Source organism: Lolium perenne, chromosome 4 (assembly GCF_019359855.2).
Source record: "Lolium perenne isolate Kyuss_39 chromosome 4, Kyuss_2.0, whole genome shotgun sequence".
Lineage (NCBI taxonomy): Eukaryota > Viridiplantae > Streptophyta > Magnoliopsida > Poales > Poaceae > Lolium > Lolium perenne.
Genome location: NC_067247.2, coordinates 134,257,157 through 134,329,245, shown reverse-complemented (window position 1 = coordinate 134,329,245; position 72,089 = coordinate 134,257,157). Strand labels below are relative to the sequence as shown.

Genomic DNA, 72,089 nt, shown 5'->3' with positions numbered 1-72,089 from the left:
TGTCTTTGAAGTTGTTTACTACTGTAGCAATCTCTCCTTATCTTAGTTTTGTGTTTTGTTGTGCCAAGTAAAGTCGTTGATAGTAAGGTTCATACTAGATTTGGATTACTGCGCAGAAACAGATTTCTTTGCTGTCACGAATCTGGGCAAAATTCTCTGTAGGTAACTCAGAAAATTATGCCAATTTACGTGAGTGATCCTCAGATATGTACGCAACTTTCATTCAATTTGAGAATTTTCATTTGAGCAAGTCTGGTGCCTCAATAAAATTCGTCAATACGAACTGTTCTGTTTTGACAGATTCTGCCTTTTATTTCGCATTGCCTGTTTTGTTATGTTCGATGGATATTTCGATTCCATTGACTTTCAGTAGCTTTGTGCAATGTCCAGAAGTGTTAAGAATGATTATGTCACCTCTGAACATGTATATTTTGATTGTGCACTAACCCTCTAATGAGTTGTTCTAAGTTTGGTGTGGAGGAAGTTTTCAAGGATCAAGAGAGGGGGATGATACAACATGATCAAGGAGAGTGAAAGCTTTAAGCTTGGGGATGCCCCGGTGGTTCACCCCTGCATATATCAAGAAGACTCAAGCGTCTAAGCTTGGGGATGCCCAAGGCATCCCCTTCTTCATCGACAACATTATCAGGTTCCTCCCCTGAAACTATATTTTTATTCCATCACATCTTATGTGCTTTTTCTTGGAGCGTCGGTTTGTTTTTGTTTTTGTTTTATTTGAATAAAATGGATCCTAGCATTCATTGTATGGGAGAGAGACACGCTCCGCTGTAGCATATGGACAAGTATGTCCTTAGGCTCTACTCATAGTATTCATGGCGAAGTTTCTTCTTCGTTAAATTATTATATGGTTGGAATTGGAAAATGATACATGTAGTAAATTGCTATAATGTCTTGGATAATGTGATACTTGGCAATTGTTGTGCTCATGTTTAAGCTCTTGCATCATATACTTTGCACCCATTAATGAAGAAATACATAGAGCATGCTAAAATTTGGTTTGCATATTTGGTCTCTCTAAGGTCTAGATAATTTCTAGTATTGAGTTTGAACAACAAGGAAGATAGTGTAGAGTCTTATAATGTTTACAATATGTCTTTTATGTGAGTTTTGCTGCACCAGTTCATCCTTGTGTTTGTTTCAAATAAACCTTGCTAGCCTAAACCTTGTATCGAGAGGGAATACTTCTCATGCATCCAAAATCCTTGAGCCAACCACTATGCCATTTGTGTCCACCATACCTACCCACTACATGGTATTTCTCCGCCATTCCAAAGTAAATTGCTTGAGTGCTACCTTTAAACAATTCAAAATTTATCACCTCTGATTTGTGTCAATGTTTTATAGCTCATGAGGAAGTATGTGGTGTTTATCTTTCATTCTTGTTGGGCAACTTTCCCCAATGGACTAGTGGCTTCATCCGCTTATCCAATAATTTTGCAAAAAGAGCTGGCAATGGGATTCCCAGTCCCAAATTAATCAAACTAAATAGACACTCCTCCATGGTATGTGATTGTTGGACGGCACCCGAAGGATTCGGTTAGCCATGGCTTGAGAAAGCAAAGGTGGGGAGGAGTGTCATCATAATAAAACTAAAATAAAAAGGCACTCCTTCATGGTATGAGATTGTTGGCAGGCACCCGAAGGATTCGGTTAGCCATGGTTTGTGAAAGAAAGGTTGGAAGGAGTGCCACCCAAAAATAAAATAAAATGGGAGCCGCTCTTTGAAGGTTTGTCTGGCAAGGGGGTTAGAGTGCCCACTACCATTCGTTGACAACAACAAACACCTCTCAAAATTCTACTTTTATGCTCTCTTTATTGTTTTCAAAATCAAAGCTCTAGCACAAATATAGCAATCGATGCTTTCCTCTTTGAAGGACCATTCTTTTACTTTTATTGTTGAGTCAGTTCACCTATTTCTCTCCACCTCAAGAAACAAACACTTGTGTGAACTGTGCATTCATTCCTACATACTTGCATATTGCATTTGTTATATTACTTTACATTGACAACTATCCATGAGATATACATGTTACAAGTTGAAAGCAACCGCTGAAACTTAATCTTCCTTTATGTTGCTTCAATACCTTTACTTTGAATTATTGCTTTATGAGTTAACTCTTATGCAAGACTTATTGATGCTTGTCTTGAAAGTACTATTCATGAAAAGTCTTTGCTATATGATTCATTTGTTTACTCATGTCATTTACATTGTTTTGATCGCTGCATTCATTACATATGCTTACAATAGTATGATCAAGGTTATGATGGCATGTCACTCCAGAAATTATCTTTGTTATCGTTTACCTGCTCGGGACGAGCAGAAACTAAGCTTGGGGATGCTGATACGTCTCCGACGTATCGATAATTTCTTATGTTCCATGCCACATTATTGATGATTTCTACATGTTATATGCACATTTTATGTCATATTTATGCTTTTTCCGGAACTAACCTATTGACGAGATGCCGAAGGGCCAGTTCCTGTTTTCTGCTGTTTTTGGTTTCAGAAATCCTAGTAAGGAAATATTCTCGGAATTGGACGAAATCAACGCCCAGGGTCCTATTTTGCCCGGAAGCATCCAGAACACCCGAGAGTCGCCAGAGGGGGGCCACAGGGGCCCCAGATGATAGGCCGGCGCGGCCCAGGCCCTGGCCGTGCCGCCTTATGGTGTCGTCGCCTCGTTGACCTCCTGACGCCGCCTCTTCGCCTATTTAAGCCCCCTCGACCTAAAACCTCGATACGAAAAAGCCACGGTACGAGAAACCTTCCAGAGCCGCCGCCATCGCGAAGCCAAGATCTGGGGGACAGGACTCTCTGTTCCGGCACGCCGCCGGGACGGGGAAGTGCCCCCGGAAGGCTTCTCCATCGACACCACCGCCATCTTCATCAACGCTGCTGTCTCCCATGAGGAGGGAGTAGTTCTCCATCGAGGCTCGGGGCTGTACCGGTAGCTATGTGGTTCATCTCTCTCCTATGTACTTCAATACAATAATCTCATGAGCTGCCTTACATGATTGAGATTCATATGATGATGCTTGTAATCTAGATGTCATTATGCTAGTCAAGTGAATTTTACTTATGTGATCTCCGGAGACTCCTTGTCCCACGTGTGTAAAGGTGACAGTGTGTGCACCGTGTGGGTCTCTTAGGCTATATTTCACAGAATACTTATTCACTGTTATGAATGGCATAGTGAAGTGCTTATTTATATCTCTTTATGATTGCAATGTGTTTTGTATCAAAATTTATCTATGTGCTACTCTAGTGATGTTATTAAAGTAGTTTTATTCCTCCTGCACGGTGTAATGGTGACAGTGTGTGCATCCGTGTTAGTACTTGGCGTAGGCTATGATTATGATCTCTTGTAGATTATGAAGTTAACTATTGCTATGATGGTATTGATGTGATCTATGCCTCCTTTCATAGCGTGAAGGTGACAGTGTGCATGTTATGTTAGTACTTGGTTTAGTTGTGTTGATCTGTCATGCACTCTAAGGTTATTTAAATATGAACATTGAATTGTGGAGCTTGTTAACTCCGGCATTGAGGGTTCGTGTAATCCTACGCAATGGTGTTCATCATCCAACAAAAGAGTGTAGAGTATGCATTTATCTATTCTGTTATGTGATCAATGTTGAGAGTGTCCACTAGTGAAAGTATGATCCCTAGGCCTTGTTCCTAAATACTGCTATCGCTGCTTGTTTACTGTTTTGCTGCGTTACTACTGCTGCGTTACTACTGCTTGTTTACTGTCCTGGGCAAAGCACTTTTCTGGTGCCGTTGCTACTGCTCATATATATTCATACCACCTGTATTTCACTATCTCTTCGCCGAACTAGTGCACCTATTAGGTGTGTTGGGGACACAAGAGACTTCTTGCTTTGTGGTTGCAGGGTTGCATGAGAGGGATATCTTTGACCTCTTCCTCCCTGAGTTCGATAAACCTTGGGTGATCCACTTAAGGGAAAACTTGCTGCTGTTCTACAAACCTCTGCTCTTGGAGGCCCAACACTGTCTACAGGAAAAGGAGGGGGCGTAGACATCAGTTCCACGTTGGCGCCGGAATCCCTGGTGTTGCGCCGCACTACATCTCGCCGCCATCAACCTTCAACGTGCTTCTTGGCTCCTACTGGTTCGATAAACCTTTGTTTCATACTGAGGAAAAACTTGCCGCTGTACGCATCACACCTTCCTCTTGGGGTTCCCAATGGACGCGTGCTGTACGCGTATCAAGCTCTTTTTCTGGCGCCGTTGCCGGGGACGTGAAGGAAAATTACACCACAGAGATTTCTAACTCCCACGTCAACTACACGCCAGCAGCTCTTTTTTTGTCACCGTTGCCGGGGAGATCAAGACACGCTGCAAGGGGAGTCTCCACATCCCAATCTCTTTACTTTGTTTTTTGTCTTGCTTTACTTTATTTACTACTTTGTTTGCTGCACTAAATCAAAACACAAAAAAATTAGTTGCTAGTTTTACTTTATTTGCTATCTTGTTTGCACTCTATATTAAAAAACACAAAAAAATTAGTTATTTGCATTTTACTTTTGTTACCATATCTAGTTCTGCACTTGTTACTTCTTCACCTGAAGAATTAGTCTTCACTTTTAAACAAGGGGATGAGGAGAGTTTTAAAGATGCTTGGTCCAGAATTTTTACTTCTTATCGTAAAGCTGAACCTCAAATGACTCTAAGTTTGCTCCTTAGTAATTTTTATTTTGGTCTTATGATTCGCTATAGATATGCCTTGGATGCTTTAGTGGGAGGAGATTTCCTTCATTGCAATGGGGATCAAGCTTTTAATGCCATAAAGAAGTTGGTTGCATCACATGATTCAGCTAATAACTTTGATTCAGCCCTTATTAGCATTTATAATAGATTAAACAATCTTGAGACAAGTGCATCTCGCTTGAATGACAACTATCACTATGTTCGCAACCATATTGAACAAGTTTTAGTGAACTCTGAACCTTCATTATGGGATCCTACTGTTAAAATTGTTATCGGTGATCAAACTCTTCATGCCAATTGTGATATTATGTGTGAATTTTGCCTTATGCCTAAGAGTATTCATGAATCTTTGAAACTTTGGGGATTCGTTGAAGGAGGAGAAGAAATAACTCTCATTGATAACTCTGTTATAATTCCTAAGGGAATAGCCACAGGTGTGCATACAACCATTCTTGGAAGAACAATATCCATTGATTATCTTGTTATTGAATGTGTAGGAACAGGACAAATCACACTCGGAAGATCTCTGCTGAAACTATTGGGAGCAGTCATAGATATGGGAGAAGGCACCCTGAAATTCACCTCTACACCGGGGGGAAGACATGTATTCCCTAAATCAAAGAGTAAGAAAAAGAACAAGAAAGGTAAGGGTAAAGCCCAAGGTAATGTTGATACACCATCTCTTGATAACACTTGATATACACTTTATGCGCCTAGCTGAAAGGCGTTAAAGAAAAGCACTTATGGGAGACAACCCATGCTTTTACTACAGTACCTTTATTTTATATTTGAGTCTTGGAAGTTGTTTACTACTGTAGCAACCTCTCCTTATCTTAGTTTTGTGCATTGGTGTGCCAAGTAAAGTCGTTGATAGTAAGGTTCATACTAGATTTGGATTACTGCGCAGAAACAGATTTCTTTGCTGTAACGAATCTGGACAAAATTATCTGTAGGTAACTCAGAAAATTATGCCAATTTACGTGAGTGATCCTCAGATATGTACGCAACTTTCATTCAATTTGAGCATTTTCATTTGAGCAAGTCTGGTGCCTCAATAAAATTCATCTTTACGAACTGTTCTGTTTTGACAGATTCTGCCTTTTATTTCGCATTGCCTGTTTTGCTATGTTCGATGGATATTTCGATTCCATTGACTTTCAGTAGCTTTGTGCAATGTCCAGAAGTGTTAAGAATGATTATGTCACCTCTGAACATGTATATTTTGATTGTACACTAACTCTCTAATGAGTTGTTTTGAGTTTGGTGTGGAGGAAGTTTTCAAGGATCAAGAGAGGGAGATGATACAACATGATCAAGGAGAGTGAAAGCTCTAAGCTTGGGGATGCCGCAGTGGTTCACCCCTGCATATATCAAGAAGACTCAAGCGTCTAAGCTTGGGGATGCCCAAGGCATCCCCTTCTTCATCGACAACATTATCAGGTTCCTCCCCTGAAACTATATTTTTATTCCATCACATCTTATGTGCTTTGCTTGGAGCATCGGTTTGTTTTTGTTTTTGTTTTGTTTGAATAAAATGGATCCTAGCATTCATTGTGTGGGAGAGAGACACGCTCCACTATTGCATATGGACAAATATGTCCTTAGGCTTTACTCATAGTATTCATGGCGAAGTTTCTTCTTCGTTAAATTGTTATATGGTTGGAATTGGAAAATGCTACATGTAGTAATTGCTAAAATGTCCTGGGTAATGTGATACTTGGCAATTGTTGTGCTCATGTTTAAGCTCTTGCATCTTATACTTTGCACCTATTAATGAAGAAATACATAGAGCATGCTAAAATTTGGTTTGCATAATTGGTCTCTCTAAGGTCTAGATAATTTCTAGTATTGAGTTTGAACAACAAGGAAGACGGTGTGGAGTCTTATAATGTTTACAATATGTCTTTTATGTGAGTTTTGCTGCACCGGTTCATCCTTGTGCTTGTTTCAAATAACCTTGCTAGCCTAAACCTTGTATCGAGAGGGAATACTTCTCATGCATCCAAAATCCTTGAGCCAACCACTATGCCATTTGTGTCCACCATACCTACCTACTACATGGTATTTCTCCGCCATTCCAAAGTAAATTGCTTGATTGCTACCTTTAAAATTTCCATTCTTTACCTTTACAATATATAGCTCATGGGACAAATAGCCTAAAAACTATTGTGGTATTGAATATGTACTTATGCACTTTATCTCTTATTAAGTTGCTTGTTGTGCGATAACCATGTTCCTGGGGACGCCATCAACTACTCTTTGTTGAATATCATGTGAGTTGCTATGCATGTCCGTCTTGTCTGAAGTAAGGGAGATTTACCACTTATTTAATGGTTAGAGCATGCATATTGTTAGAGAAGAACATTGGGCCGCTAACTAAAGCCATGAATCATGGTGGAAGTTTCAGTTTTGGACATATATCCTCAATCTCATATGAGAAAATTAATTGTTGCTACATGCTTATGCATATAAGAGGAGTCCATTATCTGTTGTCTATGTTGTCCCGGTATGGATGTCTAAGTTGAGAATAATCAATAGCGAGAAATCCGATGCGAGCTTTCTCCTTAGACCTTTGTACAGGCGACATAGAGGTACCCCTTTGTGACACTTGGTTGAAACATGTGCATTGCGATGATAATCCCGGTAATCCGAGCTAATTAGGACAAGGTGCGGGCACTATTAGTATACTATGCATGAGGCTTGCAACTTGTAGGATATAATTTACATAACACATATGCTTTATTACTACCGTTGACAAAATTGTTTCTTGTTTTCAAAATCAAAGCTCTAGCACAAATATAGCAATCGATGCTTTCCTCTTTGAAGGGCCTTTCTTTTACTTTTATTGTTGAGTCAGTTCACCTATCTCTCTCCACCTCAAGAAGCAAACACTTGTGTGAACTGTGCATTGATTCCTACATACTTGCATATTGCACTTGTTATATTACTTTGCATTGATAACTATCCATGAGATATACATGTTATAAGTTGAAAGCAACCGCTGAAACTTCATCTTCCTTTGTGTTGCTTCAATACCTCTACTTTGAATTATTGCTTTATGAGTTAACTCTTATGCAAGACTTATTGATGCTTGTCTTGAAGTACTATTCTTGAAAAGTCTTTGCTATATGATTCAGTTGTTTACTCATGTCATTTACATTATTTTGATCGCTGCATTCATTACATATGCTTACAATAGTATGATCGAGGTTATGATGGCATGTCACTCCAGAAATTATCTTTGTTATCGTTTACCTGCTCGGGACGAGCAGAAACTAAGCTTGGGGATGCTGATACGTCTCCGACGTATCGATAATTTCTTATGTTCCATGCCACATTATTGATGATATCTACATGTTTTATGCATACTTTATGTCATATTTATGCATTTTCCGGCACTAACCTATTAACGAGATGCCGAAGAGCCGATTCTTTGTTTCTGCTGTTTTTGGTTTCAGAAATCCTAGTAAGGAAATATTCTCGGAATTGGACGAAATCAACGCCCAGGGGCCTATTTTCACACGAAGCTTCCAGAAGACCGGATAGCTAACGAAGTGGGGCCACGAGGTGGCGACACCATAGGGTGGCGCAGCCCAAGCCCTGGCCGCGCCGACCTACTGTGTGGGCCCCTCGTGACGCCCCTTGACCTGCCCTTCCGCCTACAAATAGCCTTCGTTGCGAAACCCCCAGTACCGAGAGCCACGATACGGAAAACCTTCCAGAGACGCCGCCGCCGCCAATCCCATCTCGGGGGATTCAGGAGATCGCCTCCGGCACCCTGCCGGAGAGGGGATTCATCTCCCGGAGGACTCTACGCCGCCATGGTCGCCTCCGGAATGATGAGTGAGTAGTCTACCCCTGGACTATGGGTCCATAGCAGTAGCTAGATGGTTGTCTTCTCCTTATGTGCTTCATTGTCGGATCTTGTGAGCTGCCGAACATGATCAAGATCATCTATCTGTAATGCTATATGTTGTGTTTGTTGGGATCCGATGAATAGAGAATACTATGTTATGTTGATTATCAATTTATATCTATGTGTTGTTTATGATCTTGCATGCTCTCCGTTATTAGTAGAGGCTCTGGCCAAGTTTTTACTCTTAACTCCAAGAGGGAGTATTTATGCTCGATAGTGGGTTCATGTCTCCGTGAATCTGGGGGAGTGAGAGAAACCTCTAATATTATGGATGTGCTATTGCCACTAGGGATAAAACATTGATGCTATGTCCGAGGATGTAGTTATTGATTACATTACGCACCATACTTAATGCAGTTGTCTGTTGTTTTCAACTTAATACTGGAAGGGGTTCGGATGATAACCTGAAGGTGGACTTTTTAGGCATAGATGCATGCTGGATAGCGGTCCATGTACTTTGTCGTAATGCCCAATTAAATCTCACAATACTCATCATATCATGTATGTGCATGGTCATGCCCTCTCTATTTGTCAATTGCCCAACTGTAATTTGTTCACCCAACATGCTATGTATCTTATGGGAGAGACACCACTAGTGAACTGTGGACCCCGGTCCATTCTTTACATCTGAAATACAATCTACTGCAATTGTTCTACTGTTCTCTGCAAACAATCATCATCCACACTATACATCTAATCCTTTGTTACAGCAAGCCGGTGAGATTGACAACCTCACTGTTTCGTTGGGGCAAAGTACTTTGGTTGTGTTGTGCAGGTTCCACATTGGGGCCGGAATCCCTGGTGTTGCGCCGCACTACATCTCGCCGCCATCAACCTTCAACGTGCTTCTTGGCTCCTACTGGTTCGATAAACCTTGGTTTCATACTGAGGGAAAACTTGCCGCTGTACGCATCACACCTTCCTCTTGGGGTTCCCAACGGACGCGTGCTGTACGCGTATCAAGCTCTTTTTCTGGCGCCGTTGCCGGGGACGTGAAGGAAAATTACACCACAGAGATTTCTAACTCCCACGTCAACTACACGCCAGCAAACACTGATGTTCTTCGTTTTACTTTTAATGTTCATGGCAAAAGCTGAAAGCCGCTGCACTTATTGCTAATTGGTTGGAAACAGAAAATGCTTCATGTGGTAATTGGTATATTGTCTTGAATAATTTGATACTTGGCAATTGTTTTGAGCTCTCAAGTAGATCATGTTTAAGCTCTTGCATCATGTAGTTTAAACCTATTAGTGGAGAACTACCGTAGAGCTTGTTGAAATTTGGTTTGCATGATTGGTCTCTCTAAGGTCTAGATATTTTCTGGTAAATGTGTTTGAGCAACAAGGAAGACATTGTAGAGTCTTATAATGCTTGCAATATGTTCTTATGTAAGTTTTGCTGTACCGGTTCATACTTGTGTTTGCTTCAAACAACCTTGCTAGCCAAAGCCTTGTACTGAGAGGGAAAGCTTCTCGTGCCCAAAACCTTGAGCCAAAACCTATGCCATGTGTGTCCACCATAACTACCTACTATGTGGTGTTTTTCTGCCATTCCAAGTAAATACTTCATGTGCTACCTTTAAACAATTCAAAAGTTATTATCTCTTATTTGTGTCAATGTTTTGTAGCTCATGAGGAAGTATGTGGTGTTTTATCTTTCAATCTTGTTGGGCAGACTTTCACCAATGGACTAGTGGCTTCATCCGCTTATCCAATAATTTTGCAAAAAGAGCTGGCAACGGGGTTTCCAGCCCCAATTAATTAACTTTAATTAATAATGCTCTTCACATGTTTTGCCCTGATTCATCAGTAAGCAACTTAATTTTGCAAATAGACACTCCTCCATGGTATGTGAAATGTTGGAAGGCACCCGAGGATTCGATTAGCCATGGATTGTGAAAGCAAAAGGTTGGGAGGAGTGTCATCCATAAATAAAACTAAAGTACATGTGTAAACAAAAGAGAAGAGGGATGATAACGTCCTTCATGGGAGCCGCTCTTTGAAAGTATGCTTGACGAGGGGGTTAGAGTGCCCACTACCATTCGTTGACAACAAAAAACACCTCTCAAAACTTTACTTTTATGCTCTCTATATGATTTCAAAACTTGAAAAGCTCTAGCACATGATTTAATCCCTGCTTCCCTCTGCGAAGGGCCTTTCGTTTACTTTATGTTGAGTCAGTTTACCTACTTCCTTCTATCTTAGAAACAAACACTTGTGTCAACTGTGTACATTGATTCTTACATGCTTGTTTATTGCACTCATCATATTACTTTGTGTTGACAATTATCCATGAGATATACATGTTGAAAGTTGAAAGCAACTGCTGAAACTTAAATCTTCCTTTGTGTTGCTTCAAAACCTTCTATTAAGAATCTATTGCTTTATGAGTTAACTCTTATGCAAGACTTTTTGATGCTTGTCTTGAAAGTACTATCATGAAAAGTCTTTGCTATATGATTCAGTTGTTTAGTCATTATCTTTTTGTTAGCAAACTATAGACCATTACTTTGAGTCACTTCATTCATCTCATATGCTTTACAATAGTATTGATCAAGATCATGTTGGTAGCATGTCACTTCAGAAATTATTCTTTTTATTGTTTACCTACTCGAGGGCGAGTAGGAACTAAGCTTGCGGATGCTCGATACGTCTCCAACGTATCTATAATTTCTTATGTTCCATGCTAGTTTTATGACAATACCTACATGTTTTATTCATACTTTATATCATTTTGATGCATTTTCCGGTACTAACCTATTAACAAGATGCCGAAGCGCCAGTTCCTGTTTTCTGTTGTTTTTGGTTTCAGAAATCCTACACAGGAAATATTCTCGGAATTGGATGAAACAAAAGCCCACGGCCCTATTTTCCACGGAGTGTTCCAGAACATCGAAGAAGAGTCGGAGAAGGCCAGCAGGGGGCACCCCATAGGACGGCGTGGCTGGGCCCACTACCGCACCCAGGTGTGGGGATCCCACCCCCTGGCTCCCCCGACGCTGCCTCTTCGCCTATATATTCCTTCGTATCGGAAAACCCTAGTATCGAGAGCCAAAATACGAGAAAAGTTACTGAGACGCCGCCGCCGTCAATCCCATCTCGGGGGATTCAGAAGATCTCCTCCGACACCCTGCCGGAGAGGGGAATCATCACCGGAGGGCTCTACATCACCATGCCCGCCTCCGGACTGATGCGTGAGTAGTTCATCCTTGGACTATGGGTCCATAGCAGTAGCTAGATGGTTGTCTTCTCCTACTGTGCCATCATGTTTAGATCTTGTGAGCTGCCTATCATGATCAAGATCATCTATTTGTAATGCTACATGTTCTGTTTGTTGGGATCCGATGAATATGGAATACTATGTCAAGTTGATTATCGATCTATCATATATGTGTTGTTTATGATCTTGCATGCTCTCCATTGCTAGTAGACGCTCTGGCCAAGTTGATACGTGTAACTCCAAGAGGGGGTATTATGCTAGATAGTGGGTTCATGCCTCCATTGAATCTGGGACAGTGACAGAAAGTTCTAAGGTTGTGGATGTGTTGTTGCCACTAGGGATAAAACATCAATGTTTTGTCTAAGGATATTTGTATTGTTTACATTACGCACAATACTTAATGCAATTGTCTGTTGTTTGCAACTTAATACTTGAAGGGGTGCGGATGCTAACCCGAAGGTGAACTTTTTAGGCATAGATGCATGCTGGATGGCGGTCTATGTTCTTTGTCGTAATGCCCTAAGTAAATCTCATAGTAGTCATCATGATATGTATGTGCATTGTTATGACCTCTCTATTTGTCAATTGCCCAACTGTAATTTGTTCACCCAACATGTTATTTATCTTACAGGAGAGACACCTCTAGTGAACTGTGGACCCCGGTCCATTCTTTTACATCTGAAATACAACCTACTGCAATCATTGTTCTCTGTTGTTCTTTGCAATCAAACATCATTCTCCACACCATACGTTTAATCCTTTGTTTTCAGCAAGCCGGTGAGATTGACAACCTCACTGTTAAGTTGGGGCAAAGTATTTTGATTGTGTTGTGCAGGCTCCACGTTGGCGCCAGAATCCCTGGTGTTGCGCCGCACTACACTCCTTCACCAACAACCTTCACGTGGCCTTCATCTCCTACTAGTTTGATAACCTACCGAGGGAAAACTCGCTGCTGTACGCATCATACCTTCCTCTTGAGGTTCCCAATAGACGTGTGCTTTACCGTCACAAGCAGCTACTTTGCTGGCGCCGTCGCCGGGGAGGAATCAACACTCCATCACCGTCAAGCGCCATCAGTGACCAAGAGCTTGTTGTAACCAGTTACACCGATGCTAGTTGGAACACTTATCCAGATGACTGTAAGTCTCAATCTGGGTACGTGTATATTTTGAATGGTGCAACAATGAGCTGGATGAGTGCCAAGCCAAGCGTGGTGGCGAAATCTTCAACTGAATCTGAATACATAGCTGCTTCGGAAGCTTCATCAGAAGCGATATGGATGAAGAGGTTCATTACTGAGCTTGGTGCGGTTCCTAGTGCGTTGGATCCGATGAGCATCTATTGTGAAAACATGGGTGCCATAGCCAATGCACAGGAGCCAAGGTCACACAAGAAGTTGAAGCATATCAAGCTACGTTTTCATGTAATTTGCTAGTATGTCAAAGATGGTGACATAAAGATTTACAAAGTACACACAGATCTTAATGTGGCAGATCCGTTGACTAAAGCTCTCCCTACAGCAAAACATGACCTTCACCAGAACGCCATGTGTGTTAGGTACATTAACATGTAATCTAGATTATTGACTCTAGTGCAAGTGGGAGACTGTTGGAGATATGCCCAAGAGGTAATAATAAAATGGTTATTATTATATCTTTGTGTTTATGATAAATGTTTGCATCCCATGCTATAATTGTATTAACCGGAAATATTAATACTTGTGTGTTTTGTAAACATAAAAGAATCCCTAGTAAGCCTCTTGTTAAACTAGTTTGTTAATTAATAGATGATCATGGTTTCCTGATCATGAACATTGGATCTTGTTAATAACAAGGTTATGTCATAAGGAGAATGATGTAATGGACACACACCCATAATAAGCATAGCAAAAGATCAAGTCATTAGTTCATCTTGCTATAGACTTTTGATACATAGTAACCTAATCCTTCGACCATGAGATCGTGTTAATCACTTATACCGGATGGATACTTTGATTACATCAAACGCCACTTCGTAAATGGGTGGTTATAAATATGGGATTAAGTATTCTGAAAGTATGAGTTGAAGCACATGGATCAAGAGTGGGATTTGCCCATCCTGATGACGGATAGATATACTCTGGGCCCTCTCAGCGGAATGTCATCTAATTAGCTTTCAAGCATGTGACAAGGTCACAAGAGATGACATATCACGGTACGAGTAAAGAGTAGTTATCGGTAACGTGGTTGAACTAAGTATAGAGATACCGATGATCAAACCTCGGATAAGTAAAGTATCGCACAACAAATGGAATCGGTATTGTATGTTAATGATTCATTCGATCACGAAGTCATCGTTGAATATGTGGGAGCCATTATGGATCTCCAGTTCCCGCTATTGGTTATTGATCAGGGAGGTGTCTCGATCATGTCCGCATAGTTCGCGAACCGTAGGGTGACACACTTAAGGTTCGATGTTGTATAGTAGATATGGAATATGAGATGGAGACCGAATATTGTTCGGAGTCTCGAATGGGATCCTGGACATCACGAGGAGGTTCGGAATGGTCCGGAGAATAAGATTCATATAAGGAAAACTGTTTTCGGGGTTCGGAAAAGTTCGGAAACTTTTTGGTGGAAGACCAAGAAGCTTCTAGAAGGTTCCGGAGGGCCCACAAATGGGCCCATGACCCGGGAGGGGGCACCTGAGCCGACGGGGTGCAGCCCGGCCCTAATGGGCTAGGTGCACCAGCCCTCAAGGCCCAGACCGGCCAGCCCAAGGGTTTTAGGGCAAACCCTAAAGGGGGAGGCTTGGGGGAGGAAAGTCCCCCCTCCCCTTGCGCTGGCCCTAGATGGGTTTGGGCCAAGGGGGCAACCCTAGCCAACCCCCCCCCCCCCCACACACACACTATATAAAGAGGGGTGGGGTGGCCGGCCATAGCCCCCTTCCCTCAACCCTAATCTGCCACCTCTCCTCCCTCCCAGTTTCTCCGGCTTAGGCGAAGCCCTACAGGAATTCTCCTGCACCACCACCACCACGCCATCGTGTTGCTGGGATTCCGAGGGGATCTACTCCTCCGCTGCCCGCTGGAACGGGGAGAGGAAGGACGTCATCGACACCGTACGTGTGACCGAGTACGGAAGTGCTGCCGGATTGCAGCACCGGAAGGATCGTCTACATCAACCACGAGATCCGATCTCGTTAAGGCTTTGAATCTTCGAGGATTAGTCTCTCTTCTTCCTCGTTGCTCCGATCTCATAGATTAGATCTTGGCTTTTCCATAGATTGGATATTGGTTTTTTTCGTCTTTGCGGTAGAAATTCTTTATTTTCTATGCAACGAACCCAACAATAACCCCCTAACTATTCAATCACAAATTAGCAACAAAAACTTCGGGTAAGTACCATGACTTTTGTTTCCAGAAATTTGAAGACCCTCCCACTTATCTACCTCCTAGGAGGTAAGAGGGGAATTTGATCCTTAGCTCTCAGTTGACAACGGTTGCCTGGTGATTTTCTAGCACATTGGACCAATTATTTATGGATAATATTAAATATCATTGACTTACTTGGCTATGGTCTAGCTTGTAATTCCCATCTTAGGGTCTCCTTGTTATGCGAGATTTGCAAAACAAATGAATATGGTGACTTCACATGAAGCCTACATGGATAAAAAAATAACAAAGTAATAAGACCAATTTGATTCCACCACAAGAATATTATGTAGATATTTAGTTCATGCATTAGTTGTTAGATACACAAAATAAACTTTCTAGGAGATATAGTTTGTTGCTATGAATCATAGTGAATTAGATCTTATGGCATAAGTTCAATGTAGTCTTGCATTTGTATAGAACTTATATGGGAAAAAACAAAGACACCAACCGCAACTACAACATAGACTTTGACGATTATATGGATTACCCATTCCCCAACAAGGAAGATTTAGCCCACAATGTCGATCCATTGGAGCTCGGCAGTCTAGAAGCCTTCGTCTAAGCGGGGTGGACCATGTCACCAGAAGTATCCCATCCCACGTGTTAGTCGGTTATAATGCCGAAGGAGAATACCCATAGACAATTTCCTACCCTTACAGGCATACAACACATACTCGTAACTTGAGCACACTTGTTCATTAATCAATCAAACAACACCATCAAACATGAGCACGGTTGTTGCTAGTGTTTGTCGGAGGGTCCGTACCTGTATACATAGATGTGTCTCGTGTGTGTTACCATCGATTTCTTAACCTCATACTACCCTATAAATCTATTTTTGGATAATAATTCTAACACGCACACCACCACCACATGCACACATACTCTCACATCACCTACTGAAGACCAAAGTCGTGAAACTTGAAAATTTACGAAGCCATCATAGAAGCCTCGGTATTGACAAGAGCATCGCTTCATACTGAAAGAATACTCCACCTAATGGAACTTCGCTTTGACCCCAAATCAACTAAAGATGTAACCCCCTAACTATTCAATGCCAAATTGGCAACAAAAAACTTTGGGTAAATACCGTAATTTTTGTTTCCAGAAATTTTAAAACCCTCCCGCTTACCCACCTCCTATGAGGTAAGAGGGGAATTTGATCCTTAGCTCTATATTGACAACGGTTGAGCTTGTTCATCTAACTAGAAAGATGCCCTGCGCGTTGCAGCGGGTATCTCTTTAAATACATTTTTGTGTAAACGGAAAGATATACCACACATGAAATGATAATTTTTCTAATCAAATATACAATAGTTGTGAGGCTAAATTTAATCAATGTGAAATGTTTGCGCATATGAAGTTTAAAAACTGATGACATGGACAATTGAATTGCTAAAAAAAATGATGATGACGGTAGCTTGCACGAATAGATAGAGTGCCATTAGTAAATGTTAGTGGGGTGATATGAGCAAATGGATGGCTCAAATATGATGTGGCATCAAAACAAAGACTAATAATGAGTAGAAAAAATAAGAGATAGAAAGAGGAATGTTTTCTCGGCGACAATTGCTAAAAAATGGTAACAGAAATAATCATCCTCAATTGCTTCAATTCCTCAAATTACAACTTATTTTCCAAACTTCTGGCAGAACCTTGTGGAATGAATAGAACAACTATAGTATGTTGGCATTCGGATGGTGTAAGTTTCAATAGTAAATAATATACAGCTATAGATTTGGAGAAGGCTTGCTCGTAAACCAAGACAATTAATCCATGTTTATTTAACATCATGTGACATAACAAAGTGGGGTTTAATCATCAAGAAGAAATTTCTCTGAATGTTTTTCGCTTTCCTACTTGACTCGCCATGGAAATTGTGCAGAGTTATTTACCAGAAATAGAAAGAAAAAGGCATACGCGAATTTAACATGAAAGAAGGAAACGGCCTGTCCATCATGGACGCACTTTGTTTCTGGCTTACAGTGTAGCATACAAATGGAGAAGAATAAGCGGTGAGAGGGAGCGTGTTGGTAACATGCAGATTGGGCTCAACGAACAGCTCCATTGCTAGCAGCTGAACATGTTGGCGTTTCAGAAAACTAACAAAAGGAAATTGGACAAAAGAGGAGGAGTTGGTAGTGGTGGCGATTTGCACAAAAATAATTCAAAAGTTAAAGAAAAGCACAGACTGATCCTCCGGCGAAACTATTTCACCAATCTAACCCTTTTGTGTGGCGCCCCTCCCATGGGCGCCACACATTCCCATGTGGCGCCCCTCCTGCCGGCGCCACTCTCCCAGCCGACGTGGCCCCCTCGCCGATGAGCTGGTGCGCCCATCCGACGTGGCAGCATGTGTGGCGCCACACATGCACTTGTAATTGCCCAAAACATACTGTGAGACAATTCGTCTGGGACTTAGCCGTTTTGCGAGGCTCTATGTGTGGCGCCGACGCCGCGGGCGCCACAGTAGCACGTGTGGCGCCGATGCCGCGGGCGCCACACATAGAGGCTCGCGAAAACGGATAAGGACTTATCGTCCGGAGCCCCTGGATGTTTTCGACCCAGAAGTTTATATAAGTTGGCATGTGTGGCGCCGATGCCACGGGCGCCACACAGTGCAGTGTGGCGCCAGTGTGCAGGGCGCCACACATTGACTTGTGTTAAAAACATGAAAAATCCTACCAAACTCCAACAGTTATGAATACAACATTGGACACAACAAGTAGCAATTTCATGACATACACATATAACACTTCATAGGTCACATTGTAGCACGTAGATTCAAACAACAAGTAGCATTACAGACCATGGTTCGAAATGACATAGGGTTCACAAATCGATACTTATGAAGATAGAGTTCACAACAACATGTAGCACATCCTAGTATCGTCCTCGACGTGCCGTCCTCGCGGGCTGCTTCCGGACGGCCATCCTCTTCGTCCGCTGCCGTGGCTGTTGTTGCTGCTGCACCTGCTGCTCCTCCTGCTCCTCCTGCTCCTTCTCCTCCTCCTCCTCTGAAGAGAACGGCTCGTCGTTCCTCATCCTCGACATAGCTGATCTCCGCGGCGGCCCCTCATCCTCCTCAGTGACAACCTTCTTTCCTCGGTTGACATAATCTTCCGGAGTGTACCGGTTTGGACCCTTGCCCCTTGGCTTCAACTGGTAAGCTGACCGTGGGGCTTGCTTGGAGGTATGCTTTGGAAGTATGCCTTGACTCAGAATTAGCTCGTCCTCAGGAATCTTCACAAACATGAACACATGAGATTACAAAAGTTGAAATTAGTAAGAACATGTTTGACAGCAACAAAATAGTCCATACCTCCCGCTCTTCTGAAGAGGAAGATGTAGCGATTTCGCCTTCCCGGCAACCTAGCAAGTTGGCTAACCGCCGCATCTTTCGTGCAGTGTTCTGCGTCATGCCGTTCATGGTTACAAAGCCACCACATCATAGTAGCGTACATTCAAAGTTGGTGATCATACCTTAATGAAATACCGCAACGGTCCGACAGGCTTGTCATCTCTCCCGCTCTGCTCCCACATAACCTCGCACTCCTCAGCTGTTTTTTGGATCTCCTCCCGCTGTGACAAACATAGCATACACAATTGAAGCGAGCACATGGCAATGTAGATGATGTACTAGTTAGTGAGAGAATCCATTACCACGAAGTTCAGCTCGGAAGCAATAGAAGTCGATCTCCCTCTGCGAGCAAAGGTGTCATGGCTTTGCCCAACCTCATCGAACTGGATGGGGTCGTCCAAGATCTCCTCAGGATACGCGTGCTTAACTAACTCGATACGCGTGTTCTCATGGAACCACTCGAGGTAGTTGTTGAAAGCGGCGAAGTCGTGAGGCACAATCTGCTCAGGGCCAGCATTCTGTGCCGCTTCCAAACAGTGTTGGAACGCTGCGACGTGGCCGCTATGATGGACTGGCCAATTTGTGATCTTCCTCTGCCGCTGCCTATCAAGCCTGCAAGAATCAACAAGTTAGTTTGTACCTCTTCTATGAAGAATCTTCCATCGCATGATTCGAGAAGTTTACCTATGAAGCGCCTTGTCCGTGTCTTGCCACACTGGTGGGCACTCCTGATACAGCCCAAACTGTCTCATCACTCTTTGCGGCTGGTGGTGTTCAACAAGCCACATGCATATGAGTGGGCAGCGCATACGCCAGAACCGCGCCTCCTCCGTGCACTTGTGGTTGAGGTCAGCCATCCCCGAGCCAATATGGTAGTAGCTACCATATGGCTCCCATTCCACCTGCAGCATACAAATATCTCAGAATTTAGAACATGCCAGTAGAATCAATGAAAACTAGGATTGCAAAAGAGTGATCGGTTACCTGCTCAGCGGTAAGAGTGTCCAACTCCGCAGTGTACTGCCTGTACATGACCATTGGATCGCTCGTCATCTCCGAGACATTGTCCCAAAGGTATGCCCAAGTGGGCTCCCGATCAGGGTTGTTCGGGTGATGAGGCCATGGCCTATCATTGAGTACCCTGGGACGCCCAACTGATAGGTGGTCCCAGCTCCATACGGAAAGTAGGAGCATGCATCCACCAATACCGCCGCTCCCAGTCCTGCGACAAGCTTCGTCCAACTGCGCACATAAGACATTTGGTTAGTACTTTGTCTAGCACACTACTGAGCAAATCATCACCTGCCGGTAGAGGTAGGCAAGTGCCGCTGTTCCCCAACTCCACCGGTTATCCAACACCGTAAGCGCCTTCAGCCAACACCAATGGGCCAGCTTCCCCCCACTGTCAGGAAAGAGAGTCCTCGAAATCATGTACCATAAGTACACGCGGGCGTACGTCCTCCGAGTGTCCTCGTCGGCCTCTTCCGGGCATTCTCCAAAGTTAGTCCTGATCCAAGAGAAAGACGCGCCGGCGGGAGCTCTCTTCTTTGGTTGTTCTGGCAGCGGAGGAGCCCTGCCAATAAGCACCTCCATCTGCTGGTGCCACCCATCAGAAGCTGTATTCATACACAGTGGCTCGCCCTGAATAGGTAGTCCAAGGATCATGGAAACATCCTGGAGAGTAGGGGCCATCTCGCCGGCCCTCAAGTGGAAGGTGTGAGTCTCCGGCCTCCACCGGTCGACAAGGGCGGTGATTGCCGAGGGGTTCATGTTCGGCCCCCCACGGCTTACAAGGGATATGAACGGCATAAGACCGGTAGGCTGGATGAACTCCGTGTACCTCTCGTCATACGGTATATCCACTGTGCCATGGTAACGAATCTTCAAAGGGTGAAGATCCGTTGTCCTCTCCGTCATATGAACAGCCTGGTGATCCCTCTCGTACTCTTCATCCAGGAGCCACACCATCCTACATGTTTACACAAATACAACATATTATGAGCCATTCATACCAAATATGAGCAACACATACATGAGAATATATCCAAATAAGCCATCACACATACATTCATATTTAGGCATTCCTAACAAATATGAGTTATTCCATCAAGAATACTAGGCATATGTAACACATTTGAATGCATTTGCTAGGCAAATATTAGACATTTCAAGACATACATACGTAGAATTTGAACACATACATAGCCATTTTATATCTAGGGTTCCAACAAATCTAGGGTTCATCATACAAATCCACCAACATATCCAAATCTAGGGTTCATATCCAAATCCACTAACATATCTAGGGTTCCTACACATACACATTCAACACTTACATACCCATTTCAACACATACATAGCCATTTCAACACATACATGTAAAATTTCATATCTAGGGTTCCAACAAATCTAGGGTTCATATCCAAATCCACCAACATATCCAAATCTTGCTAGGTTCAGAGCCAAATGCACTAACATATCAATGGTTCATATCTAAATCCACCAACATGAATTTCCATGTCTAGGGTTCATACCCAAATCTACCAAATCCACCAACACTAGTGGATGAATCGGAGGGAATCGAAGGGGAATACCTTGAGGAATGGAGGAGGAAGGACTTGGCCGGATAGATCTGACGATTCCTTGGTCGATTTGGTGGAGGGGGCGAAGGGGAGGCGGCCGGTGACGGCGGTTGGAGCAGAGAAAGAAAGGAGAGAAAGAAGAGAAAGAGAGGGTCGGGCTGGGCGCGGGCGCGGGCGCCACACTTAAGTGGATGTGTGGCGCCCGTGGCATCGGCGCCACACATCGAGCCTCCAAAACGGCTAAGTCTCAGACGTTCCGGAGCCCCTGGATGTTTTTGACCGAAAACATGATATAAGTTGGCATGTGTGGCGCCGTTGGGAGGGGCGCCACACATGCTGCCACGTCGGATGGGCGCACCAGCTCAGCGTAGAGGGCGCCACGTCGGTTGGGAGGGTGGCGCCGGCAGGAGGGGCGCCACATGGGCATGTGTGGCGCTCATGGGAGGGGCGCCACACAAAAGGGTTAGATTGGTGAAATAGTTTCGCCGGAGGATCAGTCTGTGCTTTTCTTTCACTTTTGGGTTATTTTTGTGCAAATCGCCGGTAGTGGTATACTCACCTGGGCTGATCCCTGAACCACAGCTGCAGCGATGGCGGCAAAGGCGGTTGGCCAGGATGGGCAGGTGCCACAGCACGCGAGTCACCGGACGGTGCCGTTTTGAGGGACTGAAAATATGTTATAGTTTGAAAAAATCATGAAGAAGAAGAGATAGGAAATTGAATCTTTAAGGGAAAAGAAGATGATGCATGTACGGAGTACTAATTGGATGAGGCGAAAGGGGCAGTTCATGCGCTTGAAGAGAATGGGAAGCGCATCGATGGGAATAATTGGCAAGCATGTAAGTGGAATGGGAGGCATATGGCCACGCCAACACTTGGTGTTCGGCTCCTTTTTCCCACCGGAGGCTGTACCGGCACAAAATGACTGTGTGCACATGTCACGGTAGGGACAACGTAATGAACAGATGAAGATGAGAATCGTAGGGCTGTGATTAGTCGATGATGTGGATGTGCTGCATGTTAAGATAGACAAATTAAATGCTTCTCTAGTGGGGTTTTGCTTTATAAGAGATATAGATTCAAAAAAAATTACAAAGTTCATTCTCATAGTGCAAACAAATTCCAAATTTTACACAGAACTGAGCGTCGGATCATATGTACTTTGCATCAGCCGAGAATTAACAAAACCCTAGTTATAATATTTAATTATTGTCCTACTATTATGCTTTGGAGTACTTTCAAAACCGTAGTTGGATCATATGTGGCAAACAAACCAAAAGTTATGCTTTGGAGTACTTTCAAAACCAAGATTGAAAGACCGATAACATTCAATATAAAACCGATATATTTTTTCTTATTTTATTTTATTTTTGAAAATGACCATAGATATGTTAATCATCATCAACATCAGTATAAAGAAGAAATACCAATATCATCGGGTCATTAGATCAAAAAAAAAATCAGCGGGTCATCAGATAAAAAATTCCATCGAGTCACAAAAAATTAACAGCTCATGTTGATTTGGGAGGGTCTCAAAAAGCTCCATTGTTGAGAACCAACCTTAGGTTGCGTGGTTAGGAGGGTGGTTGTACCCCGATCCACGAGAGATCAAAGGCTAAATATTCATTCAGTGGAAGGCGACGTTTCCGTCAACAGCGAGCTGTATGTGATCCAATCAGTTTTCCGAAGGTGCTCATAGAAGTAGGGTGTGTATACGTTCGTAGAGGTGAGTGTATGCACATGTATGTGAGCTATGTGAGCGTCTACGTTTGTACTGTATTTTAAAAAAAAAAGCTCCATTGTTGCAATATCCGTCCCAGCTGTTGACACGCTTGTCCACGCTGGCAACACGAACCAGCCTGGTACATTTTGTAGGCGTCAGTTAGCCGGTTTTGAAACAATCAGATTAGAAATCAAACTCGGTCCAAATCTGACGCCGAAGAAACAATCTCTTCCAAACGGAAACCTGATAAAAGCTACAGTCAACGGCCGGCCGAGTCGTACACACGTCGAGTTCCGTTCGTCACATCGTCCGCAGCCAAAATTTCCAAATCATCATCTTCCTTTCCCCTTCTTCTTCCTCTTCCTCCGACCCCCTCCACTTCCGTGCGCACCAAAACCATGGCCGTCCCTTCCACCTGACGCCAAATCCATGAGAACCCCCGCGCAACCCGATCTCGCCGCCCAAGGATGTCCCAGCCTGACGTGGTCTACAGGTGATTGCCCTTAATCTTGCCATCTGCTTGGCCCGATTTTGTCCAATTTAGGCCTGTTGTGTTCTTTGGGGGAGTCAGGATGGGTTCCTGGACTCTCAGTCCAGTCAGGTCCTGGGATAATATGCTGTCTAGGGTGGCTCACCTAGGTTCTTAGTTCTTGAGGTGAGTATTTTTGGTGTCCTAGTTTAGGAATTAAGAACCTGGAATAAGAAAAATATGTTACCTGTATACAATTAGTAGCTGTAGAATTGGCTCATCCCTTCTGTTTTAGTACGATTAGATGTATAATCCTTGTATACCATTCATTCATTTGTTGCCCAATACACAGAATTCGCAGTTTGCATATGCTTGTTATGCCAACTCTATGGCCTCGGTGAATTGCTTCGCGGACGAATAACACATACCATGGGGAGCAAACCAAAAGAACTGAAGAGTACACAACAGCATACTTACAGATTTAAAGCATTAGAGATGAACAGATTATTAACGGTGCTTCTTAACATGAGACATAGAGAGGGCAAAGTAAAGAACGGAGAAGTCCAAAAAATTATACTTAATGTCAGGTTAAACTGGCCAGCGTTTCGTCAATCCGGCAGCCTAGCTCAGTGCTCAAACGTAACAAATTACCTTCCTTCCATTCTGTTTCCTAGGCTAACCTCTTTCACCCCCAGTAACTGTAACCAGATCAGAAAAAAATGGCTATTGGAGGACACCAGAAAGCAATATGTGTGCGCTTCAGATAAGGGCAGGAAGAAATTAAGCTTTACTATGAACTGCAGCCTCGCATTTATACACCTGGCTGCATGGCCAATTGGGAGAACTGAAATCCTGGTGCTTCCCAAACCCAAGCCCATGTAAAATGCTCAAGAGGTGCTAACAGTATTATACTTCACGCACAATATTAACTACAAGCTCATTCCTTTCTATGCACTTGGCAAAACAAACACGATGGTGGTCTGGCCTCATTTCCCTCCAAGTCAGATTTTATGGCTTAGCTTGGTTGGATACTTGGATGCAGTTATGTAGGAGTTGAATGATTCATTCATTACTGCCTTCAAACCATCGTCTGTCTTTTCGTACTGGTAGACAATTCAATCTCACTGTCTACCAAGACTGTTGTATCATGAGACATAGACGGAGCAAACTAAAGAACCGATAAGTGCAGAGAAGCATATTTGAATAGGTCCTGGTGCTCTGAAGCCGAGATATAAACAAAATGTCAGGTTAAACTGAGCAGCATTTCCTCCATCCGTCCAACTGCCCAGTCTTCAAACACTACAAATTACCATCCTTCGCACAGTGAAAGAAAAGGAAATGGAACTGAAACCAGCCTCAAAGCAAACCTCTTTCACCCCAAGTAACTATAACCAAGAATTCGGTGCCTAAGATTAAAAATAATTGGTATTGGAAGACACGAGAAATAAACATGCATGTACTTCAGATGAGGGCATGAAGAAATTTAACTTTGCTACAAACTACAGCTTCCGCTGCCTAAAATTCTCAGCCTCACATTCATACACCTCAGCATAAGACCATGTAACTGTACTCTACATTGCCAAACCAGAAAATAACATTCCTGTACATATCAAGGCAATCAGATTTAGAATAGCCCCTCAGATCTAGGTCAGCCAATTATGAACGTAAATTTTAAATATTAACTATTGATCCAAGTAGGAGAAGTAGCGGAACATTAATTCCACATTTGGGGGATACCGACTTTGGAAGGGAATTGACTCCACTTCCCTGGAACTCTTTCAGATTTCAATGATTTCCTTCATTGAAATCTGAAAGTAATAACAATTCTGGCAGAATTGTGTTTGCAGACGTGGTAAATAACCAGAGAGATATCACCTAATATTGTTTTTTGCGTAAACGCCATTCAAAATAGAGGGACCGATCCTTTACGGGATGAGGTCGCTTTTGTTCAGCTTGGACAGTTGGACGAGACATGCTTTCCTCAAGTCGTCTGAGGCTTCTGCAAGCCGGGACATTGAAAAACAAATATTGACAAGATACAAATATTGAATGGAGGGTGTCTTCATCCCAATTAACCCACCACTCCAGAAAATGAGTTCTAACTCAACCTTTTATGAATCATCATTTGGATAGAAGAGAACGACCATGCAAAACACCGGTTTGTACAAATTTCATTGGTGTACTAGTGGAATACGCAAGTTTATTTTAAACATGCAGCATTCAGCTATCTACTGTATATTTTTTTCATACCCTAAAAAGGGTCCTCCTAGAGCAGCACAACACATCCTGTAGCAGCAAATGCCAAGTATGAGATAGATGAATTTTTAACACTTGAACAGCTTGCTCTTTTACTCTTTTGGTGACATGATGTTGCATAACTCTAATTATTAACAACTAAGTGCCAGCTGGATTGTTTCACCAGTTTTTCACCCAAGAATCTTTGGTAATTAGAATTGTATCCCTTTTGCTTAAAACATTTCTTGTATTCTGTATGTTTTCCCTTTTTTCTGCATGAGTTTTTGACAATAATTACATGTCTATTGGCAGCTGTGGATCCTGTGCATATCCTCTAAATCTTTCATCTTCTAACAGAAGGACATCTGACGTAGGATCCTCATACCAAAAATCTCTGAAGAAGGGCCTGATTTCGTTCATTTCTGTTGATCTCAGCCGATTTACTGAGGTAGACGAGATATCTTGTGTTCCTTTCCTGGCCTGGCGTAGCTATCGGCCAAAAACTAAGCTTCTCTGCCGAAAATGTGGATCATCTATCGGCTATGGATATGGTGAACCAGCTGTTTTGTGTAGTTTTGATCCAACAAGTTCTTCCTCTGGTACATCCCAAACATATTTAATAAAGATCCAGGCTATCCAACCTTCAGAGAGTACTCAATAACTGATCAAGTTTAGTCAAGACATGAAACGAGAGGCAATGGATAACAGCGAAGAGAGCTATATCAGTTGCCTTTCCGATGATTGCTTGCTTTCTATAGTTAGCAAGCTTGAAAGTGAATCAGACAGGAATGCTTTTGGGTTAACTTGCAAGAATTGGTTCAAGGTTCGAAATGTTGCTCGGAAATCAGTGGTATTTCATTTTTCGTATAATCCTAAAGTATATAAGGAGCATGCCCAATGCCTTGCAAAGATATTGGCTCGTTCTCCGTATCTTAAGTTGATATCCCTTGCAGGGCTCACTGAGCTACCTGATTCAGCTTTGTACGAAGTTGGATCTTCTGGAACATCTTTGATGTCCCTCTCACTGTACTGCTGTTTTGGTATAACTGATGATGGTCTAGCACAAGTGTCATTCAGATGTCCTAATTTGGTTATAGTTGAACTTTACCGCTGCATTAATATCACAGATGTTGGTTTGGAAAGTCTTTCCCAGGGCTGTCATGATTTGAAGAGTCTTAACATTGGTTACTGCACGGCCATATCAGATCGAGGGATTAGTTCAGTCTTTAGGAATTGCCGGAACATTTCTGCATTAATCATATCGTATTGCAGAGGTGTATCTGGAGTTGGATTTAGAGGTTGCCCAAGTGCACTCTCTTACCTGGAAGCTGAGTCTTGCTCGCTTTCTCCAGAGGGAATGCTTGATATAGTGAGTGGTGGTGGACTCGAGTACCTAAATTTGTACAATCTAAAAAGTTCAGCTGGGCTGGATAGCTTAGGTAGAGTGAGCTCTCTGACCAAGCTCAGGTTTCTGAATCTGAGGATGTGCCGCTATCTTACTGATGATTCTGTGGTGGCAATAGCGAGCTCGTGTCCATTGATTGAGGAGTGGAGCCTCGCTGTCTGTCATGGCGTCCACTTACCTGGTTGGTCAGCAATTGGATTGTACAGCAACAAGCTAAGAATTCTTCATGTGAACCGCTGCCGCAATTTATGTGACCAAGGATTGCAGGCTCTGAAGGACGGATGCATGCGCCTTGAGGTCCTGCATATAAATGGCTGTGGCAAGATTACTAATACTGGCCTGGCACTATTTAGCATTGCTAGGCCCAGTGTGAAGCGAGTGATGGATGAAGCTATGTCCATTGGACCCCCTATTGAGGATTTATTCCGATTGTAGTGACGGAAACTCGGAAAGTTTGGTTCCCCGATTGAGGATTTATTCTGATCGTAGTAAACTCGGAAAGTTTGGTTAGATTTTGTAAGTTTAGGCTTCATAAGGTGCCATCCCGTGTTGTCACCAGTGTTTTCTCATTACAGCAAAAAAATGTTTGGTTCTTTAGCCATCATCATGTGCATTCTATTTGTTCCAGTCAATACTTATTTCGTTGTTGTAAGATGTAACACTAAAGGATGTTGCAGACAGAACACAAGTATACAAACGAACTTCAATTCGGTTTGGCGCTGTCATTATTTGCATGTCTGGACTCTAGTTTAAGGCTGGAACAAACTATGGCCGTAAAAGTGTTGTCCTGTAATGTGATGGCTGATCCATTGTGTTGTTTGGTAATTTGTCATTCCTAAATTTGTGGAGCAGTTGCCTCACGGTCTCTGGTCAAAAATGTCAATTCTTGAAACATTTGAAAGTTGAATCTGATGATTATGCTTTAGTGTCACGCTGATGATAAAATGACTGAATAAAAAAGAAGTCCTGACCAATATGATGGGTACTGTAGTTTGTTCCCTTGGAAAGAATTGTGTAGGTTTGTGCACACAGACAGACAGTGATCACCCTAACTCTGAATTGGCAACACTAAACATGAAATCGACACATAAAACAAAGTAGTTGTAAAACAAACCATGATGGACTAGTAAATTCAGGCATCGAAGTACTCATATGCTTATAATAAGCTCAGGACGATCAGCTAAAATAGCTTGGATCAGCTGCTTGCTACTAGCATTTGCTTTGATACCGCAACATCAGGATCAGGTTAAATATCAGGCTGGCATTGAAGCCACACACCGGATGAGTTTTAAGCCAGTGTGCCATCATAAATCAACAGCCTCTTTTGTCAAGAACTTGAGTCCAGTAGTATGTTTCATACTGATCAAATGTTGCACAGAAAAGAAGGCTGACTTTAAAAAAAAAAACTGGTACAGTATTTCCGTAAAGACTAGGAATGGGATGGAAATAGGACCAGTCCCAGTACCAAGAAGCAAGAATCCAAATGCAACAATTGGATGGAGCAAGATTCTAAATTGTCACAGGATCATCAATCAACAGATATGAGATCAACAACGATCTTCAGCATGATCTGCATAAGGTAGGCTCTATGTGAGGGAGCTGCACATTTTTTAAGTTTAATTTTGATGCAAACTCCAGTGCAGCTATAGAAATAAAACATGTCAAAACCAGGCACCAGCAAAACGGATCTTATTTCGGCAGAACAAAACATCTTCATTCAAGAAACATTAACTCCAAGATGCTACAGTGCAACAGGGCTACTCACTATATGAATCATGAATCCCAAACAGTAAAAGCACAACATCGGAATAAAAGGCAATGGCTGAAAGGCTTCCTCAATACATGCTCATCTAAATTATAGACCTCCAAATGTGGTCAGCGCCAAAAGGTTGAGACCCAATTAGATCCATCATTGTACATTGACACTAGATGTTTAATTTCCCCAAGCAACAGAGAGGTACAAGTCTAATCATCTCCCGCTGTTTTGGACTTCTTTTTCTTCTTCTTCCCTTCGGTGGCTGTTTTAGGCTCGTCATCCGCTGAAGCATCACGGCTCTTCTTCTTCTTCTTCTTCTTGGGAGTCTCGTCATCGCCAGTGGCTGCCATTTCCTGATCCTGGGGCTCCTCTAGCTTGTGCTTCTTTTTCTTTTTCTTCTTCTCTGTTTCAGGCTCAGCTTCAGCTGCAGAGGTGTTGGCCGGCTTGTCGAGATCCATGGCGTCACCATCAGCCTCAGCTCTAGACTTCTTTTTCTTGCTCTTCTTAGCAGATGTGCCACCGTTCTCTTCACCTGCCAAATAATTGTTCAGGGAAGATGTAAATTTACATGCAAAATGACTTGAACTTAAGTGACCAACGAAGAGAAGTTTACTCACCTTCCTCCAAAGCTGTGTTGGTCATACCCTCAATTGCAGCTTTCATTACATCAAGGTTCTTACGTGGCGCAACACCCTTGTCATAAAATTCTAATCTCTCCTCAACTTGTTCACGCAACTTCTCACCAAAAATGGAGCTACTCACATCTGGAAGTCATGACCCAATGGGAAAAGAAATCAGAAAATGCAGTCAGAATGTTTAACCTTTCGAAACAAGTCCTAACTAACCTGAATAGCAGTCAATGCGTGATGCAATTGAACATTTGTTTGCCAGGTATCTGGCCATTCTTCCCTTGTTCTTGGTTGATGCACGACCAATAAAAGATGAGTGGAATATGAGGCCATACTTCGGTGTGTTTCCACGAGTTTTAAGAGCTCTGCAGTGAAATCAGGACATCAATCATAATATTTCAGAAACATAGAGGACAAAGTTTGAATGCTTGACAAAACAGAAGATACACAATATATGAGCAGAAGGATATAAATAAGAGAACTTGAAAACAGGGTGCTAGAATATATAAGCTAACAATTACCTGAACAGCGCCTTTTCAGCACCTAGTATCTGGAGAGTGGAGGCAGGACATTTTGAAAGATTTGAAAGACTGCCAGCATGAGAGATTAAACGAGCTCCAACCATTTCACCAATCAATGAGGTCAGATTTGGTGCAATATCATTCATTTTCGTCACCAGATACTCATATAGATTTTTACGGTACTCAGATAGATTCATGACTCTTTGAGCAAATTGTTGGACATTGATCAAATCAACAGGTGAAAGATCCTGGCCTGAAAATATACGAAGAAGATTATGTAAAACGCATCTACTGTGGCGACTACTGGGAAGCAAATAAAAATTGTGGACATGTTTGTTACCCATAGATGCCTTTGCTGCTTCAACGATTTCTTTTGCCTTGTCCTCATCTCCAATCAGATCTGCTAAAGCTGGAATATCCTTTTCCGACAAATCAGATTTGTTTGTTACAAACTTGGCAAGCTTAGCATAAAGGTAGTTGTCATTTACAATTTTGACCAGCTCAGGAAAATGCCATCCATACCACTCCCTGCATTATGATTACACAACAATTTAATGCACTCATACAACCGACATAATCACAGCGACAAGTCTACAAAACTAGTTGCACCATCAACAGTGGTAAAAAGAAAATGCCATTAAAAACACCAAAAACATGCATGTCATAGGATATACTTCACTGCTGCTTAGTAAGAATGATCTTTCAATACCATAGGATATGCTTTGAAATATACAACAGTGTACACAAGATATAGTCACTGTAAGTTAAACAGTGACATCACTGGATATGCAAACTGACATAAACGGAGACAGATGTATTTGTTCAGGTGAACTGCGCAAAATAGTAGACTTGTGTTTGGGGTAAATATAGCATACTGACCAAACATGATTGATGCCACAAATGATACAAAAAAAAACTGATCATACAAACGAAATTCATTGATCAGCTACTTTAAACTCCTGTGATTGTAAAAAAGGGTCGCTACACTGACAGCTAAACTGAAAACGTAATGAGCAAATTTCAACTCTAGTATCATTATCTAGAATTTTCTCAAGACTCCTTCATCAGCATCAACATCATATGTTTCGAGGTAATCTAAGCCTCATCGCAACAACTAAACCAATGCATCAGAAAGTTAAGTTAAGCACAAGATAAGGAACCAACCTCACTCTCATGGAGAAGGAATTGACATCCTTATCAAGTGTATCCAATAGAAAGATGGCCTGAATGACCATGTTATCCACACGGTTCACATTGAACTTGACCTTTGCCCTGCTGTAGCTATGCCCCAGGCCAAGCTGAGCCTTCTCCAGGTCCGAAGGCTGCAAACAAAAATCAAAGGAACAGAGTTAACAAACAAGAAACTGAAAAGGTATTATTTACTGAACACAATGTAAAACATATCAGAAAATCCATCACCTTGAGTTGATCGATGAACTGGTCAAAGTGCAGGCGCACAGCGCGAAGCAGCTCCTGCACATACTCGTTGGACTGGCAAGGGATTCCGGTGGCCTCGGTGATGTGGGAGCCGACCTTGGGCTCCATGACGCCGACGCTGAACTTGGCCTTCTTGCCCTCCTTGACCTTGGGCAGGTTGAGCTCGAGGAAGTTCCTCAGCTCGTCGGTCATGATCCCTGCACCACCCAGAATCAGTAACCCACGCCCACCGTTCCTTCCTCTGGGGAGACATGAAGCGAGAGGAGAAGGGGGCGAGAGGACACGGTACCTTCGGAGATGGCGTTGCACTGGTTGAGTGCGTCGATGGCGGAGGAGAAGGGGGTGAAGCCGGCGAGCTTGACGGCCTTGCTGAACCGCTTGAGGTCCAGCACCGAGGAGCGCACGGCGTCCACGCTCTGCCCGATCTCGTCGATGCCGTAGGCGTGGAAGAGCGCGTACCCCGACGCGGACTCGAAGAGCAGGTAGAGCGCCATCTCGCCGCGGGCTCTTCGCCGGCGGCGGCGGCGGCGGCTGAGGGGTTTGGGAGGGTGGAGGCGGGGGACGGAGGCTAGGGTTTTAGGGGAAGAAGGGAGAATGAGCTTCGCGGGGGCATATTTATCGCGGGTTTTCGTTGATGTCTGGGCCGTTCGATTGGATCAGCGGTCCATAGACGAAAACGCATCGACCCGAAAGAATAATGAATTTGTGCCGAATTTCAGATAAGATGTGAAAAATGTGTGTGAAGGAACTGCACGAAGGTGATTTTTGATAACTATATAGTTATTCACGTTTCCACAAAATTACAAACATGTCACATATAACAAAGGGTGAATTGGTTCTGTACCACTCCTCAGTTTACAAGTTTTGTTTATATCATTACAAAAACTGAAGTCGTGTTTATGCCACCCTCAATTATCAATACCTTCTTCTATGCTATTTTTAGCAAAATAACATGAAAACAATTTAGTAAATATTTGTATTTCAGTTTATATTTTCGTATTTACCAAAATAACCATGCGTTAAGATTTTGGTCGCCCTTTTGATGTTTCGAGGCCAAAAAAATCCAAATTTTCGAATTTTAGCAAAAATAGAACTTCTCAGAAAATCTTAAAAAGTTTCAGAAAAAAATACTAAAACAAGTATACTGCTCTAATTTGAGCCATTTTATGTGCAGATTTGCATCAAAAAAGAAATTGGTCAAATTTTGGCCGGAAATTCAAACTTCTCAGAAAAATCTGAAAATTTTACAGAATGTCAAGAACACTAATATGAGTCTAATGTTCTAATATGAGCCATTTTTAGGCACATATGGTCCATTAAACAGATGTGTAAAGTACGGTCCAGATTATTGAACACCACGTGCAAAAAATTCAGCAGCATTTCCCCACAATTTGGCACAGATTTGAACATTTTCATAGATAGTATAACAAGCACAAATACTGAATATATAGGCAATATATGATGCTGTATTGCTGAAAATGGCATAGAAAGAGGTATTGAGAATTAAGAGTGACATAGACACAACTTTAGTTTTTATAATGGCATAAACACAACTTGTAATTTGGGAAGTGTCATAAAACCAATTAACCCGATACCAAAAGAGAAGGAAGGCCCAAGGACGATGTATTATGTACCAAAACATGTTTCAACTTATGCAAAGACATTTACCAAGTTAGTATCAAGTGTGCCCAAACGTTTTAGTTATAAAAGTCAACACAACTAATCTGTTAACTCTCATTAGTCTAGCCAACACAACTATTTTGCTCTGGCTTCAGTGCTGAATGTTGACATCGATGGTGAGATACCATGTGATGACTTCGCCAATCTTATGTTTTTAGACTATGGCGTGAGAGTGTGTACGTGTCCTCATGGTGTACGTGAATGTGTGCGTCTATATTGTACTCGATGTTTCTGTAAAAAAAATAATGTGCTCCCAATAGCTAAAATGATGCTCCCACTTGGGTCCGTTCACTTGTCACAAAGAAAAAGTTACTAGCATTCTCTTTCATAAACATTTCATCCCAGTACCTTAAGTATGTCTTGACTTTAACCTTCTTGTAACCCCTACCACTTAATATAATCTTCTTTTACCCGCAAAAAAGTACTTTCTCCGTCTAAACATAGGTGTCTCACTTTTATTTAGATTTGGATGAATAGATGCATTTTAGTTAGAGATACATTCATATCTAAATAAATTTGAGACACCTATTTTTAAACGAAGGGGGTATGTAAAAAGGAATCTAGTATATATGTGTAATAGATTGAACGTTTTGAATTAGAGATTATCTGGCTTGACATTTTTTGTATAAAACTTCCATATTTGTTCCTGAGGACTTTGAACTATCATGTTTAGAATTTGAACAATTAAAATAATGAACTTCCAGTGCACTACAAAAGATACGCATGGAAAATCGGCTTCAAGTTGGTTGCAAAGCAATATCAGAACGACAGTACATGAAAATGGCCGAACAGATGGAATCCCACCAAACTTATGTGAAAGATGATTATTTTCTTTGTAGAAGGTCACCATTTGTCCTAGAATACTACAGTATAGAGTAAATATCAAGAAATATGCCTTTTGGGGGAGTAGTCACATAAAACCTTTTGTTAGAAAATGTGCCGCGTAACCACATCTTTTTGGCAAGATGTATCACGCAACCCAAATTTATTTTCTCATCAAAATAATACAAGAATGAATTGTCATGGCTGACGTTGCAGCTTCTCCACAAGCAATCCAACAAAAAATACATTGCAACTTCCTAGCCGAAATTTAATCAAGATAAGAAGTGTGATCTGTGAGGCCAATTATATCCAATACTCCATTTTATCCTCTTGCAAATCCCCAAGCTTGGATAACCCTAACCCCAACTCAATTAATTTTTGTATCTCTGCCACATGTGGGTTACCATGTGATCCGTTCCTCTTAGTTTTCGTGATTAGTATGATGAAAGAGAGAATTTGAATCGTGTTATACAGCTTGTCCAAAAATTGTACTTATGTCATAAACTTCAGAAGTTGAGTTTTTTGTGACTAGTGAATAAAGAATTCAGGCTCCTTGATAATTATTTTACTCTAAGACATATAAAACATCCTTTTATGGACGGAGTGAGTACAATATAAGGACATGATTTCAGAACTTCATAAAATTCTATCCCTGTTTGCACACTTGCTGATCAAATATCAAAGCTAGGGGTCCTTTTCTTGTTTTAAAAAAAAAGTCTTGCGTTTCTTTTTTAGTCTAATTCTTTTATGCATGTCTTATCATCCAATCATTTTTTGTAACAAACAGTAAGGATAAGTTCGCTCTTTTTTTTTCTTCCTGCAAATAAAATTTGAAATCATCATTAGGATCTATGCAAAAGGCACTTCAAAAGTTAGATGATAAAGAACACCTTATTGATGGAAGAGATGTCCCCGTAGAAGCGGAAGTTGATATATTCATGCATGTATGCATTAACAAAAAAGTGGAACCAACTATACATTGCCATATTGGTTTTAGCATCCTTGGCAAACGAATCAATTACTATTTTGGAGAAGTGCTTAATGCAATTACAAATCTCACATGTGTATGACTCTTACGTATGGTACGTATACTAGTATACATGCCAAACTCATTTTAATTTTAGAAAGTTCAAATAAGATACACCAATTTAGGGAGAATACTATATTGTGTTTGTACTTCTAGTTATGTAGGATTGCATAGGCGCTATACGAGGGTACACATTATTTCGAAAGTACCAGCAACAAGAACCATACTAAAACAAGAAGCAAACGATACCACAGCATGTTATGGTGGCCTGTGATTTTGATCTGAAGTTTGATCATGTGCTTGCTGGTTGGAAGGATTTTGCGCATGTGCATGCTGGTTGGAAAGGATCAACTTCAGATGCAAGAGTGCTACATGATGCACTAAAGCATGGTTTTGAAGTATCTCCTGATAAAAAATTACCGTTTAGACATTGGCTAGATAAATACATCACAATTTCTCGTTGTGTATCATGGTACCATTTATCATTTATGAGAGAAAGAGCTCGTCAAATGCTAAGGAAGTTCAAGGAATTATGCAACCTTCGGTGTGCAATACTCCGACAACATATTGGGATGACCATTAGTATAGTGAAACTATACTCAAAGTTGTTATACTAGAATTTGCTTCACATTACTCTGTTAGCAAACCAATTGACACATCAGTTGCTAGTTGTGTCGAACAATTTATCCGTCTACATGACAGGAGATTTATCATGGTCTCAAAATAGTATTGTTAACATTTATCTAGAACAAATCGTTGATGTGACAAGTGGAGAACTACAACTATTATGGTGATGTACAAGCTTTTAATTACTCTAGAGAAGCTGGAAATCATAAGCAAAACAACATAGCACAATAACTGTGGGCATAATATACATCATGCAGATCATAAAACATGTAATTTAGGATCCAAATTCAGCTAACATTCTTTTACTTCAAATATGAAATGCATGTTGTACTACCAGTCTTGTACTTCAAACTTGTAATGATGCATGTCTAAACAGAAGTTTGCTGGCATTTCTACCAAAATATACTTAACCAACTAGGCCACCAGGTCAAAATCAGTGTGTTCATTGTTCAACCTAGATTAAATGAACATGTTTGCCATAATATGCCATGAGCATGTGTTATTGATCGGGGTCATACTAAAGCCTATGTCATGAGCAAAACACCTTCGCTTTTCACCAGTTTTTTTTTTCAAAAGCACCCTAAGTCCCTGACTTAGTGACCCGATATGGAGCTACTAGCCGAAGAAGTTCCAGTAGCACATGGAACATCTCTTAGTCGTACTTGAACTTTTACAATGTGTGACCCAGTTGTGTCCAGCACATCAAGGCATTCCTGGAGATCAGCATCACTTTCTAAAATCACCCATTCATCTTCATCATCCTTGTATTTGAGCTGAAATGTGCCAACTGATAGTTTCATCCTCCTCGCGACCTCATTGAGCAGATTCTGGTATTTCATAGATGCTGGTAATTTTAACCTTACAGTATCGTCCTTGTAAGAGGCCTTGATGACTATGCTCGAATTGGTTCTGTTAACTATGTTCAAAGTTTCATCACTTGATGTACCGCCACTAGAACAATCTGTCATACTGGAAGAAGATGCCAGGCTTTGCTCAACCTTTGTATCAGCCGTGTTTGCTTTTGCCTCTACTTTGCATTGTTGTGGCATAGAAACATAATCCCATAGCACATTTTTCTGATTCACTCCTTCTACCCGCATATCATCCATTCTGACGGCACAGGTCATTTCTTTTGCAAGATACGAACCATTCGACTCATCCTGACACCGTGTCCCTTCTGATGTTCTGTCAAAATGTGAATTTGGAAATAACCCTTTATGATTCAAATTAAAATGATCTTCGCACTTTTTTGCAGTGTGTGCTTCTGGGAGTACAGCTTGGTCTAGATGTTCGCTTTGGTAAGCATCATAATCGGGTTGGAACTTACGTCTAGACAAGTCAGATTCCATGGGTAGGGGATCAGAACTTCTATGTTCAGCATTTATCATCGAAGGTTCTTCAGAAGGAGAAACTGATGAAATAAGACATCCGGTGGCCGGATCATATTTTATTAGTCCTTCGACTCCGTGTACAGAACTTATCACATTCTGAATCTTCTCCAGGGACCGATTTACCTTCTTAATCTTACGAGATGGCCACCTTAATATTCCATGCTTCCGGCATATCCTTTTCAGTGTTGTAGGACAAACTGCAAAGAACAGGCAAAGAAACAACAGCGATACTGTAAGTTCCTGTTTTCATGCAGCATCATATGCTTTACTGGTATTTTTCAAACAGTAATGTGCTTCATTCAGATTCTTCCTATAACAATCCAAGGATCATCAGAACATGAAAAATCTTACCGCCAATACTCTTTGCAGCATCTTTTAAACTGCCAGCAAAGTATTGCTGAAGGACACCCAAGCTGACATTCTTCTCAGCTGAGATGCGTATTTTAGGTCCATAAGATGTAGATTCCTGAAGGATACTCAATCTAACATTCTTCTCTGTTGAGCTGCGGATTTTAAAACTTTGAGATGTAGTGCCAGCTTCGAACTGCAAAGTAAATGACCAGAGATTAGACACTCGTTGTTAGATTACATCCGATACAAAAATAGTACAGGGGTTGTCGCTCTCTCACAACCCTATCACATCTTTTAGGACTGTCAGATCCATGCCCTATCAAACCTTTCTAGTGACAAAGAAATCAAGTATCTAATCCTCTCATTTAACTATGGTCTTGAAAATTACTTGATTGCTCGGGTTGTATTCCTATGCCCACACCTTCATCGGTTCGCATGGGTTCAAGTTCTAGACTTCTAGTGGGATTTTCTTGTAGCACACATGTTTGCATCCTAATTGATTAAAGATATGAGTCTCCGTATCAACAATATTCATTTAATATAGCTATCATGTTACTTTTGGATACCATACGAGGGCATTTCTGGCTATCTAGATTTGGATTATAAATTGAAAAGACATTGAAACTTCTTTTTTTAAAGGCTATTACCTTAATGAACTACACTTGGTAAGACACAAAATTGATATCTACTGCATAACCAAGTAAACTGTATACAGGTTTTTCTTTTAGAAGCATTTTATTTATGCTCTGCACCTTTAGATGAAAAACTAAAAGACAAATATCTGAGAAGATGATACAACAGGAGCTGACATCTACAATAGTTGCAGTAAAATACAACGGAATGAGCCATTTTGTATATAAGAATCTGCTCCAACAATTTATCCATCAAAATTGCCTTGCAGAGTTCAACTTACAATTGTAAAGCAACTGGGCCTTTTAAAAAGTTAAGGGCGAACTCACAGAAAGACCAACCAGAATGGTATGAGAGGAGGGAGATAAAAGTTGAGAATGAAAAAGGACCTTCTTAGCATATTTGTTATCCACCAGTTGCTCAGCAGTGCTTCTTATCTGATTATCCAAAGGCATATTTGCTTTGACTTCATTGGATACAGTATCAATTTGGTCGCAGGAATTAACAGAAACATCAGCTGACGAGCATCTTGTTCCTGATGGCACTGTTATGGCATTTTGCTTCAGTTCAGCATCTGAAACTGTTCTCAGACTACTGCACTCTCTCTGCATGGTCACTGCGATGTCGTCGAGTAAGAGCTGTTGTTCTTCACCAACTTTGCATGCAAGTGGAAGGAAAAACTCTAGCACATAATCATCACTTCCAGTGTATGTGCTACGCAGCCTTATTGCAACAGCAGCATGAAGACCAAACTTACGGGCATGATGAGCGAGCGGGTAATCATGCATATCGTATTCTCTCACATCAGATGAGAAGAAGGGGTTATTTGATAAAATTGCATTTCCAGCAACACCTTGTCCTTTCCCAAGGGGATGTTCGGCACAGGCATGGACAAAATCATGCATTCTCATGTCATTAATATAACAGGCAGACTCTTGCACGCAAAGGACATCTTTGTTCCTCAAACCAAACTTTACAGGCTGGTCACCATACTCTGCTGACAAATTCAAATTGCTGTTGGAGCAAACTGGAATCCATGCAAGTGCCAAAGGTAGCATGTGTGTATGGCAAACAGCTCGGAGAACGTCCAATATTTCCGTCAATACGGATTCCTGATTCCTAGTATGGCTCTGCAATGTAGAGTATTTGGTTAAGTTTCAACGATTATGCTGATACATGTCCTTTCTGTGAAAAATGGCTGTAGTGGTAGTACAGGTTGGTACCTGAGGATGTTTCCTTGCTTTCACGGTGCTCAGATGAACAGACTGCAAAGATTACAATGTCACAATTAGTACTATGAGGAACACTTTGTACTGACAGATCCTGGAACAAATTAAAATTCATATATGCACAGGGTTGGACTGGAAAAAATTGAAAATTGGCTACTATCTGGTGACAGAATTAACTTATGGAAGTTCTAGAAATGTCATTAATTCATTTCCATTTTCCAACTCTTGATAGTTTTGAACAGATTTGTGGTAAAAATAAATTACCACATTATACACCATGGCAACGAATATTGGCTTAGAGGGGGGGAAATATATGATAGTTCTACACTTTTTTTAGCCATTATTCAAAATTTACTCTTTACTAATTTGATAAGAATTAAGATGTGTAAGAAGCTAAAGGTCCTAGAACATTGGAACTTTCAATGTATAGCTAACAGAAGCATTTTCTTATGGGGCATATACGTGTACTTGCACTACTATGAGTTCTGAGAAAAGATTAAAGAAACTTTATTATACTGCATGAATGTGCTATATTCTTGTATCTGTCCTATTATCTAGACTGAAATTAGCTGCACTAAGCAGATTCCCTCTTACTACATGATTTTCTTTCACAACTTTTTAGTTAATCTAGTTCACAATGAATAGATTTTTATCACCTCTCTTGGTTACACAAACTTGGTACCAAATTCATGCTTCAGTTCATACAATCTGCTTCAGTTCATGATATTGTGCCTGTTTGGTACAACATATGAATCTGTAGCATACTGCAAAGAAAACAATAGTAAAGCAATGATTTCAGCAGTAACCAAGACAAACTGTGTAGATAAATTGACAGGATACTTCAATGGAAGCTGTTATATTGAAAACAGGCAGTTTGATAATAAAAGTAATCTTGAAACATGTACTCCCTCCGTCCATAAAAGGATGTCGTAGATTTGTCTAAGTTCGGATGTATCTATACACTAAGGAGTGTCTAGATACATCTAAATCTAGACAAACTTGTGACATTCTTTAATGGACAGAGGTAGTAGTTTTTTTTACTACAATGCATTTCTCCACAACTCTATTAAATACTAACTCCAGTTCTGAATAAGAATATATTATGAAGAACAGAATAAACAACCTGCAAAGCATTAGAAAGATTGTCCATCTCTGAACAGAAGTTATCCTTTTCCTGAGTCATGACTACTTCAAGTACTGCACAGCAAGACCCGCTTCTTGGGTCGAAAACAGGCATGGCAAGGGATCCACGGACTTCATTGTGAATCGCATAGTTCACCCTCAAGTACTCCGAAGGGTTGTAGTACATGACGTTTGATGTCCACTCTGGCATACCGGATATAAAAACCCGCCCGGGCAATCCAGGAAACAGACCAGGTCCTTCTGCGGTGGAGAATGTGAACTGCCTAGAGACTTCCCTGTACCCTGCCAGCCTCTCATCAAGCAAGAAAGGCTGGTCAGAGGTGGTCAGCACTTGATGATCTCCATTTATTACAGGGATCCAAACTTGCGCCAGGACTGCTCCACTGCTAGATGCGTCTTTAAGAATAGACAATGCCCTGAGCATCCTGTCCGTCAGAGTGACGCCGCCATGGACTGCCTTGGGGATTGTTTGAGTGCACATGTGCTTGACCTCATTAGAGGCTAAACCATCAGAGCAATCACTACCATCAGTGGTGGAAACATCACCTTGTGCCTCCAAATTCACAGGAGGCGATGAAGGTGAAATGTGCATCAACTGCTGCGCAGGTGAAGCACCGAAAGACGACAAGATACTGTCACCAAACGAAGGACCAGCGACGAGCTCTGTGAAACTGTCAAGGCCATCAAACGTTGAGAGCATGAGGAGGTCCATGTCCGAGCCCCCATCTCTGTAATATTCTGGTGTCCCAACCTCACCCATCCCTGATCTTCCTCCCCAAAGATCAAATCTTTTCGAACCTAGACACACAGAATTCAGTTGATTCCTGCAGAGGCAGCAGTTCTACAGACAAAATCAGCATTTAGCAACATCCAGTGAAAACAAAATTGCTAGAATAAATCGTACTAATAGTTCTTCCCTTGTGCATAATTTCACACTTGCATTGAGCCAAGGGGGACAATTTTGCACACTAAAGCATACAGATGCAAATGACTACAATATACACGAAGTGAGATTTTCCCTCCCAAAACGAAGTGAGATTTTCCCTCCCAAAAAGAAGTGAGATTCTCTATCATGTCTATCTATTCCTTGGTATGAGAATCTACTCCGATGTAGAACAGTGCAGTTCTTGGAAAAAAGAAGGGAAAAGCAGGAAATTCATACAGAGCAGCAGTTCTTCAGGAAAGCAAACTGAAAGAAGAATATTCTTCACGGGTCATGTCTCCTCATACCTCAGATAAATCTTGGACGGAAAACCCAGAATCGAAGAGGGGAATGGAGAGTTGGTGCTCGAGCCTCGCAACCTGATACCTAAGTACCTGCAGCCTGCAGGAGTCTCATGAACCCCAACACGAGCCTGTCACTATCATCGAAACTTAATCTCTGTATAGAAAAAGAGAAGATTTTTGTAGCGGACGAAAGGGACATAAACTAGTTCTGTAGGGAGCGGCGGGACCGCGATGGATTCTAGGTAAACAGTGAGAGTCAAGGGGAAGTGGTTGGCGGAGAAGATTCTGGAGATTCCCTCCCCGTGGTTGGAATGATAGGAGAGAGAAATCCGGTGGGAGGAGCTCTTCTTCCTCCGTAGGCCTGCTCTGCTGCTTTCCATTTTTTTTCTTTTTTTCCTACTTGCATACAGTGTAATTAGAGCATCTCTAGCATAGCCCTATATCGCGATAACCGAAAATGCTGAGTTTGATCTCCCGAAATGCTGAACAGAGTTGGATTTTGTCACGGCGCAGAATAGAAACGAACTCGTGAATCAAAACGCAGAAATCAAACTTCGCGAGAAAATCAAACTCGTGATTGAACCCGATTTGTTCCGATCAAGCTGAATTCGTCGATAATTTACATTAATCTAGGAAAAATACATGATAGTTCGACCTACATTCGGTAATTAGGGATGTAAAACGACTAGATTAGTCATCGGGGCGCTTCTCGTCGGCGGCAGAGGGTTTTTGCTCGCCGGCGTTTCCTAGGCGACGATGTGTGCCGCCATCTCGAAGGCCGCCGCCTCGGAGGTGCTCCCGCAGGCTAGAGGCGGCCCGTCGGCGTCATCATCGTCGTTGCCACGCGGGGGCAGCGCCGGCAGCGGCGGGCTTCACAAGCCGACGGGGGGGGGGGGGGGCCTCGGCTTCTCCTTCTTCGGCCGCCTCCACGCGCGCTTGCCGGCGCGCGATAACTTGCGCCCATTTCCGGCCCGCCCGCTTCCATGCGCCATCGGAGCGTGACCGCCTCGCGCGCTCCGCCTCCGCCATACACCCGGCAGACATCGAGGTTCCTGTCTGCCGCTGATTCGGCCCCCTCCCCTACCTACGCGTCTTAACCGCCCCATTGCGGACGGAGGGGTGGTGGCGGAAGCGGCGGAGCGGCGTCAGAGGAGGAGGAATGGCTCGCCGGAGAGGAGGCAGGCGGTGGTTGTGAAAGCGGCGGATGGGGGTAGGGTTTAGAAACCGGACTCCCCTCTGCGGCCCCTTTTAATACGGGGTGGCCCCGCAGTTTCTCGGGGGCCCGAACTCGTTATACGGGCCAGGCCACGAGTTCGGGCTCCGTTCTGGCCCATCTCCGAACCAAACCCATATTCTCGCCGAAGTTTTTCAGTTTCGCCCCTTTTACGGGCTCTGCTGGAGATGCTCTTAGAAGGAGCAAAAAACTGCTCTCCTGAAATAGAGGGAGCTTTTTTAGAGCATCTCTAGCGAACTGAAAAAGTGAAGTTCAGTTCACCGAACTCGTGTTTACGGGTCGTAAAATGACTGGCGCAGAACAAAGCCCGTAAACCAAAACTGTAAAACAAACCAGCGGCTTCCGAACCCGTAAAGACAGGGTTTTCAAAGACTTTGCATATGATCAAAGAAATGACACAATCAAATGCAAACATTTCATGCATAGTTCATAGTGCAGACATCAAATTACACAACATAGAAAATATTTCATAGTTCAGCATCTCCTCTCACCGCCGGCATCAAACCGAGGTTGGCCCGCCGTGACCATCATCGCCACCACCTCCATCAGTCACCGAGCCACCACCACTTGCCTCTTGACGAGCTAGTCTTCGTCTCTCCATGATCTCCGTCGAGGCCTCTTTCCACCAGTCCAGTTGTTGCTCATTTGTGTTCTTGGTGTTCATCATCATGATCTCCCTCTCTTCGGCCAATAGTTGTTTCATTGCTTTGGCCTTCTTCACATTGATCCTCATCTCCTCCAACTTGCCTTGTTACTTGCTTCATCTCGGTTGGCTTCAACCTTGGCAAGACTCACCTCCGTCTTCCTCTCGATGATGACAAGCTTGCTCTCCAAAGTCTTGGCCACTATCACCTCCTTTGACTTCATCATTTGATCAAACTTGTCCCTCAACAATGCAGCCCCCCCTCGAGCTTGAGCCTCTCCTTGGCCTTCTTGTTTCCCTCTGGCTTGTCAACCTTCCGGCCCTCCTTCTCATCCTCGGTGTCGTCAAGCGCAACCATTGCAGCTTTCTTGGGTGCTACTTCTTCGTCCCTCAGTTGCCACTTGGGGAGGTGTTGAAGCACATCAAAGCAAGGTGAAACTCTTGCCCTTGCTGCCGGCCATGTCTCTGTACCTCGCATCGGCAATGCGGTCTTACATTTGCAAAACCAAACAACAAATCGTCAATATGTTGTCACCAAAGCGAAACTACAATTGTACAAACATATTCACTCACATATTCGTCCACAGTTGCGCTGCTAGGAGGATTCGACACCACTTGGTCCATTGCTGTTGCCCACCGGCTGCAGGCCGGTTTGATCGCGTCCCAACGTCCTTGGAGGGATCGGTACGTGCGATCGACAGGATGGCGAACACGCGGCATCAGTTTATGGAATTTGTCCTTGATTCGTTGCCACTAGCGCTTCCCTGTTTGATCGGCGCCGGAGACTGCATCCATCCCCACGGCGGCCCAAGCACGACACACGGTGGCATCTTCAATTTCCGTGTAGTTGTTCGCCCGTCTCTTCTTCCTCTTTTCATCGGCCTCCACCTCGACCACACCCTCATCCCCTTCATCTTCTTCCCCTTCGTCCCCTTCTTCCCCTTCATCCGCGTCGTCCTCATCTCCACCCATCCCAGCGTCGAACGGAGGGAGTGGGTTAACATTCACCTCGTCCAACATCTCCATGTACGAGGTGTCCCCGTTCCAAACAGTACGCGGCCTCAATATCTACTCGCAATGGAAAACCGAGGAAGAGTTGTAAATGTGTACCTTCTTGACCCGTTGTCGAGCACGTCCTGGGCGACGTTCGCGGTGGCTTCCGGTGGCGGCGGTGTAGGCGGGGAGAGGAACGGAGGCGGGGCGCCAATTGAAGCACGCAGGAAGGAGGCTCGTCGCAGCCTTCAATTTTGTCCTTTTGGGCCCCGAATTCCTCGGCCTCGCGCGGGATTCCTTCGGCTTCGTTGCGACCGTCGGAACATCAGCGGTGGCCGTCGCGGCACGGGCTTGCAGGACCACATGCGCTCCCGCGCGCTGCTGTCTACTGTTGGCTTCTTTTCCTGTAGACAGTGTTGGGCCTCCAAGAGCAGAGGTTTGTAGAACAGCAGCAAGTTTCCCTTAAGTGAATCACCCAAGGTTTATCGAACTCAGGGAGGAAGAGGTCAAAGATATCCCTCTCAAGCAACACTGCAATTACGATACAAGAAGTCTCTTGTGTCCCCAACACACCTAATACACTTGTCAGATGTATAGGTGCACTAGTTCGGCGAAGAGATAGTGAAATACAAGTAATATGGATGAATATGAGTGGTAATAACAATCTGAAATAAATATGGCAGCGAGTAAACATGCAGTGGAACAGTAAATAAATGGTGTTTCGATGTTTGGAAACAAGGCCTAGGGATCCTACTTTCACTAGTGGACACTCTCAACATTGATCACATAACTGAAAATACTCTACACTCTCTTGTTGGATAACAAACACCATTCATTGTGTAGGGCTACAAGAGCTCCCTCAAGCCGGAGTTAACAAGCTCCACAACATCCGGTGTTCATATTTAAGTAACCTTAGAGTGCATGATAGACCATTGCAATTATACCGAGTACTAACATAGCATGCACACCGTCACCGTCAGGCTATGAAAGGGGGAATAGATCGCATCAATACTATCATAGTAATAGTTAACTCCATAATCTACAAGAGATTACAATCATAACCTATGCCAAGTACTACATGATGCACACACTGTCAACATTACATCATGGAGGAGGAATAGAGTACTTTAATAACATCACTAGAGTAGCACATAGATGATATTCAACTAGATCACAAAGAGAGAGATGAACCACATAGCTACGGTAGAGCCCTCAGCCTCGGGGGAGAACTACTCCCTCCTCATCATAGGAGACATCGATGGCGATGAAGATGGCGGTGATGTCGATGGAGATGACTCCAGGGGCAATTCCCCGTCCCGGCAGGGTGCCGGAACAGAGACTTTTGTCCCCCGAATTGGAGTTCGCGATGGCGGTGGCGTCCCTGGAGTCTTTCTGGAGTTTCGTCAATCGGTGTCGAAGTTTTAGGTCATGAAGGGTTAAATAGGCGAAGAGGCGGAGTCGGAAGGGCGCCAGGGCTCCCTCCCCATAGGCCGGTGCGGCCAGGGTGGAGCCCGCGCGGCCCTGTGGTGTGGGGCCCCCCTGGCCCATCTTCGTCTCCCCTTCGGACTTCTGGAACCTTCCCGGAAAAATAAGATATTTGGTCTTTGTTTCGTCGAATTCCGAGAATATTGCCCGAACAGCCTTTCTGGAACCAAAAAACAGCAGAAAACAGGAACTGGCACTGTGGCATCTTGTTAATAGGTTAGTTCCGGAAAATGCATAATAATGACATAAAGTGTGTATAAAACGTGTGAGTATCATCATAAAAGTAGCATGGAACATAAGAAATTATAGATACGTTTGAGACGTATCAAGCATCCCCAAGCTTAGTTCCTACTCGCCCTCGAGTAGGTAAACGATAACAAAGATAATTTCTGAAGTGACATGCTATCATAATCTTGATCAATACGTATTGTAAAGCATATGTGATGAATGCAGCGATTCGAAGCAATGGTAAAGACAATGAGTAAACAACTGAATCATATAACAAAGACTTTTCATGAATAGTACTTTCAAGACAAGCATCAATAAGACTTGCATAGGAGTTAACTCATAAAGCATAGATTCTTAGTAGAAAGCTTTGAAACAACACAAAGGAAGATATAAGTTTCAGCGGTTGCTTTCAACTTCAACATGCATATCTCATGGATAATTGTCAACATAAAGTAATATGATGAATGCAAATAAGCAAGCATGTAAGAATCAATGCATAGTTGACACAAGTGTTTGCTTCTAAGATAGAAAGAAGTAGGTAAACTGACTCAACATAAAGGTAGAAGAATGGCCCTTCGCAGAGAGGGAAGCATGGATTACTATATTTCTGCTAGAGCTTTTATTTTGAAAACATAGAAACAATTTTGTCAACGGTAGTAATAAAGCATATGTGTTATGTATAAGACATCCTATAAGTTGCAAGCCTCATGCATAGATTACCAATAGTGCCCGCACCTTGTCCTAATTAGCTTGGATTTACATGGATTATCATTGCATAACATATGTTTTAACCAAGTGTCACAAAAGGGGTACCTCTATGCCGCCTGTACAAAGGTCTAAGGAGAAGGCTCGCATTGGATTTCTCGCTTTTGATTATTCTCAACTTAGACATCCATACCGGGACAACATAGACAACAGATAATGGACTCCTCTTTAATGCATAAGCATTCAAAAACAGATAATATTCTCATAAGAGATTGAGGATTGTTGTCCAAACTAAAACTTCCACCATGGATCATGGCTTTAGTTAGCGGCCCAATGTTCTTCTCTAACAATATGCATACTCAAACCATTCAACTCATGATAAATCACCCTTACTTCAGACAAGACGAACATGCATAGCAACTCACATGATATTCAAAAAAGTGTAATAGTTGATGGCGTCCCCAGAAACATGGTTACCGCTCAACAAGCAACTTATAAGAAATAAGATACATAAGTACATATTCAATACCACAATAGTTTTTAAGCTATTTTTCCCATGAGCTATATATTGCAAAGACAAAGGGATGAAATTTTAAAGGTAGCACTCAAGCAATTTACTTTGGAATGGCGGAGAAATACTATGTAGTAGGTAGGTATGGTGGACACAAATGGCATAGTTTTTGGCTCAAGGATTTTGGATGCATGAGAAGTAATCCCTCTCAATACAAGGCTTAGGCTAGCAAGGTTGTTTGAAGCAAACACAAGTATGAACCGGTACAACAAAACTTACATAAGAACATATTGCAATCATTATAAGACTCTACACTGTCTTCCTTGTTGTTCAAACACCTCACCAGAAAATATCTAGACTTTAGAGAGACCAATCATGCAAACCAAATGTCAACAAGCTCGATGGTAGTTCTTCATTAATAGGTGCAAAGTACATGATGCAAGAGCTTAAACATGATCTATTTGAGCACAACAATTGCCAAGTATCAAATTATTCAAGACATTATACCAATTACCACATGCAGCATTTTCTGTTTCAAACCATATAACAATGAACGAAGCAGTTTCAACCTTCGCCATGAACACTAAAAGTAAAGCTAAGAACACCAGTGTTCATATGAACAAGCGGAGAGTGTCTCTCTCCCACACAAGCATGAATTTATTCAGAGAATGAAAATAACAAAACGAAAATAAAACACACAGACGCTCCAAGTAAAGCACATAAGATGTGACGGAATAAAAATATAGTTTCACTAGAGGTGACCTGATAAGTTGTCGATGAAGAAGGGGATGCCTTGGGCATCCCCAAGCTTAGATGCTTGAGTCTTCTTGAAATATGCAGGGATGAACCACGGGGGCATCCCCAAGCTTAGACTTTTCACTCTTCTTGATCATATTGTATCATCCTCCTCTCTTGACCCTTGAAAACTTCCTCCACACCAAACTCAAAACAAACTCATTAGAGGGTTAGTGCATAATCAAAAATTTACATGTTCAGAGGTAACACAATCATTCTTAACACTTCTGGACATTGCCCAAAGCTACTGAAAGTTAATGGAACAAAGAAATCCATCCAACATAGCAAAAGAGGCAATGCGAAATAAAAGGCAGAATCTGTCAAAACAGAACAGTCCGTAAAGACGAATTTTTCTGGGGCACTTAACTTGCTCAGATGAAAATGCTCAAATTGAATGAAAGTTGCGTACATATCTGAGGATCACTCACGTAAATTGGCAGATTTTTCTGAGTTAGCTACAAAAAATCCTACTCAAATTCGTGACAGCAAGAAATCTGTTTCTGCGCAGTAATCCAAATCTAGTATCATCTTTACTATCAAAGACTTTACTTGGCACAACAATGCAATAAAATAAAGATAAGGAGAGGTTGCTACAGTAGTAACAACTTCCAAGACTCAAATATAAAACAAAATTGCTGTAGTAAAATAAAAACATGGGTTATCTCCCAAGAAGTGCTTTCTTTATAGCCATTAAGATGGGCTCAGTAACTTCAATGATGCACTCGCAAGAAATAAGAGTTGAAGCAAGAGAGAGCATCAAAAAGCAAATTCAAGACAAATTTAAGCCTAACCCACTTCCTATGAAAAGGAATCTTGTAAATAAACAAATTCATGAAGAACAAAATGACAAGCATAGGAAGATAAAACACGAGTAACTTCAAGATTCTCAACATAAAGAGGGGAAACTTAATATTATTAAGATGCATATAACCATGTTTCCCTCTCTCATAATAACTTTCAGTAGCATCATGAACAAACTCAACAATATAACTATCACATAAAGCATTCTTATCATGAGTCTCATGCATAAAATAATTACTACTCCCAACATAAGCATAGTCATTCTTATTAATTGTAGTGGGAGCAAATTCAACAAGGTAGCTATCATTATCACCATAATCATCAAATATAGGAGGCATAGTATAATCATAATTAATTTTCTCCTCAATAGTAGGTGGATGATAGTCATCATTGTAATCATCATATATAGGAGGTAAAGTATCAGCAAAGTAAATTATCTCCTCCATGCTTGGGGGACTAAAAATATCATGCTCATCTAAACCAGCTTCCCCAAGCTTAAATTCTTCATAGCATTATCAACAATGGTGTTAAAAGCGTTCATACTAATATCATTGCTACTAGCATGCAAATAAGGTTCCATAGGTTTTTTAATTTTCGCATCAAACAATCCATGTCTTAACTCAGGAAATAGATTAAAAAGCTTACTGTTGTTTTCCATTATGCCTAACTAGTGAAAAATAAAAACAAGAAACAAAAAGATGCAATTGCAGGATCTAAAGGAAATAGCTTTGAGCACTCACACACCGGCAACAGTGCTAGGAAATAGCTTAGTAGTCGGAGGATGTGAATACCTTTTACCTTACCTCCCCGGCAACGGCGCCAGAAAATAGCTTGCTGTCTACTGTTGGCTTCTTTTCCTGTAGACAGTGTTGGGCCTCCAAGAGCAGAGGTTTGTAGAACAGCAGCAAGTTTCCCTTAAGTGAATCACCCAAGGTTTATCGAACTCAGGGAGGAAGAGGTCAAAGATATCCCTCTCAAGCAACCCTGCAATTACGATACAAGAAGTCTCTCGTGTCCCCAACACACCTAATACACTTGTCAGATGTATAGGTGCACTAGTTCGGCGAAGAGATAGTGAAATACAAGTAATATGGATGAATATGAGCAGTAGTAACGGCGCCAGAAAATAGCTTGCTGGCGTGCAGTTGATGGTAGTAATATTGCAGGAAGTAAAGATGCAGTAGAATAGTAAATAAGCGATGATTGCAGTATTTGGAAACAAGGCCTAGGGATCATACTTTCACTAGTGGACACTCTCAACATTGATCACATAACTGAAACTACTCTACACTCTCTTGTTGGATGATGAACACCATTAATTTTGTAGGGCTACAAGAGCACCTCAATGCCGGAGTTAACAAGCTCCACAACATTCAATGTTCATATTTAAGTAACCTTAGAGTGCATGATAGACCAACGCAATTATAACAAGTACTAACATAGCATGCACACTGTCACCGACAGACTATGAAAGGAGGAATAGATCACATCAATACCATCATAGTAATAGTTAACTTCATAATCTACAAGAGATCACAATCATAAACTACGCCAAGTACTACATGATGCACACACTGTCACCATTACATCATGGAGGAGGAATAGAGTACTTTAATAACATCACTAGAGTAGCACATAGATTAATAGTGAGGTTTGTAGAACAGCAGCAAGTTTCCCTTAAGTGAATCACCCAAGGTTTATCGAACTCAGGGAGGAAGAGGTCAAAGATATCCCTCTCAAGCAACCCTGCAATTACGATACAAGAAGTCTCTTGTGTCCCCAACACACCTAATACACTTGTCAGATGTATAGGTGCACTAGTTCGGCGAAGAGATAGTGAAATACAAGTAATATGGATGAATATGAGTGGTAATAACAATCTGAAATAAATATGGCAGCGAGTAAACATGCAGTGGAACAGTAAATAAATGGTGTTTCGATGTTTGGAAACAAGGCCTAGGGATCCTACTTTCACTAGTGGACACTCTTAACATTGATCACATAACTGAAAATACTCTACACTCTCTTGTTGGATAACAAACACCATTCATTGTGTAGGGCTACAAGAGCTCCCTCAAGCCGGAGTTAACAAGCTCCACAACATCCGGTGTTCATATTTAAGTAACCTTAGAGTGCATGATAGACCATTGCAATTATACCGAGTACTAACATAGCATGCACACCGTCACCGTCAGGCTATGAAAGGGGGAATAGATCGCATCAATACTATCATAGTAATAGTTAACTCCATAATCTACAAGAGATTACAATCATAACCTATGCCAAGTACTATATGATGCACACACTGTCAACATTACATCATGGAGGAGGAATAGAGTACTTTAATAACATCACTAGAGTAGCACATAGATGATATTCAACTAGATCACAAAGAGAGAGATGAACCACATAGCTACGGTAGAGCCCTCATCCTCGGGGGAGAACTACTCCCTCCTCGTCATAGGAGACAGCGATGGCGATGAAGATGGCGGTGATGTCGATGGAGATGACTCCGGGGGCAATTCCCCGTCCCGGCAGGGTGCCGGAACAGAGACTTCTGTCCCCCGAATTGGAGTTTTGCGATGGCGGCGGCGTCCCTGGAGTCTTTCTGGAGTTTCGTCAATCGGTGTCGAAGTTTTAGGTCACGAGGGGTTAAATAGGCGAAGAGGCAGAGTCGGAAGGGCGCCAGGGCTCCCTCCCCATAGGCCGGCGCGGCCAGGGTGGAGCCCGCGCGGCCCTGTGGTATGGGGCCCCCCTGGCCCATCTTCGTCTCCCCTTCGGACTTCTGTAACCTTCCCGGAAAAATAAGATATTTGGTCTTTGTTTCGTCGAATTCCGAGAATATTGCCCGAACAGCCTTTCTGGAACCAAAAAACAGCAGAAAACAGGAACTTGCACTGTGGCATCTTGTTAATAGGTTAGTTCCGGAAAATGCATAATAATGACATAAAGTGTGTATAAAACGTGTGAGTATCATCATAAAAGTAGCATGGAACATAAGAAATTATAGATACGTTTGAGATGTATCACGCGCCTCCGCTTCACCACGCTCGTCGACGAGACCATGGTAGCTACGTCCGTGGGGGTCGCAGGGGTCGCCGGGGTGGTTGGTGGAGCGGCGGAAGCTCCGGCGACCGTGGGAGAGGGTGGCGGCGCCTGCGAGCTTTCAACGGCGGTCGCAAGTGTCGATTCGAGACTCATGGGGGAGAAATTGGATGACAGCGGCGCAGAGGAAGGTGAGGGCGCGTAGATCGGTGGCGGCGGCGGTGGTTGGGAGGAGCTGAAACTTCCCTCGCACGCAAACTAGGGATTGTTTTCGGGCTGCGTTCGGTTCGCTCCGTCGGCCCCTACAAATACAGGCCAAGTATGGGTTTCGGTCTTGGCCCGATTTTTTTCCAGTTTGGCCTCATTTACGGTTACTGATCGGCGCCATTTTTCAGCCCGAACCCGTAAACTGGTGGTTATTTTTTGATTTTGGGCCTTTTACGAGCTCTGCTAGAGATGCTCTTAGAATATAGAAATAGGAAAAAGTAGGACCTTATGTAAACCTCCAGTATCCAAAACTGCACTCAAGATCATATTACGCACGCGCAGCCGCCACCTCAACCCTAACCGCCTCCGGTTCATCCTCCTCCATAGATCGGTTCCCCCTCTTTTGGTTGGCTTCGCCGGCGTCGGGAGGAGTGGGGAAGCCGATATATGCATGGATTTTATAATAAAAGTATTGTTTTCATTAGATTATGTTAGGATTTCGATAGCCGCCTTCTTGTTGGTTTCCCCTCAATGGATATGGCATCGTCTGCTGTCGAGGGTACTCCTTGCCAATGCCCTCCGATAGGGGCTTAGGGTTGATGGAATCCTGCAAGCTGACACGAGACATCGGTTCACAGACAAGCGGGGAGAGCGATTTACCCAGGTTCGGGGCCCTCGATGAGGTAAAACCCTTACGTCCTGCCTGTCTGTTCTTGATTATGATGATAATGGGTTACAATGGGGTGCCGAATAGTTCGGCTGAGATTTCGTCGAGATGGCTATTGCTAAGGTGACCTAGCTCTAAGCTTTTGTTGACTAAGATTGCTAAGATTGATCGTGTCCCTCGGCAGCCTCTCTCCTGGCCTTTATATAGGAGGCCAGGTCTCAAGAGTCTTAACCGAGTACGACTAGGTTTACAGTAGTTTTAAATCCGATCTTTCCTTGTTCGGTCGCTTCCTTGTCTTGCCCGTCAAGGAACCTTTTGGTGCACCGTCCTAGTGGCCCATCTCGCCTTCAGGTGTCTTCATGGGCCTCCAATTAGTCAATACAGGATAGGGCAATGTCGGTTACCCGAAGGGTAGTGCCCACGTCAGTAGCCCCGAGTGTCTAGCCGAAGATAATTCGGGTAGAGACTAAAACATGTCTTCTCCTGACGTTCTTCTCCTTCATTGCCTTTGTTCATCTTGAATATGCTTCATCTTCTTCTATCGGGTGCGCGTCAGCGCTCCCGATGGGAGTAGCCCCCGAGTCTAGGTACGGATGCTTACAATCTGTGCGTAGACTCAAGTTGTACCACTCAAATATTCTCTTCTGCCGAAGTTTTTCGCAGGTCTTCATAGGTCATCCAATATATTTTCTTTATGCAAGGGATAATGAGTAACGTGCCCAACTTTTGTTGGTTAACTGCCGATGCCAAAACAACGTTACCCTACACAGAATCAAGTCCCCGGGCATGATTCTGGAGTGCAAAAAACTTCTATCGGGTGTGCGTCGCGCACTCCCGATGGGAGTAGCCCTCGAGTCTGGGTGCAAGTGCTTGCAACCGAGTGCAGACTCAAGCTATACAAACAATATTTCTTCAATCCCTTTTTCCTTCGACTGCTCATTATGTCGGATGCGCATCACGCACTCCCGATGGGAGTAGCCCCCGAGTCTGGGCGCGGGTGCTTGCAGCCGAGTGCAGACTTAAGTCGAGCAATTATCTCTTCCTTCAAAACGTTTTTCCTTCGAGTCTTCATTTTATCGGGTGCGCGTCAGCGCTCCCGATGGGAGTAGCCCCCGAGTCTAGGTTCGGATGCTCTCAATCCGTGCGTAGACTCAAGTCCTTCATCCGATAACTTTCCATTTTTCCTTCGAATGCTTCTAGTTTTTTTTATGACGTCACTGTTGACGTGTAACTGCTGTGGGTTGATGGACAAGACTTGACCTGACGGGCCCACCCTAGCTCCGCGCGGGCAGTTTTTAGGGCTTGATCAGTGCACGCGTGGTGACCGAGGTGCCTCCTCGATTTTCGCACAACGTGGGAATAGTGGGCCACCGGTTCCTCCCCTTCTTCAAGCGCCACGTGCTTACACAGCTCTTAACTTCTCCTCAAAATCTCCAAAGGGCGAAAAATCCCTAATCTCCTCCACGGTTCCCGTAGCATCTCCTCATTCTTCCCCTTCTTCCTTCCTTTGCCGTTGCTGCGCCGCCACCGCAGCTTTTCCAATCTTCATCAGATCTCACAATGGTGAAGAAGAAGAATCCTGCCGCCGCCGCCAGTTCCACCAGCGGAGGTGCCGCCGCCAGGTCCTCCTCTTCTCTTCCGAAGGGGGGCGCTCTGAGCGCTCCTCCCCCAGCTCCGGCGCCGCCAGCGCCGTCGAGCTCAATGGTCAAGCCCGGAGACTGGGTAGCATCAACCGTCACCAAGCGTGACGAAAAGAGATCCCGAAGCCTGGGATTGATATCTTCTGACGCGGGAAACGTAATCCTTCCAGGTGCGATTTCTCGGCCTGATCCCCCTGCTGGCTTTACCGTGATGTTCTTATCTTTCCTATACCGAGGCCTTTCGCTTCCCACTCATGGTTTCCTCCTCCATCTCTTGCGAACGTACGAAATCCAACTATGGCAACTTACCCCCAACTCAATCCTCCACGTTGCTGTGTTCATCACCCTTTGCGAGGCGTTTCTGGGTATCGAACCTCATTTCGGGCTGTGGAAAAAGATCTTCTATGTAAAGAGATACAACAGCAGTAATGGATACTTTGTCATCGGAGGAGTGGGGTTTGTAGCTCGTTCGGAGGTCAATTATTTCAATTTCCCAATGAGAGAGTCCGTGCAAGGGTGGAGGCTGAAATGGTTTTACATCAAGGACTCCTTGTCACCCGAATCTCAGCTTCCTTGCTTTGCCGATGTCTCCGAAGCCAAGCCCAAGAATTCCTGGAAGAATATTCTTTCTCCCGATGAAAGAGCAACAGCCGAAGAACTATTCGCCAAATTCCTTCGAATCAAAGAGGCCGACGGCCAAACTATGATCGGCACAGAGGTGGCAGCTTTATTCTTGAAACGCCGAGTCCAACCAGTCATGGCCAGAGTTCACCCGATGTGGTTGTACTCAGGTCCAAAGGATGAAACCAGGATTAATGCAGCCGATCTGTCGGAAAAGGAGTTGCTTGATCAAGTCCGTCGCCTTACTTCTTTTAGCCAGGAAGATTCGATTCCGCTGATTTCTTCTTATGCTCCCCTAGACGCTGGCCATCCACCATCAAAGGTATTTTTCTTTTTTCTCGTTCCTACTATGCTGCTTTTATTTAGCCGACATAAAAACCACTGTTCTTACTTGCTATTTTCTTCGACAGATCCCCATAGTTTCTGGAAATATGCATGATTCGCCAGATGATACTTCTGAGGGGAGAGGCTCCTCAATCCCCGTAGATTTTCACACTGTCGAGCATACAGGCCTAGAGGATGAATATAATGGTCCGATAGATTTTGAAGTAGCCCACACCGACCTTCCTTCCTCAGCCGATGACGCTGGTGTCACAGATGGATCAGTGCGTAATGACGACGCTGATCGTGATACCTTTGTTGATGCAGCTGCGGAGGAGGCCAGGGCTTCACCTGTGAAGAGATCAACCGGCGGCTTCGCCGATGAAGATGATATCTTCGACATGTAAGCAGTTTCTTTTCTGAAGTTATACTTTGTCCTTTTATTTTTCTTACTCTTTTTATAACCATTGTCGACCTTTCACCTTTGCAGCGACGAAGGCTTTATCGAGCCTCCGTCTAAAAAAGCCAAATCTGATGTTGCCTCGCCGGTTGTAGTGGCTTCCGAAGCTTCGGCTCCTAAGGCTGCCCCTATGGCTGAAGCATCGGCTGCTTCTTCCCTTTCCAAAGGAAAAGACGTCTCTCCAACTGCTGCCACCGCGACTCCTCCTTCTGTAAGTCTTTTTCTAATTGTGATGCAAATCTCTTGGAGCGTGCTTTGCTTGACAATTTCTGGTAAAACATCCTTCTTTCTTAAGGACTTGCGAGGCGTTATTTCCTCTTTGGAGGCCTTCGCCTCCCAATTCACTTCTCTGGAAGCTGACAAGGCTCGGCTACAAGAGGAAGTCAAATCTTCCTCCTTGAAATTGGATGGCGCAGTCAAGATAGCTGCTGAGGCTCGCCAAGAGATTGACTCTCTGAAGGAGGAACTGGGCAAGCTGAAAGAGAAGCTGAAGGAGGAGGAAGCATCCAGGCTGGTGGCTGAAGCTCGGGCAGCCGAAAAGGATGAAGTCCTTCGTCAGTCTTCTTTGGCCTTACTTGGTAATTTTTTATACACCTCTGTTGATTGATGCACTTATGGATTCGATCCTTTTGCCAATGTATTTTTTTTTCTTTCTTTCCCCTGCAGAAGCGGCGAATATCCCTGCTGAAGCCCTGGACAGAGTTCCAAACAACTCTCCAACAAATGCTATGTCGATGATTCTTGCCTCTCACCAGCTTACGCGGGAGCTTCTTGTAAAGGGGAAGGGTGCCCTGGCGCGGATGCACTCGATGATTTTCCCCAAGATCAAGCAGGAGAAGACCCTGGGGCAGCTGATTGATGCCTTCGCGGTTGACACCAAGGAGGTTATCGAGGTATTCAAGCATAGATCGCGCACTTATGGTGCTGTCCTTGCCTTCCAGCTTATGATGGGTTACGGCTTTAAGGGTGACATCGAAGAGATGACTAAGGAGCTGCCGAAAGAGCAAGACGTGCAGCTTGTTGACTTAAGCGCCTTTAAAGCGTCTGCCCTTACTTGTGCTCGCCAGCTCCTTGAACTGGTTTCATCAAGGAAGTCGTCGGCTGGACCCAGTTTATCGACTCAGACCCAAGCCCCTTGATTTTTGTAGCAAACTTATGCTTGACCTGATGTGAAACATTGTTCTGCCGCAAAACTTATGCTTGTAATAAACTCCGTGCTAGCAATGTTGTTAGCACACTTTTGTTATGATATTTCTTCTTGTACTTCTCCTGATGGGAGTTACTTCGGATGCTCAGCTGTACCATACCCATCATCCTTTTGTAACGGTGTTTCCTGCAGGTCTTCCCAGTGCCCTCGTTTGTTGATGACTCTTCGGGTGCCCTTCCTGAAAGTGATCGGATCTAGCGTATGAAGGACCGGATTACGCAGATGGAAATGGACCTGCGCATCACTTATGCCTTAGCTGCCATTGTCAATAAAAAGAGCGAGATTGCAGCCGACGTGGAACGGTACTTACTGAGCTGCATAAAGCTACCGAGAGTTTGAACTGTAAGTTTCCTGATTCCTTTGCCCTTTTGTCAACAACGCCTTGTCTGACTCTTTATTGATTCTTTTGCCAGTCATAGCTTTGAACCGTGCGGAAGAGAACAAGCGGATACACGAGCAAGTGCATGCTTTAACCCAGCTTTCCTCATCCGAAGAGATTTTCTGGCGGGAACACTCGAAGGCTTCGGCTGTTGCGAAATTTTAGGATCGGGTCCAACAAGTCCACCAATTCTTTGACAAGTGCTACAAAGCTATGAGGGTGGTTTGCAAGACAATGTTTCCTTTGAATGCAGTTCCCCCTATGCTTTTGACTTTGATGTCCGAGTTTGGAAACGCCAAGAAGATTCGGGACTTGGTACGAGCTCAAGTTTTCGCAGGGGCCAAGTGTACGCTTGCCCTTGTGCTTGCTCGTTATCCCTCAGCATGTTTGCTGTCTATCGCCAACGCAACTGGTGATTTTGAAGAACTGTACCCGAAGGTTTTAGTGCCCGCAAATATAATTGTCGACAGGCTTGAGGAGGAGTCAAAGGTACCTGAAGAAAGGGAAACTCCGCAGGGGTGATATCAGGGTGTAAAGTTGCTTTTGTAAAATGAATTGCATTGGCTAGTCCATCTGACATAGGCATCCCCAATGGGCCTACCGAAGATAGTACCCGGGGTTTACTGAAGGCCCACTACTCGAAGAATAAGAAGATTCAGAAGCCCAAGATATTGTTAAGGAAAGCTAGAGTTGTAATAGGAAGTATTATTTGTAATCTTGCGGGATGAGTTAGAAACCTTCCCGGACTCTGTAACTTGTGCGATACGAATCCCTCGGCTCCGCCTCCTATATAAGGGGGAGTCGAGGGACAAAGAAAGCATCGAATCATTGTCTCTCAAACCCTAGTTTTCATAATCGTCGAGTACTTTTCGGCTGAAACCTTCGAGATCTACTTACCCTCTACTTCCAACTAAACCCTAGTCTACAATCCGTAGGCATTGACAAGTTAATCCCTTGTCAATTGGCGCCGACCGTGGGGACTAGAGGCGTCAAGGATCTGATCTCGATGGCACGTTCAAGATCGTCGACTTCATCAACCGCAAGCAACGCGATGGATCGAGGTAAACAGATCGCAACTGGTCCTGTCGATTTTGTTCCTCACCCGCCCTCCCGTTTGGATGCATATGCGTATCTGGAGGAGCCTATGGAGATGACGTTCGAAAGATTTCACTTTCGCGTCGAGAAAGAGGGATCGTATCGTGTCGAAATTCCGATCTCGTCGGGATTGTCGACGGTCGATTCCGATTTTTCAAACTCTACATCGTCAACCGAATCAGGAGAGGAAGAAACTTCGTCACGCTTCATCAGCACTAGGGCAAGAGAAAAACTCGCCAAGATCTTCAGCGACATGTCGCTCGAGTCATCCGCGGACTCCTATATAAGCGATGACTCAAGCAGTGTCGACAGCTTCAACTTCATCGACAAATCCACTACAGTGGGCAAGGTCTTCGCCAATCTTCATGATGGTGTCACCAAACCCAGTATAGATCTGAATACAAAATATCATCAGATTTATGTCATCGGAGAGCCAAGCCGTGACCAAGAGGAAACATCTGAGGCTTTCGACGATTTGGGAAACCCATACGTTGATCCCTCTGATTTGCGACGAGGCCTAGGCAACAAATATATCGGGTCACAGCCGCGAGATAGAGTTCAACTTCCGCAAGCAGCATGGGATAGAGCCGCAAGAGCTATGGATGGCTCAGAACCAATGGCCACCACAGCCACGCCAGAAGAGTTACAAGCATATCAATATAGGCTCGCACGAGCTGCAAGGGAATTGGAAAAACAGACAATTGCTTTAAACAGAAGAAGGGAGGCAGCCTCTGCATCAAGTAGGCGAAGGGCAGAGCTGAGTCGACAATCTAGAACTTCGGGTGATAGCCACAGGGAAGCTCAGAATAGAGCAAGATCAAGGTTACAAAACGTACCTGAAGGAGAAAGAGAGCACTTGGTTCAAAACCTCGACATGTCTTTTATGTCGATAGACACGAGAGGGAACATCATCCCCAAGACACCAGAAGCTGGGTATATGGCGACACAAGCTTTCATCCTTGCATCCAGGCCACCCCCAGGAGATCCAAGGGAGGCACTGTATAACATGGCAATGGCAGGAGTTGGAGCCATGGGAACGGCATTTGCGTCAACACCTCCCGAAGGAGCAGCAAGGCAAAATAGTCCACGACCTGCGGCAGCAACAGCAGCAGCTCCCGAAGGACCAAGTGGAGCAAGGGACACGGCAGCACAAGCAAGGGTCGAAAGAGCGCGACAAAGCAGAAGGGAACATCGGCAGTCCCCAGAGCTAAACGACGAGGATATGTGTGGTTTGCCATGCTTCACAAGGAGAGTTCGAAAAACTCGAGTCCCTTCGGGATTCAAGTTACCTGATAACTTCAAGAAATTCGACGGCCTTCAAGATCCAGAGGATTGGCTAGTTGATTATCTCGAGACGGTGAAGCTCACAGGAGGAACCAGAGCAACAGCTATGCAAAGCATCCAGGTGCATTTGAGTGGAGCCGCACGATCTTGGATAAAGAAACTTCCTCCAGGATCTATCGACAGCTGGGATAGCTTCGAGGACGTGTTCGTCAAGAACTTCCGGTCCACATGTAAAAAACCTGCGTCATTAGAGGAACTGAGAGCGTGCCGACAAAAGCCAGACGAGCCAATGAGAAAGTATATCCAAAGGTGGAATATCATCAAAAACTCGGCAGAAAACATATCTGACGAGAGAGCAATAGATGCGTTCGTCGCAGGAATCAGACGTGGAGATTTTGTCGAGGACTTGGGGAGGACCAATCCAAAGACAGTATCTGCACTAATGGAAATAGCAAACAGATGGGCAGATGGAGAAGATGTTGTTCACAACAAACGGCATAGGTCGCCAGAGGAAGACCGCGGTCGAAATTATCAACCAAGGCGACGATTTCCTTGGCAGTACTCGAGCTATGATGCTCCAGGACAAATCTCGGCTGGCTTCCGAGCAAACGCCGGAGGAAACAACAGAGATGATTTCCAGAGAAGCAATGAGCAACGAGGCGACAATAGAGATGACTCTCGAAACAATAGGCAAAATAGCGGACCAAGGTTCCAGAGGCCTTTCGTGTCCCCCGAAGAGATGATGAACGGGCCGTGTCAGATGCATTTTTTCCTCGACAGCAACGGAAAAAGACAGTCAGGACATCTGCAGAAGGATTGTCGAAATTTCCAGGCAATGCTAAGGTGGGCAGGGCATGCTAATACTCAGGCAGCACAGAGAAATCCTCGAGAACCCAGGAGTGAGATTCACTTGCCACCTCCTCCCGTGATTACAGACGAAAATCGACATCAGCTCAGAATAGCGGCAGCACCTGCACCACCGCCTTATGTTGATCCTAACTCTAATGGAGCGGTCTCGATGATTCAGAAAGGAAGGTCATCCAATAGAGCTCAGAAAGTAATCTCGCGACAGGTGTTCATGGCAGAAAAAATGCCTCCACCAACAGTCGAGTATCTTAATTGGTCAGGGCAAGACATCGGCTTCACCATAGCGGATCATCCACAACAAGTTCCTCGACCAGGGCAGTCAGCACTCATACTACCGGCAGTCATCGCAGGGTTTGACGTATCTCGCGTGTTCATAGATGGCGGCATCAGCTTAAACCTTATGTATGCAGATACACTAAGGAAGATGAACATATCCCTGGCAAACCTGAAACCAACAGACACGAGATTCCACGGTATCACACCAGAGAAGCCAAGTTATCCGCTGGGGAAGATTAATCTCGACGTTCAGTTTGGGACCCGAGAAAACTACAGAATCGAGAGGTTAGAGTTTGAAGTCGTAGATTTCCCATCACAGTACCACGCTTTGTTGGGACGACCAGCATATGCTAGGTTTATGGCGGTACCACATTATACGTACCTGTTGTGGAGGATGCCTGGACCTAAGGGACCAATCACAATCAAAGGAAGCTTTGCCCTAGCCGATAAGTGTGATAAGGATTTCCATCGACTATCAGAAACTTTCGGGATGCAAGCAGAGTATATGGCGTCAAGGCTTACGACTGACTACGACGTGCTGCCAGATGTGGGCAGGCCAAATAAAGAATCAACTTTCAATACTGAGAAAAATTCTAAGGAGGTGCAGATCCACCCGACAGACCCGAAAAAGACGACGTCCATCGCAAACGACATGGACCTCACATAGGAAAGCGCGCTCGTCGAGTTCCTCCGTGAGAACTGGAAAATCTTCGCATGGTGTCCAGCTGACATGCCAGGAGTACCCAGGGAACTTGCCGAGCACCACCTAAACTTGGATCCATTAGCGAGACCAATCAAACAACCTTTGCGGCGTTTTTCGGAACCAAACCGCAAGGCTATGCTGTCAGAAATTGATCGACTAAGAGAAGCTGGTTTTATCAAGGAGCTGCACACAGAAGCCACATGGGTAGCAAATCCAGTGTTGGTGCCGAAGAAAAACACTAAAGTCCTTCGCATGTGCGTCGATTTTACGTGTCTCAATAAACATTGTCCAAAGGATCACTTTCCCCTCCCGAGGATCGACCAAATTATCGACTCCACGGCAGGATGTGAACGTCTCTCCTTCTTGGACGCATATTCTAGTTATAACCAGATCAGATTGAAAGAAGAAGATGAAGTCAAAACAGCGTTCATCACACCTTACGGCGTGTTTTGCTATAGAACAATGCCCTTTGGTCTGAAAAACGCGGGAGCAACATAACAGAGGATGATGCAGAAGTGTTTGGTGACACAGATTGGAAAAAATGTGCAAGTGTACATCGACGATGTCGTTATCACGTCAAAAAAGGGGACGACGCTGATCGAGGATCTCAAGGAAACTTTCGACAACCTCGACAAATTCTGCTTCAAGCTGAACCCGACGAAGTGTTCCTTTGGCGTCCCAGCAGGAGAACTTCTTGGGTTTTTAGTCTCAGCAAGAGGGATTGAGGCAAATCCCGACAAAATACAAGCTATCGTAACAATGAGGAAGCCAACAAAGTTGAAAGAAATACAGCAACTAACTGGGCGAGTCGCAGCTTTAAGCAGATTCGTCGCCAGGCTGGGAGAAAAAGCGTTACCGTTCTACGCTTTAATAAAGCAAGGAGAGAAATTCCAGTGGAATGAAGAAGCCGATAGAGCTTTCAAGGATCTGAAACGCACAATCTCGACACCACCAATCTTGGTGGCGCCAAAAGAAAAGTAACCTCTCCTGCTGTACATCGCAGCCACACCCCAGGTGGTTAGCACGGTGCTAGTCGTCGAAAGAGAAGAAGAAGGAAAACTCCATGGAGTGCAAAGGCCGGTATATTTCATTAGTGAAGTTTTATCACCTTCCAAACAGCGGTACCCGCAGTACCAGAAGCTAGCATATGGAGTGATTACAACGGCAAGAAAGTTGCGCCACTATTTTACGGCACACCCGATAATAGTAGTCAATGAAGCACCTCTTTCAAATATACTGAATAATCCAGAAGCTACAGGGCGTGTCTCCCTTTGGGGAATAGAACTTTCCCCTCGGGACATCACGTATGAAAAAAGAAAGGCAATCAAGTCGCAAGTTTTGCCAGATTTCATTGCAGAGTGGATGGAGCTGCAAAACACGGGACCCCCAGATTTGTCGAGAACTTGGACCATGAACTTTGATGGATCCAAGAGAGTAGAAGGAGCTGGTGCAGGAGTGATACTTATATCACCCGAAGGCGACAAGTTAAAGTATGTCCTACGGATGACGTTCCCAAACGCATCCAACAATGAAGCAGAATACGAAGCCCTCATACACGGGATGAAGATGGCGAAAGCTTGCGGCGCAACTCGACTAAAAATCTTTGGCGACTCACAATTGGTGGCTCAGCAAGTTATGGACCAATGTGATGCAGTCAATGATAGCATGATAGCATATAAGGAGGTGTACAATGAGCTTGAGAAGCTGTTTGATGGATGCGAGGTAAATCACATCAGCAGGTTGAGCAATGATGAAGCCGACGTTCTCGCAAACATCGGGTCGCAGTGTCTTCCAATCCCGCCAGGTGTATTTTGGGAAGAAATAGTGGAGAGATCCACAAGGCAGAAGAAGGCGCAGAAAAAGGCGAAGGAAGAGAAAACTTCGGCACCCCTCAAAGAAGCTGCGGATGACGAAGAGAACCAAGAGCTGGTGATGATGGTAGAAGTTCCATGGATGCAAGCGTACATATCGTATATCCTAAGAAAAGAAATACCCGGCGATCCAGTTGAGGCAAGGCGAATTATTCGACGATCCAAAGCCTTCACAGTGGTCAAAGGGGAGTTATACAAGCGAAGTATTTCAGGTGTCTTGCAAAGGTGCGTCACACCCGAAGAAGGAAGGATAATCTTAAAGGACGTGCATGAAGGAATATGTGGTCACCACGCAAGCAGTCGAGCTATTGCGGCCAAGGTTTTTCAGGCAGGATTTTACTGGTTGACAGCAATCGAGGATGCAAAAGAGATTGTACGAACCTGCGACGCATGCCAGAGATTCGCCGCAAAACCTCACTCTCCGGCGGCAGAGCTGATGCCAATACCATTGTCTTGGCCCTTCGCCCAATGGGGACTCGATATGGTGGGAAAATTGCACAAGGCCTCGCCAGGAGGATATGAGTACCTGTTGGTTGCTGTCGATAAATTCACCAAGTGGGTAGAAGCGAAGCCAATAAATTCACCAGATGCAACGTCGGCAATAAAGTTTGTGAAAGGCCTCATTTTTCGGTTTGGAGTGCCTCATAGCATTGTCACAGACAACAGCACTAACTTTACAGCTAAGGAGTTCAAGGCATACTGCGCAGAAGTAGGCATCAAATTGCACTTTGCGTCAGTTGGACACCCGCAAACCAATGGCCAAGTCGAAAAAGCCAATGGTATCATCTGCAACGGCATTAAAAAGCGCCTACTAGGACCGCTTGAAAAGGCTCGACATACTTGGCCAGAAGAATTGCCAAGTGTTTTGTGGAGCATCCGAACAACACCAAATACGGCGACACAGAAAACTCCGTTTTTTCTCGTCCATGGAGCCGAAGCAGTACTACCAATTGAAATAGAGCATGATTCCCCAAGAGTGACAGAGTATGACGAGGAAACATCACGAAAAGCTCGGGAGGACGATGTGGATGCACTCGATGAAGCTCAAGATGAAGTACTATCACGAGTTACCAAGTACCAGCAGGACCTTAAAAACTACCACAGTCGACGATTGCGGCCCAGATCTTTCCAGGTCGGCGATATGGTCCTACGGCTCAACCAGCAAAGTACTGAAAAGCTCGAGTCACCATGGTTGGGCCCTTACGTCATCACGGAAGTAATCGAAGGAGGAGCATACAGGATCAAGGACAAGAAGACAGGGGTTCCCGAGAAAAACCCCTGGAACGTGGCGCAGCTCAGGCGGTTCTACGCTTAGAGTCGAAATATAGTCCTCCTCTGTAAAAATACAATGTACTGAAACGCCCGTTTGTTTTCAGACGCACTCTTTTCCTTTTCAGGGCACCGAGTGGGGCTGGAAAGGTTTTTAATGAGGCGGGCTCGCGATGCTGCAATATAATAAAGATAGTGGAGATATACTTCTTATTCTTCGACACGCTCGGGGGCTAAAATGCCTTCAAGTTACAAAATATACACAATATAGATGAACTAGACTTGCCGAAATATTTCGCTTTGGTACAAAAATACCTCGCAAAATAGAACATCGGGGGCTAACAACTATAAATATAGAGTACTCATCAAAATTATATTGCTTTGGTCTGAAAACCTCGCAACAAAAATATAGAACGTTGCCACCAAGACACTCGGGGGCTCGTAACCCATCGACAACAAAATATATATATCTTTTTGCAACAAGAGAAAAATCTTCGAGATAACAAAACAGTATAAACTCCAGCCAAAGGCTCGGGGGCTTCACAATATAGGCCACTTTACAATATGAACAAATTCTTCGGAACAAAAAGAGTTCGACAAAATATAGATGTAATTTCTCGCAATATAGTACAGCTCAGTCAAGGCCTAAAATACTATCTATGGATAAACCTTTGGTTGTGTTGTGTTCGGCATAGGTCCCCTTGACGAAGAATTCTGAATCCATCCGAAGAAGTTCATCCATCATCGACTCGGCCACAGGAGTCACCATGTCATTAATTGCGTCAATGTTATTTTTTCGCCGTGATTTCTTGGCCAAGCAGTCAGCAACAATCTTAGTCAGGTCCAATTTGGGATGGCAAATGTGTATCATGATCATGGCGAACCTTGCTCCAGCAGTTAACTGAGCTCGCACAAAATTGTGAATACGGGGGGCATCTCTGAATTTCTCCATCAATCCAAGAAGAGTTTCGGGAGCCTCGTCTCGAGGAAACAGAGTCTTGTAAACAAGGGTCAAGGTTCTCGTGCAGAAGTTAAGAAATTCGCGCACCTAGCAAGCGCGATCTTGGAACCTGACAATTTGTTGGGTTCGCTCAGGAGTGGCCCAGAACAGGCAGCCATGGTTAAGTGAAAGATTGACGAGGAGGTTCGTTCTCACATTCACTCTTTCATCTTCAGCAGCAGCGTCGAGAACCGAGCCTATCGAGCGACAGAGCAAGAAATTTAAGGAGAGGCACAGCAAAAAGCAGAAGCAGTGTGAGGTTGGAAAAACATACCCAGCATATCTACGCTAGCTTCAGACATTAGCTCGAGCATGCTATTTTCTCGAGTAGTTGCTTTCTCAGCTTCCGACACAGCAGCGTCTTTGGCAGCTATGGCTTCTTTCGCTTGTTGAAGAGCAACCTTCTCTCTTTCGGATGCTTTTCGAGATTGCTCCATCATTGCCAGAGTTTGTTTTTTCATGGATTGAAGTTGTTGGCGAAGTTCTTGCAAATCTTGCGACAAATGTTTGCTTGAAGAACCTTCGACGAGGTTATCATCGACGAGTGTTTTCTTCGAGAAGGAGGAAGCAGGAGAAGTATCGGCAGGATGAGGATTGGCAGAGTAGTTATCAAATATCAACTGGAAAAGAAAATTTCAATATCAAATGATCGCGCAAAATAGAATTCCATTGACCTTCAGGAAATTTACATGGATATTACAGAAGGAGTTCTTCAAAGGGACTACTAAGGTAATTGTCGCCAAAGCTAATATGGCGACAATAGCAAAAGAAACAGAAAAAATAAAGAAAGAAAAAGAAGGGGCATTCAACTAGACCTCCGGCTTCGATGAGCTAGGAGTCGACGTTGGCTTGATTCCGAGATAGGCCAGGATTTTCTTCGTGTTGGGCTTTGCCGCCCTAATCAGCGTTCGCCACTTCGTGGTCTCCATCTCTTCTGTGTCGCCAACCTTCGTCCAGTCGACAGTTTGCTGGCTGTCAGCAACCAAGGCGACAGTGCTTTCGACAGCAATCTTCATGTTTTCTTGCCGCATCTTCAGGTCAAGATCTTCTGGTGGATTGAAGTCCTTGGCAAGAGCAAGGAAAGTCTTGGGTTCCATTTTCTTCGGGAAGAAGTAGGGGAATAGCCGTGACAATCCCGCATCAGCCTGTTCAATGCCTTCGCGAGCTTCGGTTCCATGAAACTCAAGGACAGAGAGTGCGTCAAGAAGAGGATCGTTGTCGGGATCTTCAAGCTCAAATTCTTGGTTTGTTTTACCTGTCGCAGAAAATATATGTTGGTCGACAAGCAAGTAAAGGAAATCAAGTTTAGAGAAGACAGAACAGATTGACAAACTTACTGACAAAGCGCCGATTCTGCGAGTTCAAGCGCTTGATGATCGCTTTTTCACGAGTAGCCTGCGCGGCTTTATGCTCGTTCAAAGAAGTTTCGGCATCATGAAGTCTTTTCTGCAGATCTTCGACACCAGCGGCTTCTGCCTTGGCCTTATCAGCCTCCGCTTTAGCTTTGCCAGCATCAAGTTCAGCCTTCTTGCGAGCCGTTTCACTTTGCTCTAATTTCTGAGCAAGCGTGTCGACAAGTTTGTTGGCTTCCGCAAGTTTTTCTGCCAAAATAGTTAAGAATCGTCAAAATTGCGACAAAACAGGAGCAAGAAGTTATAAACAAGGGCAAGCAAAGAGTTATTACCTTCAGTCTTCCTGGCATACTCGCGGTACCCAATGAATTGGGCACCGATGCGAATAAGCTCTTTGATCATAGGCTATCAAAGAAGGATAAAGAAAGAAAGTGTCGGTATTGGAAAAAATATGAGGGCACAACGAGGCAAAACAGAAAAAGTATAGACAATAACAGAAAAATTAAGGACTTACATCATCCAAAAGAGGACTAGAGGAGCTACCCAATTGTAGGGTAGGCTCCGTGATTGTTTCCACCCTTGTCCTTTTTGGTGAAGGGACAAGGGGGCTGGAAGGAGGAGTAGGAGCGTCGAGGTTTTGTTGAGGAGGCGAAGATTCTTCTCCTTCAACTTGCACCTCAGAAACAACCAGAGTGTGCGATGTACTCGTTCGAGCAGTTGCATCAAAGGCTGGCACTTCTTCCTCGTCACCACTACGATTAAATGGTGGCAGCATAAAAAGCAAGATAGACAAAACTTTTCGAGTACAGAAATAAGGAAAAATGAAAGATGACTTACGAGCTGATGAGGGCTTCAAGGTATGGATCAAAAGCAGCCTTCTGACACGAGGGAGCAGTTTCTTCGGCTTTGGAGGTGCCGGAGTCTTCGACTTCAGCCCTTTTCCTTTTGTTCCTTGGAGAAACAGCAGGAGGAGGAGACTGTGCCGATGTAGTAGCTTCAGAGGCAGCATCCTTTTCAGAAGATCCCGCAGATTTTTGAGAATCCGAGGGTTCATTCTCAAGAGAGGGGGCATCTTGGTTGTCATCAGTGACAACAGCCCGTTCGTCGACTTCTCCACCTTCAGGAAGGGGAGGAAGCGAGACAAGATTTGGATGGTTCTATACAAAAACAAGGGGAGGTGTCAATAAAAGAATAACGCGAAGCATGGCAAAACAATAACAAATCAGTCGACAAAAGGCTACCTTGGGAAGCGCATTGGTGGTGCTATATGGTTTTACGCGGCAAGAAGAAGGGACAGGATCTTTCTTGCTGAGGGAGGAGATTTTTCGGACAAGCTTTTCTAAATCTTTGACCTCTAAATCCGCCGACAACCGATCCGCATCCTTGTCGCCAGCATACTTCCAGAGAGGGTATTTGCGAGCCTGAAGAGGCTGCACTCTGATTCTAAGGAAATACGCCGTGATTTTGATACCTGATAGCTCTTTGCCGCGAGTGTTTTGCAACTCGTGGATGCGAGTCATCAGTGCCTCTGTCACCGTTTTTTCCTCTTCGGTAGCCTCTGCGTCCCAAGAGCGGCGACGATAGATTTTCTCGGCACCGTCGAAAGGAGGAATATTGTCTTCAGCACATCCATTGTTTTCCTCATGGATGTACAACCACTTCTTGCGCCACCCTTGAACTGAGTCAGGGAATTTGACGTCGAAATACTCGACTTCGGGGCGAACGCAGATAACAACGCCGCCTATATTATAGGCGACATTGGGAGAGCCATTGCGGCGACAAAAGAAAATGCGCTTCCATAGCGCCCAGTTAGGCTGGACGCCAAGGAAGGCCTCGCAGAGGGTGATGAAAATGGAGATGTGGAGGATAGAATTGGGCGTGAGGTGGTGAAGTTGCAGACCATAAACGAAAAGCAACCCTCGAAGGAAAGGATGAATGGGGGCAGAAAGGCCACGGATGAGATGGTCGATAAAACTTACCCGATACCCCATTGGAGGGGTTGGGTAGCTTTCTTCACTAGGGAAGCACAACGCCTTGGGCTTCTTGCTGATCCCCAGCTTCTTCAAGAGGTTGATGTCCTGGGTGGAGATCTTGGACCTTTCCCACTCCGCGCTTCCCAGATCTATGGCAGCCATCGACGATTTCGGCGTGCTGTGTTTGGTCAACCTACGCGGTGGCATTAACAATGGCGCAAGAATGCAGCTTGGAGAAGATGAGCTCAGGGAGTTGTGGGGCGCAGGAGGAAGTTTTGCAGAGGAGAGCAGGAGAACGACGCGAGCGGAAGTGCTCGAGGAAGAAGAAGGGAATCTTATACAGAGGTGCGGCGAAGCGGCGGACCGTTGGATGGAAAAAGTGCGCGGCAGATGATAACCACGTGGAAACAGGGGTAAAAAAGTATTTTAACTTTGGAGAAGTTACAGTACGTGCGCCAGGAAAAGCGGAGGACGTGTGTCCCCCACCTGCACGACGTGTCAAGATAATGGATAATTTGGGCCCGCAAGGTAGCGGGAGAAGACTTCTCGCGATTTTCAGACTTGCAATCGTGGCTATCGTCAGCAATAACGTCACTTTAGCAGGAGAAAAATTCGACTCAGCGGCTTCATAAAAAGGCGACATGGAAAAATATTGGAGAGCCTTTGATCAAATACAAGTTTTTGATCAAATGCTCGGGGGCTACTTTGAAAAAATGAAAAGATCAAGAAAGACAAAATAGAAATGGCGTGAGTCTATGATCAAATACAAATATTTGCTCATAGCCTCGGGGGCTACTCCCATCGGGAGCGCTGTTCGCGCACCCGAGAAATTTGAAAACTTCGGGAGAGAAAGAAAATATAGCAGCATAAGGCGTGGAGCCTACACCCAAGCACAAGTCCTTGGCTGTAGCCTCGGGGGCTACTCCCATCGGGAACGCTGTCCGCGTGCCCGATGAAATTATAAAAAAGAAAGAAAGAAAGAGAAGAAGAAAGATAGAAGAGCAAAAGAGTATATTTCGAGTTATAACTAACTCTACATATAGTCCCATCGGGAGAGAAATATAAAGTCATCCGTTGACTCAATAAAATGTGCCATTCCAACAGCCGAATAAGCACTCGACAATATATTCTCAGAACGCCAAAGTTGCGAACAATTTCTGAATGCCGCAAAACTTTGCGAAGGTAAGACCCCAGATCCGTTCTGTGAGGCGTGGCACCGTCTCTGACGTCGGTTTGCTACTTTTATCCGTATCAACAGATACGAAGAAAAATCCTAACGGACGCGTTAGGTACCCGATAAATATGACTGGGACTCGATAGAATGGTAAGACCTTAAGCGGCACCTGTCGAAGTTTACACCAGTATCCCGAGATCATGTCCAGGGACGTGATCTTGAAGTAGGTTTTTGCGGATTGCCACTAGAGCAGTTAACTAGTACCTGATCCGTCAGATGAACTAGCCCCAACTACCATTATCCCTTTACAATATAGAAATTTATGTGAAGAAATATAGAGAAGTTTTAAATTGTCGAGTAAAAATAAACAGTGGAGATTTTCCCTGACTCTATGATTCAAGCAAAATCTCGGGGGCTACTGACATAGGCATCCCCAATGGGCCTGCCGAAGATAGTACCCGGGGTTTACTGAAGGCCCACTACTCGAAGAATAAGAAGATTCGGAAGCCCAAGATATTGTTAAGGAAAGCTAGAGTTGTAATAGGAAGTATTATTTGTGATCTTGCGGGATGAGTTAGAAATCTTCCCGGACTCTGTAACTTGTGCAATACGAATCCCTCGGCTCCACCTCCTATATAAGGGGGAGTCGAGGGACAAAGAAAGCATCGAATCATTGTCTCTCAAACCCTAGTTTTCATAATCGTCGAGTACTTTTCGGCTGAAACCTTCGAGATCTACTTGCCCTCTACTTCCAACTAAACCCTAGTCTACAATCCGTAGGCATTGACAAGTTAATCCCTTGTCACCATCCAAGTGTTAGGATTGTTAAGCCGAAACTTTTTATTTGGTAAATACATGAATATGTACTTTTACCGTGCCGTTGGCAAATATTTGAAGGAGCAAATCTTAATTGCCCGTTAGATGTATGTATACTAGTTGGTCAGCAAATCATTATGAGTGATCAGCTCGTGTTGCAGGTTTTGCTAAACCTGTTGTATGCGCAACTTTGCTTTCAACCGATTGTACAGTCACTCCCGAATATTTCGGGTGCAATGATTCTGCCGATGAGCCCGTTGTTCTCTGATATTTCCATAAGTAAAATATCGAACGTGGGTTGTGTTTAAGTTTTCCAAACTCTTGCTTTGTACGGCACTCGTAGAGGCATCTGGAGCAGAGGGAAGGATTAATGTCCTTGTTTTTCTTTGCAGCACTCGTAGAAGCTTTTCCCTTGGGGCGCGATCTTCTGCCACGCGTTACGTTGTACCGTTACTTGTAAGCAAGGTTAACGGTGGCGCGGTCATAGATGCTTTAAATTACTGCAATGCTCACCAAGGAATCAAAACTTAAGTGCTTATTAATAGGGTAAATACGAAACTAGAGGGCGAAAAAGGGAGGCCCTGTGTAAAGTAAAGGGAAAAAATTTTAAAGGCTAAGGAAGTGCTTTATCAAGGAAGGGGTTCTTCTCATCTTCAGCAGCATCTTCTGACTTTTTTGCCATGCTAGTGGTTGCTGCAGCATTGTTGATTTCACCAGGGGTCTGGGCAGCGATTGTCAGTGTCTTGCTGTCTCCTATATCTTCTGCATCGCCAACTGCCGAAGCTTTTGCTGCCGAGGCTTCAAGAGGAAGGTTGGCTGGCTTCTTCTTGATTTCTCTGTCGTGTTTTTCCTCCTTGATTTCTCGTATCGTCAGCTTGGGCGGAGGGTCAACAGTTTCTCGTTGTGGCCCAAACTTTGC

At 43.8% G+C, this 72,089-nt stretch overlaps 3 protein-coding genes across 4 annotated transcripts; 1 reads left to right on the top strand and 2 right to left on the bottom strand.

Annotated features, from left to right (window-relative positions):
* Positions 1–26,208: 26,208 nt before the first annotated feature.
* On the top strand, positions 26,209–27,803 carry LOC127293967 (F-box/LRR-repeat protein 12). The gene has a single exon (XM_051323699.2). The coding sequence runs from the start codon at positions 26,356–26,358 to the stop codon at positions 27,511–27,513; it is 1,158 nt and encodes a 385-aa protein (XP_051179659.1). The 5' UTR covers positions 26,209–26,355; the 3' UTR covers positions 27,514–27,803.
* A 1,084-nt stretch (positions 27,804–28,887) lies between these two features.
* Positions 28,888–32,005, bottom strand: LOC127293966 (nucleolar protein 56). The gene is made up of 8 exons (XM_051323698.2): positions 31,711–32,005; positions 31,404–31,618; positions 31,149–31,306; positions 30,325–30,512; positions 29,985–30,237; positions 29,680–29,828; positions 29,452–29,598; positions 28,888–29,366 (listed from the first exon to the last, which is right to left on the bottom strand). The coding sequence occupies exons 1-8, from the start codon at positions 31,913–31,915 to the stop codon at positions 29,044–29,046; spliced, it is 1,638 nt and encodes a 545-aa protein (XP_051179658.1). The 5' UTR covers positions 31,916–32,005; the 3' UTR covers positions 28,888–29,043.
* A 3,941-nt stretch (positions 32,006–35,946) lies between these two features.
* LOC127293965 (protein NLP2) lies at positions 35,947–41,937 on the bottom strand. Of its 2 annotated transcripts, none has more exons than XM_051323693.1 (6): positions 41,552–41,937; positions 40,302–41,162; positions 39,173–39,214; positions 38,339–39,079; positions 37,320–37,512; positions 35,947–37,165 (listed from the first exon to the last, which is right to left on the bottom strand). In XM_051323693.1, exons 2-6 carry the CDS (start codon positions 41,079–41,081, stop codon positions 36,171–36,173), a joined length of 2,751 nt encoding a protein of 916 aa, XP_051179653.1. In that variant the 5' UTR covers positions 41,082–41,162; positions 41,552–41,937; the 3' UTR covers positions 35,947–36,170. The 2 variants fall into 2 exon arrangements, with proteins under 2 accessions (XP_051179653.1, XP_051179656.1); XM_051323696.1 differs by having other exon boundaries at positions 40,302–41,145.
* Between the last annotated feature and the right edge of the window lie 30,152 nt (positions 41,938–72,089).

What these genes read in the sequence shown, in the direction of transcription:
- LOC127293965 (XM_051323693.1), bottom strand. Translation starts at nt 41,081, where the DNA reads ATGGGTGAGGTTGGGACACCAGAATATTACAGAGATGGGGGCTCGGAC. An exon ending in AAGCAAGGAAACATCCTCAG is followed by an intron (nt 39,080 to 39,172) that starts GTACCAACCTGT and finishes TCTACATTGCAG; the next exon opens with AGCCATACTAGGAATCAGGA. An exon ending in ATAACAAATATGCTAAGAAG is followed by an intron (nt 37,513 to 38,338) that starts GTCCTTTTTCAT and finishes TTTACTTTGCAG; the next exon opens with TTCGAAGCTGGCACTACATC.
- LOC127293966 (XM_051323698.2), bottom strand. Translation starts at nt 31,915, where the DNA reads ATGGCGCTCTACCTGCTCTTCGAGTCCGCGTCGGGGTACGCGCTCTTC. An exon ending in AGTTCATCGATCAACTCAAG is followed by an intron (nt 31,307 to 31,403) that starts GTGATGGATTTT and finishes TTTTGTTTGCAG; the next exon opens with CCTTCGGACCTGGAGAAGGC. An exon ending in CAACACAGCTTTGGAGGAAG is followed by an intron (nt 29,367 to 29,451) that starts GTGAGTAAACTT and finishes ATTATTTGGCAG; the next exon opens with GTGAAGAGAACGGTGGCACA.
- LOC127293967 (XM_051323699.2), top strand. Translation starts at nt 26,356, where the DNA reads ATGAAACGAGAGGCAATGGATAACAGCGAAGAGAGCTATATCAGTTGC.